This window comes from Pithys albifrons, chromosome 3 (assembly GCF_047495875.1).
Source record: "Pithys albifrons albifrons isolate INPA30051 chromosome 3, PitAlb_v1, whole genome shotgun sequence".
NCBI classification, from domain to species: Eukaryota; Metazoa; Chordata; class Aves; order Passeriformes; family Thamnophilidae; genus Pithys; species Pithys albifrons.
In genome coordinates this window covers 94750003-94811952 of record NC_092460.1, presented here as the reverse complement: position 1 = coordinate 94811952, position 61950 = coordinate 94750003, and the positions used below count along the sequence as shown (strand labels likewise).

Sequence of the window (61950 nt, the reverse complement as noted above, 5' to 3'; positions counted from 1 at the left end):
CCTGAACAGGCTTCCCAGGGCAGTGGTCACAGCACCAAATCTGACAGAGCTCAAGAAGTATTTGGATGATACTTCCAGGCACATGGTATGACTCTTGGGGATGGTCCTGTGCAGGGCTAAAGGTTGATGATCCTTGTGGGTCCCTTCCAACTCAGCATATTTAATGATTCTATAATTCTATGAAAGCAAAAGACAATAAAAGAAAATAAAGTAAAAAAAATAAACTAAGAAAAATTTAAAAAATGAAATGAAAAGAAATAAAATGAAATTAAATGAAAAAATAAAATAAACCAAAATACAATAAAAATAAAATAAAAGGAAATAAAATAAAGTAAAATAAAATGAAATTAAGCTCATTTCTCCAAGTCCCCATACCATCACCAACAATGAGATTTGCTCAAACACCACAACTTTGTTGAACAATAGTCCAACACAGTCCACAGCAGAGCCCGACCAGACCCCAACTCCACCGCAGCCGCAGAGCTCCTGCAGAGCTGAGCCCCCATTCCCAATTCCTCCAATTTCCCCATCCCCAATCCCCCCATCCCCAATTCCCCCCATTCGCAAAGCCCCCATCCCCATTCCCCAATCTCTCCAATTCCCCCAATCCTCTCATCCCCAATCCCTCCATCCCCAGTTCCCCCATCCCCATTCCCCCATCCCCAATTCCCCCCATCCCAAATCCCCTCCATCCCCAATTCCCCCCATCCCAAATCCCCCCATCCCCAATTCCCCCATCCCCATTCCCCCATCCCCAATGTCCCCCATCCCAAATCCCCCCCATCCCCAATTCCCCCCATCCCCAATTCCCCCCATCCCCAATTCCCCCATCCCCAATTCCCCAATCTCTCCAATTCCCCCAATCCTCTCATCCCCGATCCCTCCATCCCCAATTCCCCCATCCCCATTCCCCCCCTTCCCAAATCCCCTCCATTCCAAATCCCCTCCATCCCCAATTCTCCCCATCCCAAATCCCCTCATCCCCAATTCCCCCATCCCCATTCCCCCATCCCCAATGTCCCCCATCCCCAATTCCCCCTATCCCCCATCCCCAATTACCCATCCCCAATTCTCCTAATCCCCCCATCCCCCATCTCCCCATCCCCAATCCCCTCGTCCCCATTCCCCCCATCCCCAATTCCCCCATCCCCAATTCCCCCAATCCCCTCAATCCCCCCTCCCCAATTCCCTGCCGCGGGGGCGTGGCCAGCCGATGGGCGTGGCCGCTCCGTGGGCGTGGCCTGCGCGGGGCGCGCGCGGGGCGCGGAGCGGTCGCGGAGGGGCCGCGGGGGGGTGGGGGTGGGGGGGGGCGGAGGAGGCGCGGGATGAGCGCGCGCCCCCCTGCGGCCGCCGGCGCAGCGCCCCCCGCGCCATGGAGGGATTCCCCGCCCGCGGGTACGGCACCGGCGGCGCCGACAACCGGCCGCTCTTCGGAGAGACCTCGGCCAGGGTAAGGGACGGCGCTGCCCCTCCCCGCACACAGCCCCCCGGCGGGACGACCCGCAGCGAAGAAAACGCGGCGGAAAGTCCCGTAGTATGTGTGTGTCCCTCCCCACCCCGCGGTGTAAATGCCCCCCGGTAATGAGGAACCTCCTCCCGGTAGCGGCAGCCACCCCCCCCCCGCCCCCCGTCCCTTCCACCCCCGCCCCGGCTCCCGGAGAACCGCAGCCGGCCCGAGTGAGCAACCTGCCCAAATCCTGCAAACAAATTGAAAAAAACCCCATAAAATAACAAATTGCTGTTCCCCCCCCCCCCCCCCCAGCCAAACCAGCAGCGAAAATCAGAAAGCTGCAGCCCAATGGAAAAATATAAAGGGAACACCCCTGAAATTCCAAGAGAAGGAAACGGTGCAAATTGGCAGAATTACATAAAAAAAACCCTGAAATAAAACAAAAACAACCTTCTCCTGATTAGTGCCCCAAACCAAAAGTGATCCATCAAAACCAACCCAGACAAACAACCACCTCTCAAAATTAAAAGGACTAATCCCCCGCCCCTTCCAACAAGACCCTGTCCCCAAACTGAAAACTCACCAAACAACCCTCTTCCCCCCAAAACAAGTAACTTTCAAATAACACCCCCAAACCAATATCTCCCAGCACCCTGATGGGAAATTTGGACTCGGCGTGCAGAGAGCCCCAGGGGCGGGGGGACCCCAGAGTGGGGCTGGGAAGGGGTTGGATGCAGACAGGGGGTCACGCAGCCGCTGTGCCCCATCCTGGGGTAAATGGCCCTTCAGCCCCCAGCCCGGGGCTCTGTCAGAGCTGCAGCACCCCAGGCTGCCTCTCACCCGATTTTGGGGGTCTTTGCTGGGGATGGGGCTGGGGGGCTGCGTTTGATGCCCTCCTGGTAATTTATTTTTCTCCTGGGATGGAGGAGACTGCGGTGTCTCTCCTTGGCCGTGGCTGACGTGTGGCAGCACCGACTCTTCAGGTGTCAATCCCCCGTAAGCTGCTCAGCCGGGCAGCGCTGGCGCTGCTGCGGGTCGGGGCTGCTGCGGGGGCTGCGCTGGGCGGGGGGCTCCGCGGCACTGCCTGGCATCGGGATCCCTCGGGAACCATACTTGGCGGTGTGCACCTGTGTCCATGGAGTGACATTTGTTTGCGAGTTAGCATTTGTCCCGTTAGGAGAGGTTACCCAGCAAGGGGTGTCTGTCTGTCTGTCTGTCTGTCTTTGGCGGCTGAAACTGTGCAGGGTTATCGACAGGTCTATCAAATGCATCAGCCTTTATTCCCCCCCACCCACCCCCGCGCCCTCCCCGCCTAAGAACTTGGAACTGCTGATAAAACAAAAACATAAATAAAGCAACATCAGCCAAATTTTCAGGGAAAAATAGAATGATGTGGGATAGGAGGACAGGCAGGGCCCCAGGGAGATGAAGTGGTGCAGACAGGTCACCCCCACCAGGAGGTGCCTGCTCTGATGGGGAGTGCTGGAGGTGAGGGTACCTTTGCTGGAGCAGTGCCCTGTGCTGGGGACCTGTTGGCTGTCCTTGGTCAGGGATTTTGGGAAGCTTCCAAGGATAGGCACTTCTGGGGACTGGGATGTGCCTTCAGTATCCTGCACATCACCCCCAGCCTGTCTCCTGTGGGCCCAGGAGCAGCCAATGGTCTCGCTGCTGAGCTCCTGTCCGACAGACAAGGGATCACTGTGCTGGCCCGGGGTCGTTTCCTCCGTGATTCACTGAGGTTGCCTAGAGACGGACGCTGGTGAGGTCCGGAGCTGGAAACGTTCCGCCTTAGAAATGGAGAAGCTAAACTTTGCCTTAAAATGGGAGCAGGTCTGCAGGGAAAAGTGTGTGCTCATGCTCCAGCTCTGCTTTTGCGTCTCTGCAAGTGACGGCTGGTGATGCCAAAGTGGGACCCTCTCTTGGGGCTGGACACAAGGCCACAAGGAGGGACAGGGTCAGTTCTTGGGCCCCAGAAAGCCCTGCACCCAAGCTAGGAATTTCACACCCTTACCAGCAGATAGAAATGGAGGTAGAGATGGGGATGCCTTCTTGCCCCCTGATGCTCTTCTGGTCTCCAAGATTGCGACTTGGAGGCTAAAGCCACCCTATGGGGATGGGAGAGCTTGGCAGCAGCATCAGCCTCCTTCCCCTGCTGTGGTTCAGCTGCTCCTGCCAAGCTTACTCTCCCATGCTGACTGCTGAATGGAGACTGGGGCAAGATGGTACCAAAGAAGTCTCTGGTGGGAAGAGGGAGTGTAGCAACACGGAACTGGTGAATGCCAAGCGCTGAGGATTCAGCTGTGGTTACCAGGGGTGCAGCACTGGCAGGGGATGGGTATGACATGACACAAAAAAAAGGCACAGCAGTGTGGTGGCAAAGAGGAGACCGAGTGTCACAGGTGCAGGACTTCTTGGGAAAGAAGGTGAAAGTTGGGTTCCTCCATGACAGAAGTATTTAAATGTATGTGGGTAGGTGTTAATTTGCTGTGGGTTGGAAGCAGAAAGCACTGGGGACTGAGCAGCCCAAGATGGGAATGAGGAGCCTTCAAGGACAAACCAGCATGTCCCCATGTCTTGCAGTGGGTGGGTGGCCTGTGTGGCCCTGAGCACAGCTCTTCTGTATACAGTCTGTAGTGCCTGCAATTCCACAAGGTTTTGGGCTGGCACTGGATTCAGGGATCCCCTATGGCTGCAACAGGCTGCGATTGCTGCTGACCATCTGGACTTGCTGATGTAAGACATAAAAATGGCCTTTCTGTAATTCCTGCAGAGATGGCACCAGGTACCCACTCTCTGGGGGACCAACCCATTCCCCTATTCTGGCCAAGCCTCTGCTGTGGTCTCCATGGGCTCAGCCCACAAGCTGCTAATTTGGAGGATGCATGGTGCCAAGCTCAAATGGGGTAAAGAGCAAAGTGGTGAGGTTACATGCTCAGTCCTGCCTCTGTTCCCCTGGTCCTCCAAGTAACCTTGATCCATATCTCAAAGGATCCTGGATTGTGCCCTCCTGCTTTGTGAGGACTTGATGCTTCCTGACCTTGTCTCCCTTTCCCAGAGGCAGCTGAAGGGAAGACCTCTGCACAGCAGCAGCTCCTTGGGACAAGCCTGGTGCCTCCAAGTCCCTCCAACACCCTCTCCATAGGGAAGCAACACTCCCATTTCGAAATGCAGCTTTGCAACACTGAAACATGGAATTAATCTCCTGTCTGGTCAACAGCTCACTATGGCTGCTGAACGGGAACCCCCATCAATGCAGTGCTGGGGTGTGTCAGAAGTTGGTGTCTGTGTGGCCAGTACCCTGTGCTGGTGCAGGTGACCTCCAGCAGCTCTGTGCTCTCTGTTTTGGTGTGTACACTGGGAAGGGGGTTGTCTTTCATCTCTAGCAGCTATTGTAATGCATAGTGATGATGGGGAAAAGTCCTCCATGAACCAGCTGTGCTGGTTGTAAGAGCTGACTGTGCCAGCTGGGTGATATGGCATGTAGGACACATGGCTCATCACAGTCTGTTTCTGTGTGCCCAGTATCCATGGGCAAGTGCCCAGGCTGGGCTGTGCACTCAGACACCCTGTGGAGGTGAAAGGATCTGTCATCCCCAATCCCTTTAGCCGTCTTGGCCTCTGCTTGAGTATTTTTAACCTTTTTGCTGTGCTAAGCTGCCTGGGGCTGAAGTGTCAGTGGGCACTGGGGAATACAGCCTCTCACTGCTTTGCCAAGCCTGGGATTTCAGGATCAGTGTCTCTAATCCCTGGATCCTGAAATACCTGCTTCTGCCGGCAGCGCATTTGGAAAATTTGAGTGACTGGGTTTAAGCACAGGGAAAGGGATGCCCTGACCCACAGGGACTGGCTGCCACGTGGCAAAGCTGCTCCAGTGCTGGCATCTGTACTTGATCCGGCTGCTGCTGCGCTGTCCATCACTCAGCAGTGTCAGATGAGAGGTCCCTGTCCTGGGGGACACACTTTCCCACACTCTGTGAAACAGTCAGAAATGCTCCATAGTCACTGCCAAGTCTGACCTCCTTGTTTTCTGCTGTCCCACCAGCCTCAGTCTTGGCAAAATGGGTGAATTCTCCCCATCTTAAAATTGTCCCTCCAAGTCTGTAGTTAATTAGAAGAATAGTCATGGCCAAGTTTCTGGGTGAGGTATCAACTGTGTGGCCATCCCACTGAGCCTCTCTGTGGAGAGCTGGCTGTGACTGCACTTGGCGGGTGAGCTCTAAGGATGGTGACCCAATGCCACTCTGCAGCTGACTCCTTGGCCTTCCCTCCCTTCCCTGTGGTTGGAAACCCATCTCCTTGTGGCATGATGGATCCAGCTGCTCACGTCTTGCCCCCCTGAATGGAGGAGCTGAGCCTGAATGCAAATTCTGGTCCCCCTGCATAAAAGTGCCTTGATGGGCTCAGCTGGGTTTGCAGGGCAAGGGCAGAGCAAAACCACCTGATCTTCTGGTATCAGAGTGGCTTTAGGAGGTAAGGACCCTTCCATATACCTAAATTAAAGTTATCTTTAACTAGTTTATTTTAGCTTAGGTGGAGGAGTCCAGCTCAACTGTCATGATACGCTTTAATGGAGCATTTTGTGCTTGCATTTTGCCCTGTTGCTTCTGTTATTTGCCAGGAGTTATTTTTATTTCTCTTGGCTCCTTTTTTGGGTCAGTGATGGGTGCCTTGTAGATGGCTCCCAGAGGCTGCTGTTGTATCACTGACAGCATGTGTGGAAATGCTTGTGAAAAAGGGTTTTGCCTGGCTGGTGAGGACCTTGTGCAGGGAATGTTGGTAACAATTTCCTGTAGAGGTGGGTCACTTCCCATTATTGCAGCCAACACATACCTATCCAATGACTCTCAGTGTAATAAACTGAAGTTCAGGGAGCTTTGTCTTGCACATCTTTTCTGCTGTAGCTGTTCTAGCCTCTGGTTTGGGGAGTCAGCCATCTAGGGTGTTACAGCTGACTGTGGCAACAGATGTTTATACTCGGAGCAGCACCATGAAGACAGGGAGGAGGCAGGTGTCCCAGCAGGGATGGGAATGTTCTCCTTTTCCTTCAAGTTGTTTTTCACCCCAGCAAGTGCATCACCATGGGGTCCTGCCCTGGGTGCTCACACAGCCTTGTGTCACAGTTGGTCCATGCTGGTCCCCTGATGCCATTGGGGTGACACTGCAGTGATAACACTGAGGGATACCTCTTTCCAGGTGCAAAAAGATTGTGTCTTCCCAGTGAATTGTTTTACACTGATGGGTAGCAGCAGAAAGAGTGTGTGTGGGATATCTGCCTGTCCAAGCAGAGCCACTGTGTGACATGCTCAGGTCTGCTGGTGTTAGGGTGGAATGTTTGGGGTGTGGGCAACACTTCACCTCCTTGCCAGCAGCCCACAAGTTTCCACTTAAGAAACTATCAAGCTAATAATTCTCAGGCAGTGAGGCTAAAATAAGCTTTTTCTGATGACCTCCATCTGTGCACTCCCACTTTGAAAAAAAAATCTTAAAAATAATTTGCACAACTGTAATGGGTTTGGACCTAGTGAAGAAGCCACTTGCAAACAAGCAAACCTGTTGCACCAGGCCTTGGTCAGTACAACTTCCTCAGAGTCCACGCTGCTGGAGTGAGGAAAACTTTGATTTTTTGTTGGTTTTTTTTTTATGTTCATGTTGTTATTTGGGGTTTTTTTTGGCAAGATGTACATGTAACCATCTTCTCTTTTCTTCAGGACAGAATCATCAATCTAGTTGTTGGTGGCTTAACAACCTTGCTGCTTGTAGTAAGTATCTCACATCCCACCCCATGCTGTGTGCCTCCATTAGCTGGTAAGAGATGAGTTCTTCCCCAAAATGGATGGTGAAGCTTGCAGTGACCGAACAGACTGTAACTGGGGCCCAGGTAGTCACTTTGGGACACATCGGTCTTTTGAAGCTCTTTGACAAAAGCAGAAGGAGAATACCTTTCTTCAGTCCATCTTTTAAGAGCTCGCTGTGCAATAAAAAGCCCAAAATTCTTGGGTAGATTTCCCATCCTAGCTGAAAGTGAGGCTGGGTGAGACGACAAAGTGCTTATCACCCAGGAGAGTGTGTTTGCTTCTCTCTGTTTCCTTCTCTTTATGATTTTCCTTTATTTATGGCTTATATGAGTCTTTCCAAAGTTTGTCCCTTTGTCTTGAGCTATGCTTTCCCCAAGATTTAAAGACAAACCCAGTGCCATTGTGACTGGAGAGCATCAGTCCAGTGGTCCATGGTGAGTGGCAGCAGTTTGAGCTGAGGTGCAGGGAGGCTGTGGGGAGAGCTGTGCCAGCTGGTAAAATGCTTGGCTGGCTGAAGGGATTCTCCTACATGGGCAGGTGTGTATCCCTGTGCCTGCTGGCTTTATGGGCAGCAGGATGGCTGCTGGCAGCAAGCCTGAATAGCAAAGCTTTCATCAGGTTTTTTCACTCCTCTAACTGTGCAGTTGTATTAAAGTGATTTTCCTGCAGAATTTCACATTTCCCCCCAGGTACTCATGGGGTGGGAATTAAAGAGGAAGGAGGGGTGTGCTGGGCAGGATGTGAACACTGTGTTGTCCCAGCCGGCGGGGTGAGCCTCTTCTCACCACGGCTCTGAGAGCAAAGTCTTCATCTTTGTTTTCCTCCACACAGGTCACTCTAATCAGTGCTTTTGTCTTCCCGCAACTACCTCCAAAACCTGTGAATGTATTTTTTGCTTTCTGCATCTCCTTGTGTTGCATTTCTGCTGGCATTCTTGTAAGTACCGCCACGTTTGCCGCGCAAGCTTTTGAGTCTATGGCTCTGAATAAAACATGCTTTATGTGGTGCCGCCGCCTTCTTTTCCACTCTCCTAGAAAAGCTTTCCTGCCTCCATAAGACAGGCTGACAATGAGAGAGTGGTAACCAGTTTCGTATTTACTGCAGAGTAAGCGTGTGAACTGAGCCAACTCCTGCAGTCCAGCTGTGGTGCAAGACTTGTCACCTCTGTGACACTCCCACTCTTAGCTGCCAGTGGAGACACAGAGTAAAAAACCAGGGAGCAAAGCAGTGAGATGGGAATGCAGAGATGGACTGTGCTGCAGAACACACCTGAAGTGCTGGGGCCAGCCAGGCACTGCTAGAAGTCAGTGACTTTTCAGGCACAGGGGATGAGTTTTGGGGGCAGGAAGCTCCAGCAAGTGGCAATGTTTCTTTACTCGAGAGCTGCAAAATTCCAAGAGAGTTGGCCCAAAGCATTGGCAAAGGGAACTGGCAGGTCAGAGTTCAAAGAATCACACAATGGTTGGGGTTGGAAGGGACCTTCACAGACCATCCATTCCAACCCCCCTTCCCTGGGCAGCGACATTGGTGGCTCCTCCTTCTGTTGTAGCTTTTCATACTTGGGGCACTCTCCTTCCTCCAGCTGCAATCTGGAACAATTGTGGCCCTGAGCCCCTCATTGCTGGGTAAGCTGGGAAGTTGCTCTGTGGTGCCTGCTCAGTCCCAGTTTCTGATTCTACAACTGGTAGCCACACCTCTGCCCAGAAGAGATTGTGTTAGTGCAAGCCAGATATTTGTCCTCATCAACCAGGGTGTAGCAAACTTTGAGTGTTAAACATCCTCAGCTAACCCCCCTCCGCCCTCCCTCTTCAACAAAGCTGATCAGGCAACCCCTGTCTTCAGAGCTAGTTTTCACAGACAAACTCACCCAATCTCTCTAGCCAGAGGAAGCTGGGTTGTTTCACAGGAGAAAAAAACCCCAACCAAAACCAGACATGCAAGTTTCCCATTTAATTTCCACAGAAAGGCTCCTCAGAAATACCTGGCTTTTAAAAGTAATACAAACTCCTTTTCTCTTCTAGATCTACTGGTATCGACAAGGAGACCTGGAACCTAAATTTAGAAATCTAATTTACTATATACTGTTTTCTATTGTCATGTTATGTATATGTGCCAACCTGTACTTCCATGAAGTGGGTAAATGATGGACATTGGGAATACCCAGCAATGATGTTACTGTGTCAGAATGCTTTCAGCTCAGCTCTCAGCTCTACTTGAGACATTTAAGTGAGAACAATCAGCCTGAGAGGAACAAAGTGGGTTGTGCAAGGATAAATCAGTACATGATTTTCATGTAAATGTATATGTAATGTCCCTCTTGTTAGGGAGAATTATTGCCATAAGACGTGACATTCTGCTTTTTTTTGAAGAGCTACTGTTGCGCTTAATGAACATTCCAGTTGTACTGATGTTTCAGAATGGCACAAGCTTTTTCATTTTGGAAAAAAATGCACCTTTTTATTACTGTACAAATAAACTGCAGCATTGAAAGGATCTGTGGCAGTATAAATAAATGGCATCTTACAATCAAGTAAGACAAATACTCTTTATTTTGCTGAAACTGAATATACAATTATTCCTGTTCCCTAAGCAACCATTTAAAACTACAACTTATTTTTCACATTAAAACCACAGACTGAAAAAGACCAACTCTTGATTATGAAGAGCTAATTACAGAAATAAATAAAATAATTTATACAAGAGTCTTTAGTTTCTATAGCTTTTTCTCTTGATTCCTAGCTAATAGGCTGCTGCTCAGCCTAGTGTCTGTTTCAAACCCTTGGATGTAGGAATTAATTGGCCTCCTTTGCCTCAGGGCCCTATGTCCAAACTCTCACAGACCTATTCCTCCAAGACTTTGCCACCTCCACAGCACTCCCCATCTACAAATTTGCTGCAGGAATCACCTCTGGAGAGGTGGCTGGTAGTGTCAGGTAAACAACGAGAAAGACAAATGTTTCCACCTACTCAAAACAATCTCAGAGAAGTTAAAAGCTTGTGGGGAGAGGCCAGTGTGTCCCAGTTGCTTCCCTTTCTCATAGCCCTTCCCTTTTTATTCAGCTTGCTGTAGTGAGAAAAAAGAGGTTTTCCACAACTGATCTCTCTGAGCTCTGTCCGTTGCCAGCAACGATTCCTCAGGAACAAGCAGAGCAGGCAAGTCCCAAAAGCTGTGTCTTCTTCCTATACCACAGACAAACTAAACGAGTCAGATGAGATGGGAATGCACACCATTCCCTCATGATGCTGCCCATGCTCCCTGAAGTCTCTGATGGAATTCATTCCTTCCTGAAATGTAACAGTCTCTTACTCCATGTATTACAAGAGTCAGTAAGTGCAGAAATCCTCACCCATTCTTCATGAAACCTGTGCAAACTAATTCTTGCTGCGGCACTAAGAGGACACAGTCCTCAATCCTTGATTTCTGTCCAGTTTTCCAGATGTGCAGTTCAGCACACCAGTAGCAAGTCAGATCAGAACTGACTGGATGGATCCTGGCAGTGAGGCTCCCCAGAACACTGAACACCCTGGCTGAGCTGTAGGACCTCAGGCCTCAGTTGGCTGCTCAGTAAACCCTTCACAGATGAGGTAAAACAGCCTGAGCAGAGAAAGTGCACTGTAGTCATTTCAAACTGGAAGTTTCTGTTTAAAGAGACAGACTGTGACTGCTTGCTTTGGAAATGTGGCACAGAGTTGAACTAATTCCACAATGCAAACATGGTCGATAAAAAATGGACACAATTACTGCTTCTCAGTGACAGCTCACTAAATCCTCAACATCCTTTGAATCTTCTGAGTCAGGACTGTCCAATGATGAGCCAATAATGTGTGACCCATCTCCATGATGCTGTAGGATAGGATCTGTCAAGAGACAAAGTACATTAGAACTGTTACTACTGTGCCATTACAACAGGATATAAAATACACACTTAGAAGACAAGAAATTTTAACCAATTTTATGTAAACTTGCTTAAACTAGGTAGCTTGCAATTTCTAGTTTCACAAAATCTCAGAATGGTTGGGATTGGAAGTGACCTCGAGATCATCTAGTCCAACCTTTTGCAAAAATTGCTTGAGCTGGAGCACGTTGCAGATGATCATGTCCAGGTAGCTTTTGAATATCTTTAGAGAAGGTAAATGAGGACTAATATCGATGCAACTGGTGTAACTTGCTTTTGGATTCATCAGGTATTACACTATCAGACCTACTGCTGACCCTCTGATGGCTCTCCAAGGAGATCCTTCCCCTGGAAAGGAGTATTTTTTGGGCGCTGCAGTGGGAGAATAAATCTGTGCTGCTTCCAAGTCTGAGATGACTCTTGGTTTTGGGAAGTGTGGCACAATCTAGCATGGGTGAGTGCTGTGCAAACACATCCCCAAGCAGCCCAGCCTCTCACCATGAGAGGCATCAAGTGCATTGCTGATGTCTGTGGTTACTCTCAAAAGAAGACAAAGTTCGTTCAACCACTAGGCATGAAGGAATGCACACTACTGAGAGTTATCAGCCTATGTGTACTAATTCAAGGCTCAAGGGTGATGGGAACAGCTCAGCAAGCAATGATGCAGCTGCTGTTCTAATGCTTTTCCCATAAGGTTACATGGGACTTTCTTCCACTTCTACTGGAACAGCTGGGGAACCAACTCCCCTGAAAGTTTCACAGCAATGACATGGAAAATTATTTAAGAGAAAGCAAGGATTTATGAAGTCTGCAGGGACTCAAAAGTGCTATATACTGCTTCAAAAATGGGACTGTCATACCTGTTAGAGTTGTCAGGGGCAAGACTGATTCACTATCTATATCATCTGCTGCCTGGATAAAACCATGGGAAGAAGGAACAATAAGCACAGTCTCATCGTCTATTGTAGGCTGATCAACTTGTTCTTCTATCGTTGGGGAACCCAGGTCCTGCACAACACACAAGAATGGGATATGAGAGTGTACTCCTGGTACCATAAACAGAAACCTGCTTTGCTCAGCCACACTCAATAGCAAGCAATACACTCTGGATGAATTTTATCTCATTAAATTGAAATGTCAGCATCTGAGCTGGTTTCCTTCAGCATTTACAGGGTGTGTTTTATTTTAGTGCAGGTACCTAAACACAAGATGAGAAGAATTCAACCCTGTGAGCAATACAAAGGCAGGGGGAAAGGAAAGGAGAGACTGCAGAGTGGTGATAAGATGTTCTCTTGCAAGTCAAATGTTTTTTCTATGAAGAGGAATAATACTTTCTGTCTAGATGTCTAAATGTTCTGAGAGGCTGAAACATTACCTTTATAGTACCTTACCTGCTCCACAAAAGCAACTTGAACTTAATAATACTTAGGTTTTTCAACTTTTGTTGTCAAGTTTTAACTGACACTGGAAAGAGCACAAAAGACCCACTTTATGTGCTGTGCCTTGCCCTGTCACTTGCTGGCTGTAGGTTGGCTACAAACTTTTTTTGCTGAACCTCATGATACCAAAACATTCGCAACACACTGATTCCTTCCAGGCATAAGTTGTCAATATCCTCCCTCTCTTCCAGTCCTGTCCTAACTACTGCTGCTGTCTTTTCTCTGGCTCCTGTAATACTGGAATGGCACTAATACATCTGGCTTGCTCATTGTCACAGCACACTCTGGCAGGCTCTGGCTTCTGTGAATTCAGTGAAAAGACATCCCAGACAGTACTGCCAGAATCAGCAGGAACATTTGGATTCCAGCTTTGGTGTGTAACATGTGTAAAGTTTGTTCAAACTTCAGTGTGGAATGCTAGGAAATGTTTCTGGCAGAGTGGAAGGTACCTGGATTTATCACTGTTTTCAGAGGGAGCAGGAATTGTTCAGATGTTACAGCCCTGCTGTGTTTCAGAAAATCCTGATGTTCCTCTACCTTAGGAAAACTTGTTTCCCTATGTAATTCCACAATACTTTTGCAAAAGCAACTGCCTGAAAACCCTTTCCCTGGTGTTGCTGAAGAGGAGCTGACCACCTGCACTGCAGCTCAGTGAACTGGACTAGGTCCAAATATGTACCCATTCACACAAGGCACCGTGTGCCTGAGCTGCAAGGGCAGCTTTCTACAGAGTGCACAGCTCAACCTGCACACAAGCAGCACTGTGTTGAAAGGCTTGAAACTGGGAAGAGGAGGCGTGAAAAACTGAAGAAGCCATTGTGGCAAATGGGCACCTTTCCCAGCCAGCAATAATAAAACCCTGCAGCATGACTGCCTGCTTCCCACTACCCACCCACAGTGACAATACAACACTGGCAAGTGCATAAAAATAACACTGACTTGGAGAAGGCAAAATTTAGGTATGTTTTTCTAGAGTAACTTTTCTCTTAGAATCACTCACAGACAGTTCACTATTTCCTAGAATTTAAAGACACATGTCAAACTTAGATAATCTGACTTGAAATGTAAGGCAAATTAGAATTACAAACTCAGATTGTTTTTCTATGTAGAAAGAAAGTTTAGTTTTATATCCTGTTAGCCATAAGCAATTTCTAAATAGTTTAATTAGAAAGTAGGTTTATATAAAAATTTTATTAATTCTACTTCAAGAAATTGACTTTTTAAACTTTAAGAGCAGAAAGCTGATGGTCTGCCTCAACTGTTGAAAATCTTATCACAATTATGTCAACCATCAGAAGGAAGAAATAGAAAGAATAATCCCCAGCTTCAGATGTATTCAGGATTCAAATGCTTCTGTAGTAGCAGACCTGAGAAATGCAAGGATACTCCCCTTTGTAGGAGCATAATGGATATGCTGTGTCTATTATAAGCTTTTGCAGAGACAATGCCAAGGTATATCAATGATGGATTTTCAAGACTGACAAAGCAGAGTAACACCTATTGTAGAGCACAGTGTTTTAGAGAACATGATTCACTCTAACTCATCTCTTCTCACATTCTAACCTAATCAAGCTTGTAAATAGAGAGATATTTTCTACCCACTACTTCTTTTGAGCACCTCTGTTTTCTGTGACTTAGTAATTTTCATAGTTCCGGCAACTGGAAGATGGAGGAATAGAGTATAACCAATCCAAATACCTGTAATCATTTGGATAAATTAATTTCTGCATCTCAGGTGGTGGAGCTGAATAAATCTGAGGCCAAAAAGATGCAGTTTAAATGCTTCAAATTCCAATTTAACAGATACTTAACTGGAGCAGCCTGTTTAGTAGAAATCCCCAAAAATACTGTGGTACATCTTGAAATACATTAGATTCATAAAGCAAAAATAATTACTCTACCTCACCTCCCTTGCTCAGCAGTGCACTTACTGGTTACATAAGTGTGTTGGACAACTAACAGCCTAGTTTAAAGCAACAGCACCAAACAGTAGTCACATGAAGGCCAAGTGTTTGATGCCACTAATATTGTGGCTTTCCACTGTCACTGTGCAAATGTACCCCAAGTAGTGAAGCAACTCCATAGCTCTAGATGAAGTCAAATATAGGCCTCAGAACTACATTAAATGCTGTCACTTTCACACCCATAATGTATTACTGAAGCTCAAGAATACAAGATCTGAAGAAATAATTGTAGAACTGTAATACAGAATCACAAAATCACAGAATCACAGAATGGTTTGGGCTGGAAGGGACCTTAAAGACCATATATTTCCAACTCCGCTGCTGTGGGCAAGGAAATCCTCTGCTAGACCAGCCTGGCCTTGAACACTTCCAGGGATGAGGCATCCACAAGTCCTCTGGGCAACCTGTTCCAGTGCCTCATCACCCTCACAGGAAAGAACTTCCTCCCAATACCTAATCTAAACCTACTTTCTTTCAGTTTGAAGCCATTCCATCTTGTCCTGTCACTTCATGCCCTTGTAAATAGCATCTCCCCATCTTTCTTGAAGGCTTCCTTCAGGTACTAATATACATGAAATCACTTGATATATTTCATACAAATAGCTTAACATAAAGGTCAAAGATGCAATGAAATAATTTTTCATGCAGAAATGCGGCAAACATCAAATATCACACACTCCCTTACCTCAGTAACATAGGAGCTGGGTAAATCAGAGTGAGAATCCTCATCCTGTTTCAGGCTGGCATCTGCAATCTCCTCCTCACTTCTTACCATAACTCCATCCATCAGTTCACTACTATTCCTGCTGCTGAATTTGGAAGCATCATCTTCATTGTAGGCTGACTGTTCTTCATCACTCAGCTTGGACTGATGGATATCATCTGGGAAAGTATTTGTTTCCAGGGTATCAGGAGGACCAGTTAGGTCAGCTGAGTCAACAGTCAGTTCTGTCTGGGTGACAGAGGAGGGGATGTCTTCGGCAGCAACGGTGCGGATTATGACACTTGGCGTGTGGCACTGCACTGTGACACTGTCACTTGTGTTTAACAAATGCTCTGGCTGTGAGTAGTGTTTGCAAAAAGAGACAAAAACCAAAGAATGTCAGAGACTTTCATACAAGTGTCTTTAAATCTTCCAGAAAATACAAGCAAGAAGATTTAAAGCGTGATTTAGAGTTTTACTTATACAGTATGCCAGCCCAGATCATCTGTTTACCTTTCTTGGTCTTAAATCATGAATTTGAATGAATCATGAATTTGGTGTCACTTGTTCTTTAAGTTGCAAATTAAGTAAATATATAATATGAAAGAACCAAATATTCAGGTGAGGATAGCTGTAGATTCAAAAGGTCCGAGGGTTTTTTACCCCTGAATTTTGTATCACTTTTGTGATTCAATCTCCAGTTTACTTCTCCTTCCCTGTCTCTAATAAATAGCAATACTTGTCACTACTATACACGCTTTTGGAACCAATATCTATTTGTGAGAGCAACTGAAAACATCAGAAAACCATAGGATTTGATTTTGTGGGGGTGCTAAACCACTGTATGGAGACACCCTGTTCAGCCACAGCAGAACAAACCTGCAACTTCAAGATGCTTTTTAACAACAATACAACCCGCCCCCCGCCATGCTCTCAGTCTTCAGGATTTTAAGCAAAGTAACACTGTGATGAATTAAAAACTGCTTTGCAAATTTACCAAGCATGTGCAGGGCCTTGCATTATAAAGTTCCCCTCCCCCTCAGTGCCCAAACTCCAGAGTTGCACTGCTCCCAGCACGCACCGATAAGGCGTGAACTATGATCTGCTCCGGGGAGGCTGGAGCGGCCGCGGCCGTCAGGGTCATGGTGGGACTGGTTGTCAGCGTTAAAGGAAGCCCTTGGCTCGAGCTTGTCTGCAGTAAGTAGGTACCTGGTGTTCCAGTTGGCTGGAGGTGAAAAGACTACAAAGACAGCACAAGTTTAATGCTCAAACACACTGCCCAGGCCACACTGGGAGGGGCATGTTGATTTACATGAACCAGCCTAACTGTGACTCCCTTGGAAAACAAACACACAAATCCAACCCAATCCTTTCTGTACTGATTGCTGTACTGCACTCAAGAAACAGAAAATGAATCAGGCTACCAAGGCAAGTCTTAAGGGCAAGAGCCCAGCAGGTCTGTATTCTGCTGTACAACAGCAGGTAACAAAGAACAAATTCAACTTATTTTTACACTCAGATGAAAGAAAAACTGTGCTGTAAATTACAGGACAATGGAACTGAGACAATCTTTACTTGCTGGGAGCTTTCTCTGGCTTCATTGTGTCAGATTTCAACAATGAAGAAAAAACAAGCAGAAAGGAAAACTTCACAGCCCTAGGGCATTAAGACAGATTTAAAGCACGGAACTGTAATTCAGAGTTTACTCCTCAGCCCTAATGGATTACACTTTTGCAAACAAGTTATAGAGCTCTTAACTTCCTCTTTCCACTTGAAAACTTTTGGTTTTGAAATGCCAAGTTCTATAGTCTAAGAAGTAGCTGGGCTTCAAATTAAAAAACACAGTAATGAACACCAGTTCTCTGTCACTTACTGGAAGAATCTCAAAGGTCTGTAGTGTTCCACTGTTTAGTGTTATTGTCTCAGAGTCAACAGTAGCAGCAGGGGAATCGGTTGAGGCTGCAAAAGGAAGAAAAAAAAAGAAAAAGAAAGTATGTAAACCAGAATGTTCAGCCCTGCAGAGAGCATAACATACTATAATTACTACATGGCAGGGTACTGTTAATTCCACTAAGAAGAAAAAGAAAACTGGCTGCAATCCTAACGACAAGGTTCTCTAATTGGTACCCAAGACACAATACTATTTAAGGAGAGCATTCTACAGTCCAAAAGAGCAAAAGCAAGTACGTATGGGTTTAGTGCACAGAGATAAAAGCAGACAAACAAAGTTTCTGATGTGATCTAATTACTTTTTGTAATGAGATTTATAAGAGGTTGTAATGTAATGATACCCTTTGGTGTAATGATATCCTTTGGATCACGTATTGCTTGTTTTAAACTGGTGTCAGGTTTAATATTGTTGCGTTTCTCATGGACCCCTTTTTTTGGTATTTTTAATCTCTTCTGCTCTCCATGGTTTGTCCACCACTGATGAAAAATCAGATGCTTCCCAAGATATTTGCTTATCCTGTGTGGTATGACTGCAGTGTATAAAAGCTGGAAGTATTCTTACTACAACTGTGTAATTATTTATGTAATTATCTCCATGAATTCAAAAAGTAATGCAGAGAAACACTGAAAACTGTAGATCATAGAATCATAGAATCAATTGGGTTGGAAAAGACCTCCAAGATCATGAAGTCCAACCCTTGGTCCAACTCCAGTCCATTTATCAGAACATGGCACTCAGTGCCACATCCAATCTCAGTTTAAAAACCTCCAGAGACAGTGAATCCACCACCTCTCTGATATGAGGTATTTCAAGATAATCAGGTCCAATCAACTTGTACCCAAAATTTTATAACCATAATTACAATTTCTTCTTCTCTTTAAAAAGGCACAAGTTCCAGGAAGCTGAAGGCAAACTAATACTTTGCCTGGGATTACCCAGTAATTTCCTAAACACCAAAAGGGGAAAAGACCTACAAGATGGTAACAGTGATCCAAGCACTGGAAACTTTGCCATCTCAGACTCTGGAGCTGCAAAATAGAGTAATTTCAGTCTCTTAAGAAGATAAAAGCTCCAATTTTGAAGCTTTTGTTGTTGTAGTGGCATGTTCAAGGTTTCCTGCTGTAGTTTTCCTGGTTCCCAGAAGCAGAGCTGTAATGTGTGGCCCATCAGTCACCCAGCCAGCCAGGTCCCTAAAACCTGCAGCAATTGTCCCTTTGAAACCTTGAGCCTTCTATCAAATGCACTTGAAAGTGACTAACAGGTTCAGCTCTCATGGATTTGAGAAAGACAAAATAAAAAATTGACTTTGATTACACAACCAGAAATTCCTCAGAAAACCCGAGTAAAATGGGAAAAAGGCTTGTTAGGCAGATACGGGCAACTGAAGTCAGAAATCAACTGTTACACAATTTAATTCAGAAAGGACTAAAGGTTACAGAGTATCAGCCCATCTTGCCTGCTCATCAACGCCCAATAGCTTTGTTCAAAGTCTGAGACCGTTAACGTATTATGACATATAAAAAGGTCTTGGCTGGGTGTGGCATGCCATTCTAATTAAAAAATAAACCACACAAAATGAAGACAGCACTTAATAAATAGATAAGGATAGGTTAACCTATCCTATAGACAGAAAACTGTTTAACAAACACCTGTTTAGTCATACTCTGAACAATCAGTTCGTAGCCTGACCAACTAATTTGGTAATCAGCAAGGCCAAAACCATTAAATTTTCCTAATATGATTCATAAATGTGAAGGGTGCAAAATAGGATATGGTGGAGACCACTGCCTGCATTTAGGGAGACGGGGGTGACTTAATAAGATCAGTTACAAAACCAAGCAGTAAGAACTACAATCAAAGTAGACTTGGTAATAAAAGTTTGATAATGATCAAAGTTCATCCTTAAGAGAAGCACCAGCTTAAAAGAAAAAATACAGTGGTTAGAGCAGAACATTGGCTGAATGTCAGTGTGACTTGGCAGCTAACACTTTCCAGAGTGTTTGTGTCTAGAAATAACTGCATAATAAAGAGCAGGACTAGAGAAAACATTATACACCTTCCCTTCAGTATCCCTCATCAGAACTTAGGGACAGTAGTGTAACTTACAAAAGGAGTCCTTATACATGAAGTTCATTGTTCTGCACAAGAGCTAGCAGAAGAAATTTATGAAATAAACTTATATCCCGCATCATCATGAAGAGGCTTGTGTAATGAAGGCTTTTCAAAGAACAGGTTATATAGTAAACTCCAGTATGCACACGGAGACACACACCTACAACACCTATGGTCCAGGTGCTCCAACTGTAGCTTGTTGGAATTACTATCACAGCAATACCTGTGTTTGCCTGACAAAGTTAGAAACAGGTACGTGGAACCCAGAAATGTTTCAAGACAAGACCAAGGCAGAATTAATACAATTTTTCAAGACACACCCATTTCTCCTTCAGCATCTAAACATAAGCAAGCTTTGGTTTTGTTAGAAGACAGTGAGTTGCACATTTCAGGTACTTACAGACATGGGTAATCTGGACTGGAATCTGCAAAGCTGCCATGGGGCTTGGGGCATTGCCTGCGTTCTCCTCCAAGCGAGCCACGCGAATCTGCACGTGCTGAACCCCTGAGCTGGAGTTAGTGTTTGATAATCCACTTCCAGATTTGTTCTCTGAGAGCTGGTGCCCTGGATTGTTTTTTTGGTTCTCATGGAGTTGTTTAAGACCCTTTATCAGCACTGAGAGAAAAAAATACTCATGCTAAAGCATGTTGAAGAAGCCCTTCTGAAATGCTGCATATGAGATTTACCCAAGATGAAAAAAACTAATCCTTCTGAAATTAGGTACTTAAACCATCTATAGACATACAAAAAACTAGAAATTTAGCACATACATAAACTACATGTATAGTCAACTACTGCAGTGAACTTGATTTTTTCATGGAACCCAGGCATTTTAGGATGCTTGGCAGGAAAAAAAAAAAAGCACATAAAATTTTGCAACTCTCTAAAAACATGTACATGTGGAAACTACAATCAAGTGCCAGTATCGCTAATTGTGTAATACTGCTTCCAGAAATAAACCCTCCAATCTTACAAAACATGAAAGTGGATTTGTTCAAGAGCTTGACAGAAGTGTCACTGGAAACAGGAAGCAAGAGTTAATCTCACAGTGGCTACACTACAATTCTTCACCTGTGCATGCAGAGGCCCATTACTCCAGGGAGGAGCACTTGATCTAACAGCAGCAGGTTACAAAACCTGAGTCCTCAGCTTTTCCAGCTGCCTAAACATCTCCCACTTTTGGTATCAAGACATTTTATCAGGGAAAAGAGAGCAGAGCCTGCTAATTCAGTGGTGCATTTTTACGATGAATTATTTGATGCAACAACTGCTTATTAATGTGTGGTTGGCAGAACAGAGCTCCCCTCCTAACTGCAGCCTCCAGGCATGACTAATTAAGAACCACACTGATGATCACAGAAGTGTCCATTAAATTACACCTTTAATTAATTATGACATGACTAATCTCCCTCTGATTTTTTTTCCTCTTTCCAAGTCAGAGAAAGGGAGGACTGAAGGTCACAGATACTGAAATACCCTTTGGCTCAGACACTAGTTTCTCCAACCAAAAATGGGAATATGCTATGAAATGTACTTTGGGAGCTTTATACTCCTGATTTCTCCTCTTCTCCTGATTGCAGACAGTAGATCTACTTACTGTCTACACCTAAGGCTCAGCACCTCACACAGATTACATTTTAACATTGTAAAGGTAACACATCTAACCTGAGGTGATAGTTAGGCTGCAGATACATATCCTCTTCCACCTGAAGAGGTCACTGCCCTCCATACCAAAGATTAGCATTATCTGAGATCTGCCAGCTGAGCTGCTTATATACATGCTCTCACTTTAGCCAAAGAGAGGGGAGATGGCAAAATCTATTTACTTGTATACATCAGCTCGGCTTGTTTCGACTGAAACACTTAAGTATTGTTTGTAGGAGCAATTCAGCCAGCAGATCCAAGGGGCCAGTAACTTCCAGCAAAGGAGCAATGTGCTCTTTTTGGCCTGCAATGCTGTAAGCAGACAACAACGCAGCCTTATTCCTTTGACATTTGTGAACGGAGCTTTCAGAAGAGAAGTCTGCAAGTAGTACATTACCAGGAAATGAAACATCTTTGTGGTTTGCAATCTGTCTTTTGATGGTCCACCATTTACTCCGAAGCCACTGTGGTGAGCGGACACTACTCCATCCTTCAGCAAGTAAATCCCAATTGATGTCATTTTCATCAGAAACTTCAAGTTCCGCTATCCTGGCAGGATACAGAAAACAATTACCTGTTAGAAACTACCCTCCAGACTGGCAAGGGTGTTGCACATCTTGGCCATGTCACACGTAACAGCGCAGAATGACATGCTAGTGACCGGCCCACCAGAGCTCATGAATCGACAGGCTTCCAAGGCTCCACGCTGCCAGAGGTCAAGCAGAATTATAAACAACAGAAGATGGACTAGACCTGTTAGATGATCCAGTGCATCTCCTTGCCATGCAGGATTATTTTCCTTATTTACTTATACATTAGGACTTAGATTACCATGAAGCATTCCAAGTGGTGGTACTTGCATCTTTTCTTTTTGAAAAACCATTCCCCAAACACATCAAGTCAGGAATCACTTCCTGAGATTCACTCTGAACTTTCACTTAATTAATTTCATGTTATTATATTTACTTCTGTTTGCTCCTAAATAACAACCATCCCTCCTTAACATAAGATTTTTGCCTTCTCTCAGATGCTTCTTAGCCAAAGTAGATGAAGTTAACTACAGCATTAAACAGTTCCTCATAAATCAATCCCATCAGGCTCTCCAGGGAAGGGACAGTCTTCTCTACCAGAATCTGTTTGAATACAAAAAATATTTCTGAATTGCCTTCAGCTTATCTGTACATGGAGGCACATGAAAAAGAGGTGAATAGTGAGAGGGGAAATATTTTTATGGAAGTTAAGAGAAGTTCTCTTCACAAACGAAGCAATAGCACTGAACTCTCTTGGCTAGCTAAAAGAAAACAAAAGGTAACACTGGAAAAAACTACCAGAACCAAAGGATATCCAGACTAGCACATTCTAAAATGTGGAATCAGGGTCCTCATTTTGAGTTCATGTCAAATAGCTTCAATAAATTAGTGAATATTGCTTTGTAAATAATCCTTAAGATTCCCTGGATGTCTTAGCTTTTTATTCCCACCCAACCATAAAAATCCACTGGCTAAAAAGTCTGAGTTAAAGGCATTCAAAATGGGAGGAGGACTGGAGAGAGGAAAAGATTTTCAAAGTCACTACCAGGTTGCCAGTTTAAATGTAGTCAGAGATGCTGATATCCAATCAATATTTGGTGGCCTACATGAAATTAATTTGCAGTCTCAGTTTAGCTCTTTGTAGACAAGACGTCCACATCACAGAAACCACCACCACACTTGACCCTTGTTGGTCATCTCAGCAGAGAGGCCAAGGACTGAACGGGCAGGGAGACTGAGCTACCCTCCAGTTAAGGGTTAAAGCGCATCGGTGGGGCAACGTGTGGGAAGCTTGCACGGTTGCTGCCTGTGCTGTACCTTTTCTGAGGAATAAAGAAGACTTCAGTCTCCAGGGTTTTCAATCTGACACCTTTCACGAACACTAACATTCACTAAAAAAACAAAAAACAAAAAGTATGTTCAATAATAAATCTCTGGGAACTGTAGACACAGAAGTGATTTTTGGAGGGTTTTCAGTGTCTAAGAAACCAGCAAAATGGACCCCAATGGAATCCTGCCAGCAACACGTATCACAAACCTTTAAAAGTCACTAAAATAACAAACCTCATGATAAGATTTATTTCGTCTTCCTTGGTCCACTCAGTGCCCCCACTTTGCTTCCAGTTGAGATAGTTGAGCCACTTAGAGCGGCATTGCTTCTCGGAGCGTGTCCCGACCCGCTCTGCCACAGCAGCCCAGGAGACACCTTGTGTGACAATGTCACCTGGCTCTGTGCTCGTCAGCTCATGCACTACTTCTGCAAGTCTTTTTTCTTCTTTCTCTGTCCACTTTCCTGAAAGAGAAAAAAGCTCTGTTCTGATCTGTAACATGCCAACAGACATTTATCTTCTGTGCCTAACACCTTATTCCAGATGCAAATATTGACTCGTGAAGAAAATTTAACTGTTCTAAATTACTAACAATTTGTATTGTTTCCATTTTTGATTAACAAATGTACATTTTCATTGTTCTACTGCCTCATTTTGTACTCTTCTCTTTCTCTTGCAGATAAATGAAGCCCCACAGGATAGCAAAAACAGTGACCAAAGCAAACTGGTCCAAGCTACATGAGAAGTATTACACGGAGTGAATTAACCATGCAATAATTTATTATATATTAACTACATGAGATATGACTAAATATTCCTTCCATTTGAATATATACATTAAAAAATAAACAATACTTTGTCTCTTAAGTTACATTAAGTATATAATATATGTTTATAAACATTAATCGTAAGGGGAGGTTTTTTAATTCACCTCAATAAAATATGCTCCAGTGGAATAAACATATAAAGAATAATGGATTGCAAAAATAAACTGAATATTTTGATTTTCAAAGAGTGAAACTGGACAAACCTGCACCAAAATACATTGTAAATCTGTCCCCAGATTTCTCACTGTGAGTTCCTTAGTTGAGAGTTACACCCCTCTGAAAACACCTGTGACAAAGGTGACAGAATTCTAACCAGAACATCCATTACTGACACCAGCATTTACCTCACCTGTGTTGCAGGTATCCTTCATCAATCTGCATCGATCTTTTACAGATGAAGCACTTCTCCCCAGGGCAGCTCCTATTGTGGCCCAATCATTACCGTGCTTTACTCTCAGCCTAAAGAGAAATATCCTCATTAGCACTAAATACAGTTAGCAGATTATCAAAATATTAAATACTCTAATAAAGCAGCATGAATGAGCAGTTCACAGGTTTAAAGATGGAATAGGTATTCACTTTGATACTTCAGAATTAATACTTTTTATCATCACTGCTATTTTTAATATGTGTTTCTAGAGGCCTTTTGGGCCAGCTAAACTGCAAGAAACTTATTTATTAAATGCTTACACTAACTGTCTTGGAGGAACATTGTGAGACTTAATGACTGTGTTAAACACAATATGAATGTTTAGATAAACAGCCAACTTCCATTCTATACAAGTGTCTCAAGGATTTTCAGGTGGTATAGAGAGCACTTGAGAAATCCAAATAATGCCTAATGAAAACCTGGGCATCCTACAATTTAAATGAAGCAAACCTCTGCATAATCATGGTCATACCTTTAATGATTATTTTCCTCCCTCACATGACAGCAAGTTACTTAAAATATTGACCCCTGACTAGTTCTGACATATCTGGAACAAGAGGGACCTAATGACCAACACAAACCAGCTCAACTGATCCCAACATATCTATCCATGCAATGAAATGCTCTCCCTTCCTTCAGTCCAACAGTTTCTTCAAACTGCTCTACCCTGGAAATCTGCAGGAGGGGATAAAGCCTACAACCCCATCTCCTTGATCCATCAGGTTCATACTCAAAATTAAGCTCTTTAAGCTGTACTGATAATTTATGCAGCTCTGTAATATTTCATAGGGCAGATCCTATTCTTGATCTGCTACTTTCTTTAGAAATAACCTTTCCTCAGATTTCCTAAAGAAAGGGAATTTCTGTTTCTCTCAAATAAAACCACAAACATTAACTGCTCTTGTAAAAATCTGAAACCTTCCTAGTTACAACAGAAACCTTGCTTTAGAATTTTGTTGCGTATTATTGTGTCCTGAATACACATTAGGAAAAAAAAATTTAAAAATCCAAATATAGTTTAATTTCCCTTCAGATAATGACCACTACTTTTGGATAGTGTTGGAGCAGTCAAATTTACTTGTAACTTTTCAGTGATTTCATATAAGGAAATATGTAAAAACTGCTTGAGCTACTGAATTTAAACAAGGAAGAGTGACCTTGTTCTTAAGACTTACTCTTTAAGCTTCTCAATTTCTTCAGGAGTATACCTAGGCAACAGGTAAATAAAAAGACATTATTTTAAATGGAAAGCATACAGCATAAGTATTTTCATTTTACTAACCACACAGAACACATTTAGTTACAAAAAGAGATTAAGGAATTCCAGCTGTAAGAAACAATCTGATTGAAAGCTTCAAAAGAATATGAGGAACAAATGTCATTTTCCACATCAGCGCATTTCTAAGGTTATCTGGTCTAACATTCCTCTCATTTGTCAGGAAAATTCCTCATTCTTGGTGATCTTACTAAGAGCAGAATTAAAATTTTGCATACTAGTCTCTCAAACAGCTATGTCTTCCTTCCTATCGCAGTTCACAATCATAAAGCTGACTTTCCATAAAAAAAAATTGGCATTGAGAAGGTACTTTTAATTTTCAACTACCTTCAAAAACTAAAATCTAACACCTTTTCTGGGTGGCATCAGACCACTGCTTTACAGAAGGGCACAGGGTGGAGATCAACTGCCTCCAGGTACATGTCAGCAGATCTATGCCTGTGTTCAAGTCTTCTAATCACATCAGAATCTGCTAGGCACCTTTTTGTTTGTTTTATTTTTTGATCAATTTAACACAACTGTTGTGAAGGTTGTTTTACCAGAATTCAGCAGAAGTGACATGATTAGGAAGATCTAGGTCTGCTTGGCTACAACCTTCTGTCTCACACAGAACAAGTCAAACATAAATACATGACCCTACTCATACCAATAAAACCATGCAGCATTAGAGGTTTTCATACTTTCCAACATGGTTTCTGTCATCATACATGCGAAGAACTCTTCTATAGACAGCAAAGAGAGGCCGATTCAGACCCCAAGCTATTGTCCTGTAGAAATCTTTTCTTTCATCTTTTGACATTTCAAATATAATTTCAGTGGCATCTTTTATTCCACGGGCCTAGAACAAAGCATTTAAAAAAACAAAAAAACAAAAACCACAAACAAAACACCTTAGATAAAGTCTCCTAGAAATCAAGAAGCAGAACACTTAAGAATTGAAGCCATTATGCAACTTTTTGTGTATTACAAATACTACAGTCCAAAAGTACTTATGGATTAGCTCCCTCAAATACAAAACCTTGGACACCAGGTTTTGTTGTTGTTTTTTTTTCCAACTGAAGTCCAGGTACACACAGAACCTCTAATTCCATTTACAGCTAAGAAAAAAATCTGTCTTATGTACATTTTAAGATCAAAAATTGAACTATTGAATAGAACACCATGCAAAACGTAGTGTGGTAGAATTAGCCTGGGGTCATACAAAGGAAGGTTGTCAAACAGGGCTATATCAATGTATTTGGATATTCCTCATGCAAAAGCAATTTCTTTCAATTAAACTACTCTTCTTGTTTTGATGTAAACTCAAAGTAAATACAATACAAAAACATTGGAGTGAAGTATAAAAGGAAAGCTTTAGTGTAACTTTAACTTCTTAGTTTAACTTCAGCTTAAACTAAGAATCCCTCTGAATATTTAAATTATCCAACAGTACAAGAAAGCAGGTAAGTGGGAAAAGAATGAATCAAAGGATTTATCAGTAACTCAGAAAAGTTACTTTGCTAGCTTCAAAAAGTTTCACAAGGTTTAAAACACAATACTACCTATGAATGACAGGTGGCAGAAATTCTAATACATCCGTGGACAGACACATTTTCTACAACTAATACTGTGGAATGAACACTAAATTCAGGGTTTTTTTTTTGAAACCACAAGTGAAGGATGGTGCAACTGTAATATCCAGGCTATATCAGTTTTAGGGCTCAGTTCAAATATCCTCAGCCGCAAATCTACCACAAATGTGACCTATGGGCAATTAATTATCACCATCAGCATCTTAAGTGCATGCTCATTTACACTGAACTGTGACATCAATACATTAAGGGGAAGAAAGCATCCAGTTAGTGTAGTCAACAAACACGGATATGGCATCAAGGAAGTCTGGAAGTTGTATTCAATGCTCTGTAAGGAAAATTACCTTTCCTGCTAGTGCAATTTTTTTCCTCCATCTTCATGAAAGGTTTCGTTTATAACCCAGTGTATATTCAGAGACATTTAGCCATGAAAACGTCATGTCAGGATGCTCAAAATGGGCTATATTCAGTATAAAAATTAAAAGCAGACTTAAATCCTACGTATGGATACAATTTTCCTATTTATTTCAAATGGGTAATGACCATTTTTACAATGAACCAAACACAATGATTTATTGCATATTCCAGGAAGTAATAAAAAATGTTGGTTTCCAGCAGGAACTGCATCACCACACCAATGAGCACGGAACATACTCTAAACATACCTTTAAATAACGCTCAATGTTACTCATCAAAATGTCAATTTCTTCCTTTGACCACATGCCTTGCTTCCACTTATGGCCTGAAAATAGAAATGACAAAGTAATTACTACAGTGAATGCCAGAAAAACAGCAAGAACAAAAGTATCTGACACACGACCCTCACACTGCAATTAACAAAGAAAAGATTAATTTTACTTACTAAAAAGATAACCAGAATTTTAAACAGATGTTATTTCATAACTGACAGCAACCATCAACTAATGTTTAAATAATGTGAGGCAGAATCCTCTTCAAAAACATCCACTTTTTAAAACAGAACATAAATTCCTTTATATGTTCTCAAATCACATTTTCAGACTTTCTCTTCAGCTGCAATTAGAAAATTTGTCTTTCAACTGACAACTGAAATTTGCATGCCCTCAAAATGATTCCAGAAGCTGGAACTTAAAATGCAACTCATAATATTATTTGAGGAATTAGCAACAACATGGGGTTTTCTTATACGCCTCAACATTCCCCAACATGTGAGTAGTGCCACCTACTGTGGGTGCTTTTCACAGAGATAAATGCTCTGCTTAGTCTATTTTGACAGGCTGGCCCCCATCTCTCTTCGTTTTTCTTTTCACTAAGAATAATGCTCAGGGGTCACAGTCAAGAGAAAAACCTGTGGTGAGTCTTTTATTTCCACCAAATAAAAGTGGCAAACCAACAGAAACAAACATAATGTTCCTCTCTGTCCATGCCCTTCGTAATCACAATGTCAGCTAAGCTTTAAAGGCAAACCCAACCAACTTTATTCAGAGAAAAAATTTCACAGGTGAAGTCCATCAATAAAACATAAAAACATTTTTACCCTAAAATGTATAGATTATCCTTTTTTCCCCTTATGGTCATATCATAGTTTTAATTAAGATTATGCTGGTGTGACCCAGTTTACATACTGGTGTGTGCTGGCTACCTGCCCACCTCTGCTCAGAAAAATCAGGGTACTTCCTTCTCAGCCTGCTAATTACCAGAGCTGAGAGGCAGAACACACCAAAGAGAGTGTTTACTCAAATCCAATTATAATGAAAAGTACAGGCATTATTACTAATTCCACTGGAACTGGTGAGAGAGAACCCTGTGTACCTGATGGCTTCAATCTCTTCTTCCAAAACTACAGAGGCAGAATAAGAATCTACTACTTGATTCACACCTCTCTCCAAGCCTCTGACCTATCTTAATGGGACACAGGCATTCTTTATATGGAATAACCTTTAATACCCAACTACTTTAGGAAAGGACATATATTTTGCACTTCACTTGTTTGCATATTCAGTGTCAAATTATCATAACCTGCCCACAGGTCTGGAAAGAAAGCATGATCAGGTGGAGGGCTGTAAAATGAGCTCAAGCAACACATGCCAAACTCTGAGCTACTGTAAATGAGGATTCATATTGGCATTCCTTCACTGCTGATCTCTGTGACAAATCACAGAGATCCCAAAAAAGTTGCAGCTAGAGTGGATTCTCAAATATTTTTCCTGGCATATTTTACTAGAAATGTCTCCCTCAAATTATTAATCTCATAATTCAAATCTTCATGCCCTTGTTCATTTGCAACTGTAAATGCCCCTTGTCATCAATGTGTTCATAATCAGTTGATACATCCATGAGAGTGCTACAATGCAGTGAGTTTCTGAATACACTGAATAGCTTTGAAGCCCTTTAAATCTAATAAATTAGAAGAACAGAGAAAATGGGATGAAATTATTTATTGTCTGCAAGAACCAACTGTTGGTGCACACATGGGAGCAGCAAGTAATCCCTGACAGAGCTGCTCAGCTCCCTTTCTCTGAATTTTCCATATCCAACACCCAGGCCATTTTTTCACTGACTCAGCAGTACACTCAGCTCACTGGAGTAAAACTTACTGGGTAAGAGATCATTTGCTTCTGAGAGAGAAAAGCATTACTTTTTTTCCTAAAGGTTCCTAACAAAAACCAGAGTTGCTTTGAACTGATTGAAAAAAAGTATTATTTTTCCTCTAGGAAAAATCAGAGTAAGAAAAACAGCAGAGTAAGCTGGAGAGACAACATGTCTTCATTTGACACCACGTTGTTCCTCAAGCTTCAGAAAGGCACTTCCCCTGGAGGGGAAAAGAAAACATAAAAACTCTCAAGTCCAGCAACTACTACATGATTGCACAGCTTCAGTTTGAAAGAGAGGAATTCCAGTGGGGTGAAAGTTTTAGCAGCAGCAGTGATTATTTCAGTAGATCCTGGTCTGCATGAGCCCTCTTCTTCTGAAGCACCTCCATTCCAGAAACTGTTCAATATGAATCAGGGTAGCCAGACTAACACCCTGCCTGGGGGAAGACATACAAATTGGGTTTTTTCCTGGTGTACTCCCCTCTGCTGCAGCTTCCCATCTCCTGACCAGGCAAACACAATTGTTTGCTCCATGTGGGCCGACACACAGAACCTACAGCCCTTCTCTACCACAGTCGCTGTCACCACTGCAGGCACGGCCCATCTCCAGACCAGTGACTACTTTATGCAACCTGTAAAACATTCTGAGACATTTGGAATAGTTTAGGTTTTCACAGCATGGAAGAACTGCATTTGATATCTCCTACCTTTATTGGTTAGAGAATCCTTATCCTCTTTGGTTGTGAACCAGGCTTGACTGACAGCTGACACTTCCTCACTGCCCACTGGGGAGATTTCATCCAGCTGTTCATTCTGAAGAATCTTGAAAAGACCAATACGAAATTATCCAGTAAGATCTTCAGTTTTTTATATCACCTTGCAATTAACATGGAGGTATAATTTGAAGGAAAATGGAACTAGCACACCAAGTCACCTTGCTGACTGTTCAAAAGTGCTCCTTTTTAAATAGGGTATTGAAAGCACATCTGTCTTAAAACACCTGAGTAAGATTTAGCATCTTAACATATAGATGTTCTGTGAATTAATCAGATAACATTCTTCACCCTGTTTAATGTACAGTAAGAAAGAAGTCTCGCTGGCTTTGGTAGGAAGAGGGCCATGTCCAGCATCTCCAATCTGGAACTTTGAAACATGGTAGACCCACAATGAGAACTGCATGTAACTGTTAAGACTAGTCACGAGAAAAAGCCCATTTAGGCCTGTTATAAAACTTAATCTATAATCAAGGAATGACAGAAACAACAGGTAAACTTGTCTTCTATACAGATCACCCCAGAGCAAATGATCACCAGTAGAGGGTATCTCTTACTGTTCTCTGTATTGTTCTTTGGGCAGTAAATTACACTAAAAATAACTTCTTTCATAAATGAAATTATTCAATTGTACTTTTACAGACCAGCATTTTACAACAAGATTCATGCTCAAATACATTAATTTCATACCAAAATTAGTCTTAATAATTTAGTAAGCCATCTGATATTTGTTTCCATTTCATTTCAATTTAAACCATACATCTAATAGGTAAAATTTTGAAGCTTTACTGTACCTGAATCTGAGTAACAGTTCCTTCATTAATCTCATCTTCAGCTACCTCAGCGGTAGCAGTCATGGTCACCTCAAAGCTCTGATCATTTTCTGAAACTTCAGAAAGGGTAAGTTAGTTGCATACTTTGGTCCTGAAACATTTATTATTCATGCTTCAAGTTTTACAAATTGCTACCTTTGAACTGAAAATTTTGAAGAGCCTTATTTGGTATTATCTGTTGACAAAATAAAATCAGTAAAATGATTATGAACTGCTCCTCTTCATAAAATTTAAATATGGGTTATGGAATGTTCGGTTTTATGCTTACAACTAAGACCTAATGTGAAACATATAAACAAAAGGTGTTGGATTTTATGCAATCATCTGGACCTGCATTAATACTTCCCTTCCAGCCCCACCTCAAGTATTTTCCTCTTACTAAAGTACAAAATTCAGATCTTCTGGCTGCATGCTTTTTTCCCAGTTTTCCTTCAATGTCAACATAATGCCTTTAATTTTAAGGAATTTCTGCTAAGTTCTACCAAATGAACAGCCACTTTAGGTATTGCAAACTGGTATTTTAACTAGATCTTGTCTCTCTTTGGGAGATTACATTCAGATATCTAACATTCAATCAACTTCCTTAAGATTAATTCAGTATTCACACCACCTTTTTTACAACAGTCTCTACCTTAAAAAGATCATAGACCTCAATATTACAAAACACTGAAATACTAACTATACTGTTGGATTATTAAAAACCCTAATCTCTCTTTGCAGGAGGAGAACAGCTAGTTTGCAGTTCATTCACTTAGCCTTCAATTTATTCAATGTGTCTGTGCCTGCAGGTCTCTCTAAGGCAGGTTTATTTTGCCAGTACTGTATAGAAGCCAATCACTGCAAAACCGTCCAAGAGTGTGAGAGGTAAAGATGATGATACCCAAGTGTGTCAATGAAATATGAGAAAAACCAAAACCAAAACCCATGCAAAATAATCTAATGTCATTCAGAGAGTCCACTTTTAACCTTTACCAACTGATACATTTGCTACATAAAAGAACTTACTTGGAACTGCAACAACAGAAATGCAAGGAGTGGAATCATCAAGGCTTTGATCATCCTCTGATAAGCAAAGCCTCTTGTGTGGAGGTTCAGTGCTGTCTTCAGAGTCTACTTCATCAGCTTCTAACAACAGAAGCATACGAAGGTTACTTCCTGTCAACTAAATGGAGCTTTGGACAGAGTTCTAACAAAATGGACCAACCCAAAAAGTAGAAACAAATGTGACAGGCTGGTTCAGAGCTTTACTGCTGCCCAGGAACTTGATCTAAGTTATAGGCAACAACAGTTCACATGCTTTCCTCCACACACATTTTCTGTGAGATTTTATTTGTAAATTCCATCTACAGTCTGTCACACACAAACCAGCTGCTTTCTACAGAAATGTGGGTACATGCTTGGTTCTAAGGATGCATTTTCACTGAAATAAATTAGAGCAGCTCTGTCCCTGTTCCTGCACATACAGACAACTTTGGGATTTACACTTAATTCGACACTTTATCCTTCTTTATGCTGAAACAGAACAAATTGTAGCATAGTAAGCTACAATTGTAGCATAGTGGCTTATATATTTTGGGGGCAGGGAAGCATGATGGTTAGACCAATCAAAAAAGAATTAAAAAATACTATGCAACACAATTCTATACCATTTTGAGGGCAATGAAGTATAAGGTTCCCTTCAGTGTCCTGAGTCAAAGTCACAGAGTTCACGGTTTCTACTGTCACTGTGTCAGACTCTTCTTCAACTGTGCTCATACTCAAACCTGAAAGAGCAACACACAGATTACTTTCCTGCAGTTGGACTCCACTTGGACCATAACTCTGCTTCCTGTATCCCACACAACCAGCATAAACTCCCATAGATAAGGATGAATGTACGTCTGCTCCTTGGCATGAAACCCCCACAAATTTAAGACAATCATCAACCTTTACTGCAGACTTACACACTGCTCAGGGCAACATCAGATAGCTTCAAAATTACTTCTCCAGTTAAAAATAGCACCTAAACTCCCCATTCAGGAGCACATGCAATCTACTACTAATTTTTTTTTAAACACAAACTTAGGCTATTACTTTTTCAGCATTTCTGGATTCTTCACATTTTATGCTTTTTGTCTAATATTTGTTCCTTTGCTCATTTAATAATTCTACTATTCTATAACCCAAAGCTAGCCAAGACTGCCAGATATCTTTCTGGTGTAATTAGGGCAATACAAAGTGCTTCTTAAAATCTCATTTCCACTACAAAAAGTACGACAAAGAAATCCAAAGTTCATAAGAAATTATATGTAAATTATCACCATGACTAATTTTGAAATAAATTAAGCAAAACCCCACAACAAAAGTTCTAACTCGCCCCCAAATACAAAGAAGTATAACAAATTTTCTGCTGTAGAAACTAAATGAAGTCACAGCTACAATATCTAAAACCTTTGCAATAATTTCATCTGTTTTAAGCACCTGGGTTTGGTGACTTTGGGAGATTTGCAAAAAGAAAATATTCCCTATTTCTGCTTAAGTGCTCAGTCATAGAAAAAAATACTTGCAACTTCCATTTTGAAGCTAAAATACTGTTATCAGCAATTTTAATTTGAATTGCTAAAAAGTCACTGACTATAGCTTTAAAAAAAAATCACAATTACATTACAAAGGTTCCATTTACGAGGCTGGGATATCCATATACTCATCCATAACTGGAATTTACAAACTGTTTTTCAAGTTCCCTCTATAATGTTAACAATATTGCTTCAGCAGGAAATTATTTAATTTTTCATCAGAAAACATGTTCTTTGGTATTAAAGATTCTCGGGAGAAGTGTTTTCCTAGAAGGACAAAACCACTGCCAATCCTTCAATAAAATTACTTATCACCTCTCGAGCTTGTGGAAGATTTGGCAAATCTTTAAGCACACGTAGTGGCTGGTTCCTCAAATGACAGTGGTATTACCCTTCTGAACATGCCAAAGATTTCAGACACCACTGACATTTTGTATCAGAGGGTTCTCTAACTTACTTTTACATCTACCAGAAGCAATAGCTCCTTGACACATGCAAGTGTAGGAGGGAATAAGTTGCTTGGGATTCACCTGCTCCTGAGTTTTACAGCCTGTGCTGGATCCTTTACTGGAAGCTGCTGTTTGCTGCATGGCCTGCAGTACTGATTTTGGAAACCCAATGAGGCGTCCCTAACACTAAAATATGAAGAAGGACATCCAAAGCATTAGAGCTAAATTAGCAGACTGTAACTTTTCATTCAGCTTTTGGGGAGTGAACAAATAAACAGATTCTCTTTTTCACATTCACATGTACTTTTTGAATAACTTTTACTACATGGGCTGCTGTAGCCAAAATCCCCAAAGTTATGAGAAATGCCCTGGAGGATTCTTCCATTTAACCTTATGTGAATCAGTAGTGATAACATTAATATTTCTATAATCAGCTGAAAGCCCCTAATTATCTTTGCACCATTCCCAAGGCTTGAAAGACAAAAGACTTCTTTTTATAAAACACATCACAACAATCACGTTACTTCACCTAAAGCTCCTCCAAAAGCAGTGGAAACTACAGCACCAAATCAGAGCAGAAGAGACACAGCAAACCGTTTCTTCTTTTTATTGAAAGACTGAATACTGAACATAGAGACAGCAAAGCTGCATCATTCTCTCAGTAGTCACTCAGGACTTGCTGAAAACCAGTCTGCATGTTTCCAGGATTTGGCTCCCAAACCACAAGCCCAGGGCAGTCAGGGCTGTCCCTTTGCATTCTCTACTTTGCCACGTTAGGAGAAAAAGGGACACAGCATGAAAGGGGTCCATCCAGACATCCCAACATGGCATTTCCAGAGGTGGGGAGGAAGGTATATCATGATCAGCAGCCGCCACTCTCACACTTCCTCAGAGCTGCAACAGAACTGAACAGCTGAAGCTGAGGCAGCACATCCAAGAGCGGCACATCCAAGAGTGGCACCAACTCCTCGGATCAAGTCACACACCCAAAGCTGTCAGCTCGAGCTCCCAGGTGTTGCAGAGCACCAAACACCGGGAACTGCACACTGTTCAAGGAACTGTGACTTCCCACAAAACATTCCTCAACCTAATTCCTGGACTGTGCAGTTTTTTAACTTTTCGCCAGTCTCCCGAGAATGGTTTATCCCAACATCAAGCTGAAAAGCAAGAAAGAAACCAGGCTCTCCAGAAAAAAAATAATAATGTTCTGTGTAAGATACTTGAAATTTAGCTTATTTAGAGTTTTCTGAGTAAAGGTAATAAACCACAACCATACTCTGATAAAAAACTTAGGATGAGCCAAATCCTTGAGTTGACTGGAAAAATTCCCATCAATTTTAATAGATATGGCCTTGAGCCACAACTAAAAACTGATTGGAAAGAACATGGGGAGTTAAGTCAAAGTCAACTGTGTATTTTGAACTTTTTTTTTATTTATTATACTATACAAATACAAGAAAACAGCAGGAAAAAAACCCACCAAACTTGTTCTTTCAAGACACATTTACCCCAGGACAGGGATGCCAGTCCATGAATACGTAATGAGTGACCAAAAAAACCCCCACTGGTTCACATTTAAATGACAGAACTACCACACATGCTGAACATACATCACACATGACACACGATGACACTTGGAGTTTATGGTGAGCTCAGTGGCAAAAGCCCAGTGCTGCTGCTGGAGCTAATGCTCTTAAGGTTTCCTAATTAGTGAGAATTATGACCCGAGTAGTCTCATCACCTCCAAAGTATGACCTTCTTTTTATAACTTCACTTTTGAAAATGCACTACTTTCTATTTTGAACAAAAAGCTTACTCCAATATTTAATTTTTAATGAACAGCCCAAGGCTTTTCCTTAATCCTTGATTCAGCCATGCCTGTTACAGAGATGCCAATCTACCACTGATATTTTATGTTCTGAAGGAGGGTGTCAGCTTTTGGGGAAGGGGAACACTGTTGGATACACATATTCCAACAGTCTGGATGGTATAATCTCAGATTTCTAAGATAGCGCCTCAGAAATTGGTGTAAATTCAGTAAGTACTTTTTGCCTTGTTGGATTTCTGTGTGTATTTATCAAACCCAACATTTTTCAGAGCTGCATTATGATTTCAAACAGGTTTCAACATGCAACCAGATGGGAAAATACTTTGCCTACAAAACCCATTTAATACAGAATTCTAATATGAGTTTTTCACTAAAGCCACATAATAGAGCAGTTCTTATTTATTTGGGAAGTCTGCAGCAGATTTAGGCAGAAAAAAACAAACCACAAAGTAAATTTTATACCAAGCGACAAAAAAAATCTGAGCATTTCAATATAAAATTTCCTGTAATTCCAAATCACACTCATCAGGCAGATGGGCTCGATTATTCTGTGGGCTGTAAAAATTAAGCACTTCTAAGAAATAGTATTTTACCCTTTAAGACAGAATTCTGTCATTGCCCTTGTTATTATCTGAATGTTATGTCTAGTCTCAGTGCACTGTTGTAAATATTTCAAAGTTTCCATAAGAAAATGCTTTTTAAATGCTGTGCTCTCTGCAATGGGCAGTAAGTCTCCTGCACTAAGTACTGTAAAGACAAAAAACTGAAGATTCTTAAGGGAGGTTTCCGGCTATGGTGACATTTACCTGGAACAATCACTTGGAATGCACTGGGACTTCAAGGCATTCATTCAAGAGTAACACACAGGAAACAAAGTCATTACAGGACATCATATTTTAGGAAGCTTGAATGTTTAGAGCATTCCACACCAAGTCAATAGTTCCAGTATGTTATCAGGAGTTTTTACTCTTCAACTAGTGCCACTTCTCTTATGCTGTTATTCTGCAAAACAAATAAAAACCCCTCAAAACTTTTCTTCACATCAAACAGGTTTCACTCAAATTTAAAACTCCACTGCATCAAAATTGTCTCAAACAGCTGCAAAAATGGATGGAAGAGGGAACCAAACCAGACACACCCATCACAACCACCCGAGTTTGAGGCACACAAAGATTTATTAATCTGTATCAGCATGAGGGTATGGTGCTTTAGGAACAGTTACATTCCACTCATCAGTGGTATTTAAAGATCTGGGCCATCACAGAGATGGAATATATGGGAGACACGGAGGGACGGAATGTTCTCATTTGCATTGATCCAAATCTGGCAGAACTCCATCAGTTCTGGCCTATCCATTGATATTTTCATAAAAAGCACTGAGCATGCTTTAAATGTCACACAGGGGAATAAAAAAAAGCAAAACAAAATAAAAGCCAGGTCTCAGCTCTTTAAAGAGAAAGCCAGAAAGTTGCAAGTTTTCTTTCTCAGCAACAGAAAATGGCTCTTGGGGACAAGGTTACACCTACAGACAGAAGACCTTGATAAGTACAACATATACTAAAATTGTTTTTCCTTCATGTAAATCCAGTCTCATTCTAAGCATTACAGTAACTTCCCAAATTTATAAACAATGGGCAGAAATTTACCAAGCAAGAAAAATACAAATAGTTGTTATCATAAATGTAAGACTGATAAGCAGAGATGTCTCCCTTGCTTTCTGATGGAGACATGAGCACAGAATTAACGCTCACAAATAAGGAACTATTAGAACATGGAAAACACAATACAGAGGCCATAATTTCATATACCTACCCTTTATAATTCTGAGTCAGTGTTTTAGGCTTTTTACTTAAGGACTTTTAACTGATATTCAATCTTTCTCAATAAGTCATAAAACATCACTAAGTTGTTGATTATTGTAATCACATGGAACGATGGAAATGAAAATCTGAACGAGGTGTGTCCACCTCACTGCAAAACCCACATCCCTCGGTTTTGCTTAGGAATTTTAGCTACGCTGTCAAGAGGCCAAATTACGTCTGTGGCCAGAGCGGCCGCTGGCAAACAAAAAGCATTTTCTAGATTACTTCAAGTAACAATGGCCAGGTGGGGCTGAGCAATGGTAACTCTTTGTGAATGAACACACACAAATACTATCTGTCGGCGAAAGAAGTAGATGGTGCAACTGTAACACGCTTCACCGAGCTCAAGGGCACAGCCAAGAATACACAGACCTCAAAAAGAAACGAGGAAAAAAAAGGCTTTTTCGATAGGAATCTTTAATTTTGGCAAAGCAGAGAGTGTAACTCTGATGCAGAAAATCCTCGTAGCGCTCCCAGATGAAACCCCTGATGTTGGCAGAGTCGCACATTTCAGACTCCACTTAAAAATAAAGCACCCAAGCAACCACAAACCACAAGTCTCGGCGGAAAAAAACCATAAAGAGCTTATGAAACAAAACAGATAAAAGCCACAAGCTCAGGACACCCCACGCGCAAACCAAGCGAGGGGAAATCGGGAGATACAAACGCGATCGCGCAGGTGGCCTTTTATTATGGAATCCAGTTAAGGGGCGGGTGAGTTTAAAAACCACCATAAAAAACATTAATGAGAAATTAATAAATACAACAAACGCGCCGAACTCCCCGCCCTTCCAAAGGAGCCGAGGTTTGGCGATTTCCAGGGTCCGGCCGCCCCCTTCTCCCGATTTCCCGCTGCGCAGCGTTCCCGACGCCCGCAGCATCCCCGGGAGGGCGGGGAGCCGCGGCCGAGCGCTGGCCCGGGGCTCTCCCCGGCGAGAGGCAGCGGCCGGGCCCCGGCAGTGCCCCGGGGCGGCGGCTCCGGGCCCGCCTCAGCCCCCTCAGCGCCGCCATTTGGCCCCGGGGCCGCCGCCATTTTCCCGTGTCCCCGGCGGGCGGCGGCTCTGGGTGACCCTGCAGGTGACTCCGCTGCACGCCCGGCCCGGCCCTGCCTGCCTGCCCACCAGCCCGGCCGGAGCGCGGCGAGCCGCGGGGCCGCAGTCGGCCGCTCCCCGCCCCATCCCATCCCCTCCGCCCGCCGCGCTCCGCCGCCGCCCGGAGCTCCCGGCCTTGCGATCCCGCAGGGCCCCGCGCACTTACTTCCTGTTTTGGGTCCGGGCACTTGAGAAACCAGGATGGAGACTCCCAAGTACCAGGATGGAGGCGCCGGGCGGCGGCGGGCGGCGAGCGCGGGAGGCGGAGGCGGCGGCGGGGCGAGGCGCTGCGAGCCCGCCGGAAGGGCCCGCGCCCGCCCGCACGGCGCTTCCGCCCGCACGGCGCCACAAAGCGCACGGAGCGGGGCCCGGAGCGTCCGCGGCGCCACAAAGCGCATGGAGCGGGACCCGGAGCGCGACAAAGCGCACGGAGCGGGGCCCGGAGCGCGACAAAGCGCACGGAGCGCGGCCGCGAAAAGGGGCACGAGGAAAAGACACACCCCACACTCCCCTGCCTTAACATCTACATGGCCTTCCGTACGGAATCACGGACTCCACTGGGTTGGGAAAGACCTCTGGGAATACCGAATCCAACGTGTGACTGAACGTCACCATGGCTCTATGTCCCATGTCTGGCCTTTCCTTAAACGCTTCCAGGGACGATGCCTCCACTACCTCCCTGTTCCAATGCCTAATGGATGGCTCTTAATTTCCCCCGTGCCAAAGGACCTCACAAACCTCAAGGCGTATAATCAAAAAAACAAACCCGAGAATAAACAAGCATGTTTTCCTTTGGGCTGAGTGCCTGCAAATGTCACGATCCTTGGCAGAGTCCACCTGCTGAGCCCCCTCACAAACTGGGTGGGTAAGGGTAAGAGGGTGCATGGCATCCCTGCCTGCGATTTTTGGTCTAAAAACCTCACAGCACTTGTACCACATAGTCCCTTTTTTGGCTACATCCCTTACATGTGATCTCCAGCCGTGTCCTCCCCAACCCTTGAGAGCTTTAAAACGTGCCCTTGTCCCCTGTAAGCAGCTTTTCTGCAAAGCTCCCTCAGGGGCGGTAGGAAGCCTGACACCTTGGGAGATGCCAGCAGAATCTGTTTGCCAAGCAGAAATCAATTGTCCTAAACACCTGGTACCTTTTAATACCTCAAACCCCTAAAAGCCTCCAAGATGCCTGCAGGGAACTGGGCAGCCCTCTGTGCTTCCGAGGCAGCAGCTGGAGGAAGGCAAGGCAGGAGTGATGCCCCCCAGCCTGGGCTATCTCAGATGGACTTAGATGACCATGATTAGGCAACTGCATCTTGCCCATAAGGTTTCAGATCATTCTGGTTGTGCTGAGTACGCTACAGCCCCGAGATACTGGGGCAAACAGGGTCCTCCCAGCACGACTCTGTGTTTCTGTGGAAGGGGGTGAAGCAGAAAAGGACCCAAGGGTGTTGTTGACAGCTGGCTGAATTTGAGCCAGCAGTGTGTCCAGGTGGCCAAGGAGGTCAGTGGGATTCTGGCTGGTATCAGAAATAGTGTGGCCAGCAGGACCAGGGCAGTGACTGTCCCCCTGTACTCGGCACTGCTGAGGCCACATCTCGAGTCTTGTGTTCAGTTTTGGGCCCCTCACTACAAGAAAGACATTGAGGGGCTGGAACTTGTCCAGAGAAGGGCAGTGGAGCTGGTGAAGGGGATGAAGCACAAATCTGATGAGGAGCAGCTGAGGGAACTGGGGGTGATTAGCCAGGAGAAAAGGAGGCTCAGGAAGGACCTTATTGCTCTCTTCAACACCCTGAAAGGAGGTTTTAGCCAGGTGGGGATCGGTCTCTTCTCCCACTTAGTAAGCAATAGTACAAGAGGAAATGGCCTCAAGTTGCGCCAGAGGAGGTTTAATTGGATATTAGGAAAAATTTTTTTCCCTGAAAGTGTGGCCAGGCATTGGAACAGGCTGCCCAGGGAAGTGGTGGAATCACCATCCCTGGAAGAGTACAAAAAACATGTAGATCTGGCACCTGAGGACATGGTTTAGTGGTGGACTTGGCAATGCTGGGTTAACATTTGGACTCAGTGATCTTAGGGGTCTCTTCCAGCCTTAATGTTTATAAAGCTCAGTTTTGCTGTCTCTTATTCTACATTAAAACAGTCATGCAGAAAAGGTGGGGATTTGCACCTGTGAAACTAAAGCTTATAACTGGGACTCAGAATTTTCATTGGAAGAGAGGGCAGCTTAGGGAGGAGACACTGCACATAGAATTATGGTGGTGAAAAAATGAAGGGAAAATGCATAGCTGGGACAAGAAGGTAGCAGGGATAAGAAGCTGAAAGCAAGATTTATAGCATCTGTTTTGTTAAAAGCACACTTAAATTAACTCTAGTCTCTGTGTACTTGGTATTTCTGTAGATCAAACTTCAGGAATCTCAAGTTCCACACCCAGAAGTTGACTTCCAGGGAAAAGTTTAAGCGCTGGTGCCCTAGGCACTAATTGGCCAAAGCAGAGGTACAATTTGTTTTTCTAGGGTTGCATACAGCTGTTGGACTGACCAGCCATGACCTCTTGTAGCTTTTTTTTTGTTTTTTCTTTCCCAATTTTTGCAGCAAACAAAGCATGTACCCTACATTTGCCTTGCTTTGTTTTGTTGTTGTTATTATGTTTTTTTGTCTGGGGGCTTTGGATTGGTTTGGTTTCAAGGCATCTATGGGCTTGGTTTAAAAATAACACTTCCTTGAGCTGTACCAAAATGCATCATCAGGAGGCTGAGTTCAGACTGTGCAGGAAGCAATACTACTGACATTTCATAGAAGTCTTCACCATGTGAAAATTTCTGAAACAACCTCATGCAGTAAGTAAGCAGCAAACACGAAGAGGACTCCTTCCATACTTAGTTTCCACATATATTGTTCCCTCAATTAGGAGCCTTTTCCATGCTGGATATAAAGTCTTTCTCCATATTTTCTTTTTATCTTATTTATCTGGATGCATCTTGTATGAAACAATATTTTCACTGCAAACTCTGCACCTCCTTTTACATAGTGGTGTTGTTCTGGGATGTGCCATAGTGAGATACAAAGATGATAAGCTGCAAAGTGGCTGTACTTTGAGGACTAAGCCACTTGGAATTGTATGCCAAAGTTTTAGTCACAGTTCTGCAAGACTTTGTGCACAGGTTTGTGATAAAGACCTCTGTTTGAGCCCCATTCTCTGTTTATGCAATAGAAAGAATATCACTTTTGTCCCAGATATGTGCTATAACCACACTCAGGAACATTTACTTGAAATCAAGGTTAATGTAGATATAGATAAAATGACCACTGGAGTTCCCTGGTGTTTCAGGAGCAGGATGAAATCTTACTCTGTAACACTGTCTTGTTCTGTGGAGCAAATTAGGTTGATGTATACCAAGTTACCTCATGTTAGTGGAACAATTACATAAATGTATACCTATTTAAACTGCTGAAAGATTCAAACACAGAGTTTCCTATGGACCTAACAATCTCTTTTTTAATTTAAATATGCTTTTCATTAACTTGTGCTGAATTTTCTTCCAGAGACCTCATATTCCTGGTAGCCACCAGATGTCCCTACTACCATGTGCTCTAAACCCACCAGTTGCATCCCTGAGATGGAACATCCCTCCCTGTGCTGCCATGGAGTTAAAGCCCAATCAGTATTGGCTCTGTAGGTACAGTACACTCACTCTTCATCAGGCATTAGGGAAGAAATGAGACTGTGGCACTGCTTGGTAAGACGAAGAGGTGAAAAGGAGGATCAGCATGTTGATGACTCACTAAATCCTGAAGGCAGAGTGTGAACTTAATAATCCAAAATCTGATTACGTGGGTAGCGACAGAAAGCTTGGTACAGAGTCTTTTTTGTACTAGGAGAAATTAAGTTTTATTTTACAAGATTCAAGAGAAGAAATGCAAAAAGTAGAAATTAGAAAAGGCTCTCAATTATGTATACTAAATACTGGGAGGTGTTCAGGGTGGATGATGTACAAGATGACATGAAGTGTGTCTGGCCCTTAGCAGGTTGCTTTTGAACTGACCCATAAAAGTGTGTATGGTGTAAATATGAAGCAGGTGACTGAGAGGAGTTGTAGTGATCAATACAGGAGGCCCTGGAGCAGACTTTGTTGTTGCTGAAAGAGAAAGTAGTAACTCCTGATTATACTATCAAACCCATGGGCTGGTGTATGAACATGCTGCTTACTACCTTCTATCTCCAAGTTGGGGAGACTGACATCCCAGATGAGGGCAGGATGAACTGACACAGGGATCTCCTCAGCTCCTCATGATAACGTGTAAGTAGAGCACCCCTTCGGCATTGAGAACCTCCTTCCAAAAGTAAATCTGCAGCCACAAATGTCCTCAGCTGTATCTTTTTTTGGCTTTTTACCTGTATCTCTTAGTTTTGTAGCTGCCTCACTTTCTCAAATCTCCTGAGCAGGGGCACCCCACACTGCCCTGACCAGCTGCTGTTTTGGCACACAACAACTCATTTACAGCATTTTCAGAGCTGGCTGGAGCAGCTGTGAGAGACCATAGTGTCCTCCCATGCAAGGCACCTGCAGACCCCAACTGATCAAACCCTGCCCCATTGTGCCTGCTGCTTTTGCATCAAGACGGCTTAGCATGCCCTATGCTGCAGAAAGGATGAGGATCTCAAGAATTTTAACTTCTACAAGTGTATGTTATACATGAAAGGATTAAAAGAAAAAGGAAGTACTAATTTCAGTGGAATGGATTTCACCAGGGAGGTCTTTGGTTGTGGGTCTCTGCACTGATATCAGAAGGAGCTTTGGTGCTCCCAGGGGAATGCTCCTTCTCCTCTGCTTCAGTATATTAGATGTGCCTTGCTTAATGCAGCCTGGTGCACTGGTCACAGTTCAGACCCTGGACTGGTTTGTTATGCTCGTCTGTGGTTTCATGGAAAGGTGCTGTCACAAACTGTGCCTTCTTCCTTAGGCTAGTGCAATCCAGAGCTCCAGAAGTTCTCCTCATGTGGCTGCATGTATTTATCTGTCATGCCCACTTGGCATGAGACACTCTCTCTGTCACTTTGGGCTGAACCACTGATTTGACCCACCAAATGTCCACTGCTGTAACTCCATCCATTCCCAGTCACACTGTCAGACATTAGGGTGCTTAGCATCAGTTTGGGATTCACATTCCAAAAATGCATCTTAATGTCAGTTATAAAAAATTTGCTCCAAGCAGAAGACAAGTCCACAGAGAAGAGCTAGACTATCTCTTGTGGATTATCCCCTGACTAAGCCTTTCTACATGGTTTTTTTCCATCATTTCCCAAGCAACTGTATCTTGCTGCTGCAGACATGAAGATGTTACTCTCTAGGGCAGGGGATTTCAAAGTGGAAGTAATAGTTAACACAATCTGGAGAAAACAAACCCAGAGGGAAAGACACCTCCTCTCCTCACTGTACTGTCCTGCAGACAGGCTGATTCCTGTTTGTTTATGAGATTTTTCATATTTAGATAGATTTATATCTGTACAGATTACATATGGGTATAGCAAATATATTCATTACTCATTGACAGAAAAAATATTTCTATATATAAACAACCAGTATTTATATAACACTTGCTCATTTATATGCTCACAGTTTGGTAGGGGCTGGCTATGGAGGATTGCTCAGCCTCTGAAGTGCTGCCATAAGAGATGCCAGAGAAGCTCCCAAGAGAGCATTGGTGGAAGCTTGTGTGGGTTCTTCACTGCAGAATGAATCTCCTGTAAGAAAAACCTTGTGGCCTGGCCTAGAAAGGATCCTATAGAGAGCAGTTACTCATTTTGGGACCTTGGCTGGGGTGACAATCTCATCATTTCCTCACTTGAACCTGCATGAATCTGTAATGGACTGACCCACCTTTAAAGCTTCTATTGATGCATCTTGAGTGCCTGCTGTGTCACTTACCCTCAGCCAGAGTCCTGGAAAATATTAGAGAATGGCATTGTATTCAGGAGCCTTGACACACAGTCTGAGGAGCTGGGAATGAGGGCATTTTTCTCTTTTTTTTCCCTGAAACTTCTACTGAGACACGTAAATTCTGATTGCAGTCAGCCTAAGGCTGCATGACAAGCACACCTACCACCTGTGTTGCCATGCAGAGGAGCCCAGCTCTCCTCACAGACTGGGACCATGGCAGTATCCATCCTGCTGAACCCAGCTGAAGACAAGGAATGGTAGTGTTGATATGGCTAAATATGAAGAAGAAAAAGGACCACGGTCCCAGAGACATCAGGCAGAGGGCAAATTGCCATCAAGGTCTACACAGGTCTGAGCTGTGACATCTGGATGAGGCATTCTTCCTGCTGTTGAGTTTAACAGAAGGGCAGCTGTGCAATTCAAAAGCGTCAAAAAGAATTTGGTGACTGGAGGGCACATCTGGGAGAACAGGAAGGAGAAACTCATTTCTGTAAGATGGGTGTATGGACAGCAGAAGAGGAGAAGGAACAGGGCCTCACAGGATCACTGGCAGAAGAGAAGGGAGAGAAATGGACAGAGCAGATGGGAGGAGGAGATGGATCCCAGCTGGGAAGGGATTTACTGTGTGCTACTGAAACCAGAGGTGCTGAGGGCAGGGGATCACAGGCAGCGTGGGAGCTTCAGACCAAGTATATTAGAGAAACCCTCCTGTTGAGTCACAAGGTGCAGAAAGGACCCCCTTGCTCTCTAAAATCCTTCCCAGAGAGAAACTTAGGTGTGGCTGGATCCAATCCTAGTCCCAGACTTTGTTAATGGTTTATGTGTAAAGGAAGGTGTAACTGAACCTTTATACAACTTTGTCCTGTAGGATTAAGGATGGCAAACAAGATATATTTATATAAATATCTATGATTTATTATGATAATTATTAGACAAAAATATCTTAATTGGAATTATTTACTACACAGTATAGAAGCTGTAACAACAATTATAGTACATTGGTACAATATTGAAGCAATTACATCAAAGCAAATGTATTAAAGCAATTGCATTAAAGCTAGCAAAAGCAATTATGATGTAGAGATTGATGTTGCTTACCCATACCCATGACTGTGGGCAAATTTCATTTACTCAACCTGGAGAAGTAACCTTGAGGGGCAGCCCCACTCAACGGAAGACTCTCCACACACACATCACAAGAAGGGACACGTTAGAAAACCATGCCATTAAAATTGGGACTAGGCCTTTATAGTAGAAAGTATTTTACCAGGTCTAACATATCTTTATCTCACTATTAAGATGTTTAACTTTGGGATTAATAAATCAGCCTGGTTTCAGCACTGTTCAACACCAAAAGCAGCATGATACCCCCTTCTTCATTTACCACTTGCCAACAGGGCATTGTTTGAGTTGTTTTTTTCATTCCAGCCAGAGGATCCTGCTACACAGGGAGGGGCATAAGGAAAGGGTTGCAAAATTTACTTCTTTCTGTAGGAGGGACAGGCAAAAGTGGGCAAGTGCTTTCTGCATCCCGTCAATGCAGGGCCATGGGTGGGCAGGGAGGCAGCAGTATAGAAGAGGGAGGGACAACATGAGGGGGAAGAGCTGCTTCCTTGGCTTATGTCACCCTTAAACTCCCAGTAACTATGGCATGACCTTGAACTCTGTATGGAGCTGTGGGAGGACAGTGAAAAACGTGGTCCCGTTTTGGAGCTGCAGGTTGATTTAGCTTTCAAGTAGATTCAGCTTTTTGGCAGTGTTTGCCAAATGCTGATTAGCATAAAAGCAATGTCAAATCTGTACATTTGAAGGGGACAAAGTGTTTCTTTAGGCAAAATGTCATTTATCATGTAATTCTACTCTCTGCTGGCAGGTGGTGCTGTGATATATTCAGGAGCTGTGAACTGGCATTTTCAGCTCCTAGGGGATGTGAGCAAGCAGCACGTACTTTACATTTTTATTCTGATTTGTTCCTAAATTTGTTTTACTAGGAAATTCAAATCTTCTCCCCTTTTCTGTTCTGCTTCTAATTTCGACTATCTAAGCAGGTTGGCCAGTTTTATTTTTGTCTGGATTATCATAGAGCTGTCAGGCAGAATGCAACTACAACCCCAAATATTTCCATCAGAAGAAAAGCTATTCATGGCATTATTCCCCACAATGTAAGGTTTTCTTATGCTTACAAAACATACCTTTTGGACCCATGCTGGTCTTGCAATCTCCCTTTCATAGCACAATGAAGTTTCTGTCAATAGATACGCCAGGGACACAACCTAAACAACCTCTAAGGGTCACTTCTGCCCTAGTTTTAAACATTTCTTTTTATCTTGCATGTTTGATACTGTGATCCTTTACTGATTGTTTTTCTTACAATGTACAGTGTGACTAAAGGTTTCTCTCAGTGTTTTCCTTTTTTGAAATAAAAAGACCAACAACCAACCCATACTCTTTTATATATAAAAAAGAATATTTGGAGGAATTAGTGAAGGATGGGATCTGTCTATTTAATATTTAAACTTAAAGGCCTAAAAAGCTGCTAAAAATCGGTGATAGATCTCATTTGCTTTCTAGCACTGCTGTCCAAGAGGTGCTTAAACTCTTCTTGCTTTGCTTCAGAGGTTCCTGGAGCACTACACCTTTATTCTCAAAGAGTGGCTGAAAGTGCTGGAGCTGAAGATCAGAAGCACCATGAAAAAGACCCTATTCCTGCAGCCAGCACACTTAGAGCCAGATAAGAATTTCTGTCACTAGCTTCAGATTTCTCCTGTGAGAGGGTAATGTAAAAGTCCTTCATACTCCAGGGAGCTGAGTGTGAGACTCCTGTTTTGCCCTGCCCAGCTGAGCATCAGGCCTCCAGCACTGGGTTCATGTCAGGCTCAGTGTAAGAAGAGAGAAAGCAGATCCCCCTGCCTTCCCCATCCTGCCGGAAAGCTACGTGACTCAAATGATCTAGGTTAAGGAAAATGTCCAAAATAGGTATTTTGGGGCTGTTTTTCTACTTTGCCCTGGATCTTTTTGGTGACCCATTTTTCAGCACAAACCCATAAAGCTGTTACAAAGCCAGAAAAAAATGCTGCAGGATGTGAGCAGAAGTGGTTGCAGGGAGACTACCTTAGACATCTCTTTAGGTGGCTTCACCACTGAGGAGAATATGCCTATGGACCCATGCTCCATGCTGAGGAGGAGCCTGGACAGAGGTCTGTCAATTGCCAGGGAAGGGATTGTGCCAGAAACTATCATGCAAGAAGAACTGAGCACTGGTTCTTCCCTTTTGATAAGCAAATAGTCCATCACAGACCTGTTCTGAGGTGATGTCTAGGTGGATGGGTCCTAAAATGTAAGTACCTAGTATTTCCTGTTGGTGCCACACACTCAGAAGGAGACAGAGGTCAATTTGGGGAGACAAGGTTATCCTCCAACATCTTGAGAAATGTTTGCATTTGCCTCAGAAGAACCAGGGAGAGGCTTTTGATACTTAAGCATATCTGGAACTCAGGTAGTAGTTTACAAACTCACCACTTCATAAATAACATCAATAACATCACTCTAGTCCTGCACGACCAAGTTCTTCAGATACATTTATCTTGCTGATTGCAATTCCATCTGAAGTCACAAAAAATCAATGGGTCTCAGTGAGGGATTATACCCAGTGCTAAGGCCCAGTTTCTGTGGGAATTTAAAGTGGTCCTGTCCCTTGTGCTCTCTCATGTGTTCAGAGGAAATCTCAGTTATGCCAGGTGCTCTGTAGAGCAGAATTCTGTGCCCATGTGCCAAGGCACTGATGTGGGGAGGCTGAGTGTGAGAAGCTGGTGTCTTGGATAATCTGTTGCAGGGTAGGACTTGAAACCCAAGCTACAACTGATTTGTTTTTTCTATTACAGATGTGCAAAACCTGGTGAAAATAATCTTCAGAAGGAATTAAAGCAGTAAATTAAATTTGACAATTTACAGGACAGTGGCCAGGATAACACTGTCCATTTCTAAAAGTGACACTGATATGTTTCTGGACTTCAAACAGGTCTGTATTTCCATGTGAATTAGCAGAAATATGTTTCACATTCTAATCTGATTTCCTAGGCTAGAGAAAAAGTGACTAAATGAGCTGATAGTACCTGGCAGCTGTCAAGTGACTTTTTGCCATCTAGAGAGAAACAAAGAATATATGTTCTGATATCCTGCTACTTAAGTTAGAGGATGAAAGAAATAGAAGGGGTTTAAGTTGGAAATGAGATCATGCATTATGCCCTTCGGACAGCATGTAATCTGGCTAATGGCATCATGGAGTTATATAAATAACTTCATTAAAATGAACTTGTTTCAAATGAGCTAAATAAATCAGACTCATTTGTCAAAGAGCTGGGATGAAATAATCAGGTTAATTTAAAGCTGCTCGCTGGGGGGATGATTCCTGAATTTGTTCCACCGGTGAAATGGCCATCGGTATCTTCAGTCACCAGTGGGAGCCCTGAGTCCAACATGAAAATGAAGATGTGGCTTCCACATCTGCTTTTTCAGAAGCCCCTCTCTTGTGTCTGTACCACAGTCTCCAGGGCTGAAGGTGTGTGTTCCAGGACATCTGAAGGATTGTTCAAGACCCGCCAGATCTAAGTCCTTCACTGATGGTTGTGAGCTGTTCAGCCCCTTAGTCTGCACTCTGCTGTTTGCTCTCTGCCTCAGAATGAATTGTGAAATGAGTTTCAACTAATTGCTTTTGGTACCTGCCCCTGCATTGGTGGGAGGACTACATGATGCTGGAGGTCTTTTCCACACACTTAGTTCAATGCTTTGTGCCTGAATTTTCCCTTTCTTCATTAGGCCCTTTGCTTTTGCAGTTTCTGCAGAGGTCAGAAGGATAAACCCAGTTCTTCAGGCTACAGATGAACTTGCTCCCCTGTGGTAGGGATGAATAATTACCTGCTGTACTCACTCCACTGCAAGCGTCAGTTGGGCTGTGCCGATTTAGACCAATAAAAGATGTGGCTCTGTAGAGAGTGAATGAATAGGAAGACTGTCCCATCCGGATGCAGGCTGTATGTCTGTCTGTCCTTTCTGGTCTACTGCAAACCTCAGATTTTAGATTGTGCTCCAATGTAAAAATAACTGCCCATGTATCATCATCATGCATTGTACATCCCACCTTTACCAAATAACCAGTTTTCTCTTTGTTGCATTTTGGATACTTTTCTTTTACATAGTAGAGGGAAAGGATGAAAATATGGATCTCATGGAAAATGAGTTTACAATCAGCACTTACAGGCAGCCACAATTCAAACAAAGGAGCAAGAAATTGATTCCTTGTGTTTATATCTTCCAAAATCAAAGTTGTGTGTACAGCACATTTTGCTCTTGCACAACGAATGTGCTCTGAAGGGCCTGTAGATGACAGCTATGGATTTATCAAATGAGAAACTGGACTGTGAATTCAACTTTCAGCAATAATAAAAGCCTTTCAGCTCTTTAATACATCTTGGTCCTGCCCTTTGGTTGTGCTCCAGCACAGGTAAAGGGACATGCAAATGACTTCAGACTGCAAAAGAAATAATAGAATCATAGAATAGATTGGGTTGGAAAAGACCTCCAAGATCATCGAGTCCAATCCTTGAATTTGTTCCCAAAGAACTGATTTATCCAGCTTGGTTGCTGATAGCAACCTCTGGGCTACTCTGGCCTTGTGGGATGGAAGCAACTTGGGTATCTGTTCAGGACCCAGGGAGATGGCTAAAGTTATGTCAGGGAAGGTTTAGGCTGGATATTAGAAAAAGGTTGTTCTTCACCCATAGGGTGGTTGGGCACTGAACAGGCTCCCCAGGCCATTGGTCACAGCACCAAGGCTGACAGAGCTCAAGACGCATTTGGATGATACTCTCAGGCACATGGATTGACTCTTGGAGATGATCCTGTGCAGGGCTGAGTTGGATGATCCTTGTGGGTCCCTTCCAAGTCAGCATATCCTGTGATTGTGTGATTCTAATCACAGCTTATCTTCCAGTTCCCAGCCAGGTCTGTATTTGTAGACAGATACACGTGGAGCACTCTGGCCCTATAGGGTTTGGGTTGATGTTTTTAGCAATTTGGGAGCTCACCACCTACCTCTCAGTGGGGTCAGTGCAGGAGCAAGTGCTGGGCAGAAGTTAAAATGCCTTCCCATAATCTTGGATACAGAGGAGCATGACAAAGAGCTGTAGGTTGCAAGATTCAGTTCACAACCAGCTCAAAAAGGGATTTAACTAAGAAATTTTAGACTTAGTATCTGGGTTTTACAATTTGCTGAGATTCTCTCTCCCCCAGGTCCAAGTTACCGGGCAGCTTTCCCCTCCAACAGCTCACCGAGGGCCAGCACAGCTGCAGTGTTTGTGCAAGTCCCATCCATATGAAATAGCATCTGCGTGTGTGGGGCCAAAGGTTGTGCTGCTGCAGTGTATGGGATGTGATGCTGAAGGATGTGCTAATCCCTTAGTAAATGTCAGCATGCTGCCTGCAGTGGGAATCGGATCACGTCCAAGCAGAAGACTCTGCTTCAAGCTTGCAGATGATTTATGTTACTATGAGTTTCCATTATGATAACTTTATAGTGCAGGTTTCTCTATATGGGACTAAACCACACTATTCTCTCACTTTTGTGAGAGGAAAGGACTCATCCTTCTAGAGATTCCAAAGCATATGGAAGATACTGTGGTTTTATGCTTTTTTTTATTCATGCCAGATGGGTCGTATCCTCCTGATTTATACTGCTGTAACTTTGAATTTATCCCACCTGGCTGACTGTTGTCAGAATCTGTCCAATGTTCTTTAACAGGTTATCAGTCTAAACTGATGAAGTTAACTAGTAGGGTCACTCCTACTAATTTCAAGTATCAGACTCATTGCTTCAACTCATTTGTAAAAGCTTTCTCATCATCTTGAGCCAACCAGAATTAAAATAAAGGACAAAGTATTACAGTCATGAACATATGGTCACTTTCCTGTATTGTAGCAGTCGAGTGCTATACTGCAAACTGCATCCTGCTTCCTGTCGTAATTTATTTTTTCATCTGCTCAATCCTTTTTAAAAGGAATTTGTTTTCAAATTAAATCAGCACAAATTTTAGCTATGGTGTATGGTTGCTGGCAGGGCACCTTTCAGTGCAGCCCAGTATCTAGAAGGAGCAGGAGGTAGGAGAAGAAGGTGCTGGTGATGACAGAGGTCACTGGGTGACAAAAAGAAATTTGGAAAGGACATTTCAGCTGAAGAATCTGTATTCACATCTCCTTCTCTCACTAAAATCAAACACAACTTTTTCAAACACTGATAACAAGGCAAAGCTACTGGCAGCAAATGAGGCATTATATGATTAAACCTCCAGCTTTAGCCATCACTGTAAAGAACAGTGAAGGGATATCTGGCTTACCTCTAACATGTGATTCTGAGTTGTCTGTTTAGGAGATTCTTTTTCATCTCTGCAGCTGACCAGGCCTATCAATGGTGATCAAAAAAAATCTGTATTCAGTGGGAAAAAATGTCATCTCTTATAGGGCTGATAAGAAGAAGAAATTACAAAATCCCTTTGTTTTCTCCTTTGAACAAACAATATGCCAATTAAAATACTCTGTCATCAATCAGCTAGATGGAAAAGAAAATCTAAAGTCATCAATGTTTAGATTATAGTCTTGAGGTCTGCTTCTTATATGTTCTTCCCTTTAAGACAATGTGAACGTACATATGAGCTAAAGGAATTAAAGCCCCCAGGATTCCCAGTGTGTAAATACCTAAGTGTATTTTTAATTTCAATCATGAGTGGTTCTGTGAATTTAGATCAGGAAAATATATGCTGATGTCCTAAGCTATACAATTTTTCAAATTTTTATTTGGGTATTTAGAGCCTTTTTCAGAATGGCTGAAATCCAGGGAGTTGTAGAAGTTAAAGAGCCTGAATTTGAGGTCCTTGCACAAGTGTTGCAAAACCCTTTTAGAGTTTTTGCAAATATTGCCAGCTATGGCAAACAGCCCTGTGATTAGAAAGCCTAGCAATTCCTAATTCTTTTGGGGAAAAATACTAGTTCTGGTTACATACATGAAAAAATGCCCAAACTGAATGCATGGTTGAAACAATGTCAGCCCTTTCAGGTATGTCATAGCACCTCAAAGACAGCTTTTGATAATTCACATATCCCTGTAATGTGTATTAGACACCACTGACAGTCATGAGGAGTAAATGGAAAAATATGGCAAAAAATGGAAAAAAGCTCAAGTATACTGCAATTGGCAATGAATATTGCAGTTAAAAATTCAAGAAAAGAATAAATCAATAGGGGTACACACACACACACACACACACACACACACACAAATATACATATATATATTTATATACAGTGCTCTGCTGAACTCAAGGATTTAATTTGTTGTTTGGGTCTTAGGGTTTTATGTGGGTTTTTTATGTTTGTTTTGTTTTGTCTTGTTTTATTTTCTGGGTTTTTTGGAGGTTATTGTTTCTTCCCCCCCCACTCCACCTTTTTTGCTTTCCAGTTTTGTGTCTTTAATCCCAAAGCTCTTTGCTGCCTGCAGCAGCGGCAGAGTCAGGCCACTCCATCACTAAGGTTTGATGCAGGATGCTGCACATTGAGGCTTGGCTTTTTCCTCTGTCTTTTCCCCTTTTTAATGATGATTTGACCATAGAAGCTCCTCTAATTGACAGTAGAGAGGCTCTAGCCTTTTATCCCTTGCTCTTCCAGGCTGATGGAATTGCCTTCACTATATTCATTGCTAGCAGCAAGTCAGAGGCCAACACTAAAAAGTAGCTTCCAGGTGCAGATTTCCAATGTGCTCTGAACTCATCTCTGAATATTCTCTAAATGGGGAGCTGCTTATTTCTGAAACCAAGGCAGAGAGGCAGCAAAGGTCAGTTGTAGAGATTACATCTACATCCAGCCTTCTCCCAGTTTTCATAGCATTCAGAAGAAGGGATCTGAATGTGGACCCTGTCAAAATTCAGTAGGATAAGATATTTTCCCTGAATGCTTTGTGAAATTGTGTGAAGTCACTCTATGACCTTCGTAGGATCTGCCAGTCAAGTTCATTTTTTCTATGCAGCTATTTTTTAACCTCACAGTGTAATAGCTCCATTATGTGCATGAAGAGCTGAGATAGAGGTGAATATTACAGTGAAGGAGTGACAAAAGCATGATGTGTTTTCCCAGAAATTATTTCTATGCAACTTTATTACATTGGTTAGTCATTAAAAATTCTCAGTAAATTAAAAAAATTATCTATTTTGTGCTTTGCCAGTAAGAAAAAGGAGTCAAATTTATCAGAAGGAAACCCTCACCCCTAAAAGAAACCATTTCACAAACAGTCTGGCAACATATACAAAAGACAGACAGATTTCCTTATAAATATTTCTGTTTTCCATTTGTTCATTGCAGGTAATCATTACCTTTTGATTTGAACAGTTCTGTGCAAATTTGTTTTGTTCTGCTTCTGTAAATAGGAAATGGAAAGAAGTGTGGTATTGTGGTGGGGCTGCACACAGAGCAGAGAGATAGGAGTTCTGTTTCCTCACTTTGTGTTGCTGCTTAACCTTGCATGAAGTACTTCTGCCTTGTCCTGGTTGAAAATTAGAACTACTCAAATTTTAAATTCACCCTTTTTCCAAAGTTGAGGCTTTTTTCTAAAAAAAGTTGTTGATTAAACTGATATTGGTAACAACATTTGGATCTGGTCACCAAAAGAGAAAAGAAAAAGCTTTGAATGTATTTTCATCAAAAAACCCATAACCAAAAACGTCTTTCACAAAACATATTTTTGTTTTCCTTTCTCTAAGAAGGAAAAGTCTGAGCTGCCCTTTTAAAATACATTAGCCCACATGCAGCATTATCCGTACACCACTGTTCTCATGGCATGTCATAGCCCAGTTTGGGTTCCTATACAGGTTTTCACAGTTTCATATCATGGTTATAACACAGTTTAGTTCCACTCAAATACGTGACTGGTTTTAAATTATAGTCTAAATACTGTCATATTCTAGAGTATTTTAGCACCTCTTTCCTTCTCTCTCATCATTATGAGCCTGGCAGGTTTTCTGTTTTCGAGATATGGAGAACATTACGTGCTTTCTCAAAATACTGTGAGGTTTGATTAATATTGCTGCAATATCCTGAAAATATATAATTGGTACGTTTGTATTAATTTATTTTTTGAATTTGAAATTGCCTCTTTAATTTTGCCTTCTACCTTGGTCACTCAGATACCCATTGCCAGTGTGAGATAATTTTCAGTGATGAATGGTTACTCTGCAGAGGTTGCATGACTCTTCCACCACTTCCCCATCACTATTTGGGTACCACAATCCTCAGCAGAGCATGGGGAGCTGAAGAAGAGCTTTCTTACCTCCATCTGTCTTTGAGTTTCAAGAGGTAAAATCTTCATGTGGCAGAGATAGGACAAAAATGGTGGATGGAGGATTCAGGCTTGAAACCTGAGCCAGACCTCAGCCTACCTCCTGCATACCTGAGGCACTGTGGCTCTTGGCTCCATGGCATGATTTTTAGTTTCTCCTGTGAGGTCTTTTGCACCTTCTTTAATCAGTTAAGTAATTTTTAGGTCAGCTAGCGATTTCTCTGCCTTGGAATTACCAGTTTCAAGATGGTTTGGACTCGGAGGTACATTCCCCTAGCCCAAGTAAACACATTTAAAACAATCTTCTTGGCTATTTTGATTTCCCCTCCCCCCCTCTACCTTTTCACAAATGAGCTTGCTCCATGGTGCAGAAAGCAAGATCTCAATAGACCCCAAAGGTCACATGATAGAAAACCACCTGTTTCCTGGTGTTGTAGTTTGGAATTATTATGTAAATTCTCTCCCCTGCCACTAACTGCCCACGCCAGTAGTTAACAAAAAAAGTAGTTAACTGCTGATCACTTGGGTGGGGGCAGGTTGTCTCTTTTGTTCTTGGGGACTACACGCTGCTCCTGGTGAGTGTGCAGGGGTGGGAGAGAGGCCGTTGCTGCTGCTCCTTGCTGCTCCTGGCTGCTGCTGTTTCTGCTTCTTGGTGAGCCGGTTCTTTTCTCCTTGCCACGGCTGTTCTCCTGGTTCCTGCATTTGGGGTCCCGGTCTCCGTTGCAGTCTCACCGCCACCTGCAAGTGTCGTGACCGGCCTACCTCGGCTGGGGCAGTGACCCGGGAGAGAGAGGTCGCGGCTGCTTTCTGGGACACCCTGCTGTTCTCCGTTTTCCAGTTTTCCTTCTTCGTTCAGGACAAGGAACGCAGGGGGAGGAGAGACAGAGTTCATCTGGGAGCTCACCACTCGTCTGTCTCGCTGGAGAGGTACCGGAAACTCACTCCGCAGCCAGCCGGGCTGTGACACTGACACTGCCTAAGTATAACTTTCCTGCCGGAGGAAACCTGTTGGGTTTTGTTGTAGGTTTTTTCTCTTGTGGTGTTGGGGAAGCGGTTTGCTCTGGTCTGTTTACATGTATATATATGTGTGTGTATATATATATATATATATATATATATGTATATATGTTAAGAACACTTATCCTTCTTGTATTAAAGTTCCTTTTCTTAAATTTGATAAAGAGTGGCGTGATTATTGTGGAGGGGGTCCCCTCCCCCACTTGTGAGTAAACATTTTGGTTTTTCCCCTCAAACCGAGACACCTGGCCATCTGTGTTCAGGTTACTGCACTGGCAAACAAAGAAATAAATAATGGGTTAAATAGTTTATAGATCTATGAGGACAATTATGGGATTTTTCTTGTGATAAACATGAAATCTGATTACTACTTACAGATATTGGAGGGCTAATGCTTCTTATAGGAGCTGAGAGCCTGGATCAGTATCCATATCCATGTGGCTCAGGATCCTGCCCCTGGTGCACAGCTGCATCTGGAATCTCACACAAGCAGATGGGGAAGAAACGAGCTCCAGCAGTGACCTCATCAAGACTGACCTGCTCTGGGTTTTGATCTGCTATGAATTAATATCCTCCCTATCTGTGCAAATGCTGAGTCTCTTCCCTAAACATCAGTGCTTGGATACCAGCGTGAGTTCTGTTTATGTTCAGGGGCTCTGCAAACAATCGTGATCAGGGGTGAAATATTTTCTATGTTACAACTGCTTCCATAGATCCAAAGTGTCAAAGCCAGGACCAGAACCTTTTCATGTGACCCATCACCCAAAAATAAAGAATAGAATAGTGTTTTTGCCCTGAACATTTTACAATGTGTTTCTCAGAGAAGAGATGGCAGGCAGGTGCAAATCAATGGATTGAGGAATACTGTGAAACAGGAAGAATACTGTGAAACAGGGAGCTTGGTCATCAGAATCAGCAGCAATTAGAGTCTCCCAGGTGCCTTTTTGTTGTTGGTTTTTTTGGAGGCACCACTCCTGTACGTGCTGGGAACTGAGGGACTGCTGGGGTGGGGAGCCCTTGTCTACATTACTCACAGAATCAAATGTGGGGTTTTGGGGGAAACGATGCTTTCATTTTACTTGTTGTTTTGAACCAAACCATATTGTTAAAAAGCAAGGTTTGACCTTTGCTCTCACTTTATTAGCATCCACAGTTCCAGCCTGTTGTTTATGTCCATTACCTGAAACTCGTATTAGTCAAGCCAGCTGCTGTTTGCTTTGGCTCTTGTTTGATCTTTTTCTGTTATAGCTTCAGTGGAGGTTTTACTGACTTCCCCTTTTCACAGTGCTCAGGGAGAGGGTCGGAAAGAAAGAATTTCTTAATTTTTCAAGTGGATGTAGGCAGTCACGTCTACCTAACTCACTTGTGTAGCACAGACCTCCAAATTCCACACAGTAATTTCTTCACATGGAGCGGGAAATTCTATTACAGCTTTAGCAGTCCTTTCCGAATAATATCTGGCCATGATTTAAAGATCTGTGGTAATATACAACCCACACAACCCCACACATGTTGTTCCATGACTCAACCTTTCCTGTCATCATTCTATGCCTTATCTTATTTTTAATGTGAAATTATTTAGCATCAGCTTCCAGCTGGATCTGATTCTCGTTATGTCTTTTTATGGGAGAAGGAACAACCAAGAATTCCAAATGTGTTGTACAGGCTGTGAACAAGGCACCTGTGAACAAAGCACCTTTTAACCTTTGAATTAATGGAGGAAAAGGGGTTATCTTTTCCCTCTTGCTGCAAGCTGTGCTTTCCATACTTACTTAGGTTAATTATGTGTCTATTTTTTTTTCAGTTGCAGATTGGATTGGGAGGCTCAGGTGCCTGCTTTTTGGTTCTACCATTTCAGAGCCTCAGAAAATATCTGTCTGTGGCTGAGCTGACAGTCTCACTTTATAAATATTCTGTGAAAAGCTACAAACCATTACACATACATATTTTATAGCCATGAAGAATTGGGGACACTCAGCGCTGCAGTTCCCATGCACTGGATGAAATGGTGATCATCTTGATTAAAGAAAGAATCTCCTTGCTGAATCAGAATTAACTTGAAGAGCTGTGATTTCTGGAGTTGCAGAAAACCATTCCTTTTTTATTAGAATTCTATTAATCGTGCATGGGGAAATGAACCTGATCAGGAATATCTTTGCTAGAATGTAGTTGCACATTTCCATTTTCTTCAACAGATCTAAAGAGATCTGCAGGATCTTTTTTTTTCCTCCAAGCAGCCAATGGTTTGACTTGGGACATGTTACATCTATACATTTGTCCAGTGAACAAATAGTTAACAGCTACATAGTTCAATGTGCTGTCAGTGCAGGATTTCAGAACAATATTAAATAGCAAAGAAAGGAGTTGCAAAGCCTCTTTAGTCCTTTGTCTGTACCCTGCTAATTTCTGCCCTGTAAATCTTTCATGCACAGTTGCCTCTCCTTCCTTTACCAGACACAGGCAATCCTGACCCAACCTGACCCACTTGCTGAAGGACAGTGATTTGATTTCCATTTCCAGGGCACATCCTGCAAGGAATTTCTCTTGAAAATGCTAAATCTTTTCACATGAATGTAGAACACAAATGGTCATGGGTTCCTGAAAGCTACCTTTGTGGTAGTGTGTCATCTCTTCTATTTTCAAAGTTTTAGGCATTAAAAAGTACTTTTCAGGCAAACAGCACCTCTGCGTGCTGCTGGAAGTTAATTATATGATGCCCTCTCCTCTCCTTTCCTCTCCATCTCAGCGATACTTATTTCTCCCTGCAGACCATCCAGGTACAGACAGCAGTGCTCTACTGCTCTACTGCAGAAGCAGCTGATTTCTCTTTTAGGGAGGTAAATACATATTTACTCCATCTTCATCATCTGGGACTGCTGCTTCCACAAACCAGGTTCACAAAGACAGTAAGAGGCATCCTGACAGTGTGAAGTTTGGGGAAGTTCTTTCCCTGAGTCAATGTGGCCTGGGCTTGATTTGTGTGAACCACAGAGTGGCCGCTGGCTGGGTCAGACAGGGCTGTGAGAGCTGCAGAGCTGGTTCACAGTGATAGAGATGGGGTCAAGATCACAGCAGTGGTACAAATTTTTGTAAAAAATGGCTGGTCTGTCTCTCTATTGCCAGGAGACAAAATAGCTTAATTCTCTGGCAAACCCTGAAGTGAACCTGCACTTACAGTCCAGGCATTTATATCCTATTTAGAGTATTAGTGATTTGGAAGGAAATAGAGGGGAAAAGGAGGGGGAGGGAAAGAAGGTGAAAGAAAAAAGCAGGTTTATGTTTGAACTGGATCTCTGAGTACAAGCCATCTGGATCCTGCAAGAGCCCTGACATACCTGAAAGTACAATACTGGAGAAATGGAAGAAAACTCTCTCGCTACTTGTGTTTAAGTTTCATGGGTGTTTTATTGCCATTGGGATGTTTTACGAGGTCAAAATACCAATAAAATCTCAGTATATAGCTTTCAGAAAATCTCTGGCACAAAATCCCTGTGATACTTCAGCTCTGTAAAGGAAGTTCTGATGTTTAGAAACCAGCCTGGAATAAAAGGACTTGTGCTTTTTTTATCATAGCATAGTTTTGATATTTAACAAGAAAATTTCAAGTATAACAAATGTAATTACACTTAAATAAGACTGTGTTTAGGAACAAGATGGGAACAGGTGATGTTTTTCAGGATGGTTGCACCACAGGGTCACACTCAGTGTTGTGTATCTCTGCTAACTTTGACAGGATTGCAGCAGAGCTGGCCTCCAGGAAGCTGTAGGTTGCCTGCAGAGCCACTGGAGACCTCATCTCCATACGACCAAGTCACCCAGATCACATCATCAATAGTCCAATGAACAGAGATGGGCAGAATAGATTTTTGAACAGATGCTCCCTCTATACACATTAGCTGTGATACCAAAGAGAAATTTCCTGCCTGGTGTGCAGCTATTTCAGTCCTGGTGTTCAGCTTTGCACTTTATTCCCAGAGGAGAAAACAGCTCAGGCTTTATTTTGCCAAACTGGGGAGAGTTTGCACAGCTGGGAGTGGCTGAGTGACACACGGAAAGGCCAGAGTTGACAATTCAGCTCTGCCTTCCAAACTTCACTTGCATCAATTTTTGTGGACATCCAAAAGGAAAGCTAAAAAGAAATGAGGAACTCGGGGGGACTTCCTCTCTAACCTTTCCTCTCTCTCCCATCAAAGCTTCCACCTGTGTCTTTATTAGCCATATTCTCTGCATACTTTGAGTTTCACTAATTGACAGTACTCTGTCTGACAGTGCCTCAAAGATGTGTGACCATTAAACTTGAAAAGGAACTGGCTATTTCTGTGCAAATTTTGCCAGAAATTTAGCATCCTACAAATTATAATTGCAAACCATAACCATGAATATTCATCTATGAAAAGAAAAAGGTGATGTGAATGATTTATCAGATTCTAGGCAGATTTGGAAGCAATTCTGCAGCCAGCACAAAGGAAAAGCGTGAGTTTGTCTTTATGAGGCTGCAGTCATTTACAGACTGAAATAACCTCAACATTTTATGTTTGTTCCCTGAGGCTTTTATAGAAAGTCATTCAATGTTTTGGGGAACCCAAAGGTATATTTCACAATAAATATGACATTCTTAAAAATTTCTTCATCATTACATCTGATCAGCTTATTTGTCTTGGCAAAGGTACAGGCGTTTCCAATCCAGGCACCTCAATGCACTGAGGCACACAACTTGGATAATTTTTCCTATACAAAATAGCTGCAAAGTGGGCAATACAGAGAGAGTGCCAACTGTGCAAATGAAACAGGAAAGGTAGAAATAATTGGAATAAATGTAGTGTTACAGGTTCAGAAGGATTCCCACAGACAAAAGATGCTAAAACACAGCTGAGGTAACAAAGCAAATTTATTAGTAAGCAAAGCAAATTTCTTTCTATTATACAGTTATAATAGCAAAGCAAATGTATTCTGTGACTTGTGATAGAAAACAATACTGACACCTGGACTCCTGACAAGCCGCTGAGCAGGAGAAGGAGATGGAACTTGGTACTCGTTGGGAAGGGCAGGTAGGCAGTGCATGTTCAGGGCATCCCCTGGATCAAAACAATGTACACCTGGTCCTCCTCACCCCCTCAGCCCAGAACCATGTCTTATGTCTCTCTCTCTGGAGTGGAATTTTGCCAGCTGCAACATCAGCTCTGAGTGGCCAGTGCACCAGCCAAGGCTGCAACAGCTCAGGATGCTGACTCCGGGCTAAGCAACATTTCCAAATGCAGCGGCCCCTCCAGGATCTTCTATGCTCTCAGAGTTTTTGGTGCTCTTTCCAGGATCCCTCCCAGTCCCTGCCCATAATTCACCACAGATGACTGTGAAGAACTGACCAGGAATATTTAGACAAGAAAAATCTGTGCTTTTTCCAATGGAAGTGCTATTCCTCCCACTCAAAGTGGTCAAGGAAATTTGCTTGGTTCAAAAACCTCTCTCCACTCTCATGAGACCTGGAGTATGGATTTCATCTCTGGGGCCTCTGGCACATGAATGACATGGATATGCTCAAGGGGGTCCAGAATAAGGCCATGGTCAGGGGGCTGGACCACCCCACCTATGGAGACAGGCTGAGAGAGTCAGGGTTGTTCAGCCTGAAGACAAGAAGGCCTGGGGAGACCTGAGATGAGTTTCCAATATTTAAAAGGGGCCCACAAGAGAGATGGGGAGGGACTTTTTAAAAGGGCAAGTAAAGATAGGACAAGGGGGAATGGTT

General features: G+C 42.9%; 2 protein-coding genes across 4 annotated transcripts; one reads left to right on the top strand and one right to left on the bottom strand.

Annotated features, from left to right (window-relative positions):
* Nucleotides 1-1315: 1315 nt before the first annotated feature.
* Nucleotides 1316-23724, top strand: TMEM243 (transmembrane protein 243). 2 transcript variants are annotated; one of them, XM_071552761.1, is made up of 4 exons: nt 1316-1450; nt 7159-7209; nt 8077-8181; nt 23493-23724. In XM_071552761.1, the coding sequence occupies exons 1-4, from the start codon at nt 1373-1375 to the stop codon at nt 23553-23555; spliced, it is 297 nt and encodes a 98-aa protein (XP_071408862.1). In that variant the 5' UTR covers nt 1316-1372; the 3' UTR covers nt 23556-23724. The 2 variants fall into 2 exon arrangements, with proteins under 2 accessions (XP_071408862.1, XP_071408861.1); XM_071552760.1 differs by lacking the exon at nt 23493-23724 and adding an exon at nt 9267-9945.
* On the bottom strand, nt 9507-39188 carry DMTF1 (cyclin D binding myb like transcription factor 1). 2 transcript variants are annotated; one of them, XM_071552758.1, is made up of 18 exons: nt 39048-39188; nt 36735-36930; nt 32743-32859; nt 32102-32221; nt 31058-31152; nt 30198-30312; nt 27583-27659; nt 26027-26184; nt 25246-25278; nt 23990-24099; nt 23049-23277; nt 21353-21504; nt 19711-19926; nt 17121-17206; nt 16329-16487; nt 15230-15604; nt 12002-12149; nt 9507-11103 (listed from the first exon to the last, which is right to left on the bottom strand). In XM_071552758.1, exons 3-18 carry the CDS (start codon nt 32849-32851, stop codon nt 10994-10996), a joined length of 2292 nt encoding a protein of 763 aa, XP_071408859.1. In that variant the 5' UTR covers nt 32852-32859; nt 36735-36930; nt 39048-39188; the 3' UTR covers nt 9507-10993. The 2 variants fall into 2 exon arrangements, with proteins under 2 accessions (XP_071408859.1, XP_071408858.1); XM_071552757.1 differs by lacking the exon at nt 36735-36930.
* Between the last annotated feature and the right edge of the window lie 22762 nt (nt 39189-61950).

What these genes read in the sequence shown, in the direction of transcription:
- DMTF1 (XM_071552758.1), bottom strand. Translation starts at nt 32,851, where the DNA reads ATGAGCACAGTTGAAGAAGAGTCTGACACAGTGACAGTAGAAACCGTG. An exon ending in TTCTGTTGTTGCAGTTCCAA is followed by an intron (nt 31,153 to 32,101) that starts GTAAGTTCTTTT and finishes CCCTTTCTGAAG; the next exon opens with TTTCAGAAAATGATCAGAGC. An exon ending in GACAGAAACCATGTTGGAAA is followed by an intron (nt 25,279 to 26,026) that starts GTATGAAAACCT and finishes CCTGTTGCCTAG; the next exon opens with GTATACTCCTGAAGAAATTG.
- TMEM243 (XM_071552760.1), top strand. Translation starts at nt 1,373, where the DNA reads ATGGAGGGATTCCCCGCCCGCGGGTACGGCACCGGCGGCGCCGACAAC. An exon ending in TCGGAGAGACCTCGGCCAGG is followed by an intron (nt 1,451 to 7,158) that starts GTAAGGGACGGC and finishes TCTTTTCTTCAG; the next exon opens with GACAGAATCATCAATCTAGT. An exon ending in TAACAACCTTGCTGCTTGTA is followed by an intron (nt 7,210 to 8,076) that starts GTAAGTATCTCA and finishes TCCTCCACACAG; the next exon opens with GTCACTCTAATCAGTGCTTT.